Source organism: Erinaceus europaeus, chromosome 3 (assembly GCF_950295315.1).
Source record: "Erinaceus europaeus chromosome 3, mEriEur2.1, whole genome shotgun sequence".
NCBI classification, from domain to species: domain Eukaryota; kingdom Metazoa; phylum Chordata; class Mammalia; order Eulipotyphla; family Erinaceidae; genus Erinaceus; species Erinaceus europaeus.
The window spans coordinates 80,717,480-80,789,568 of NC_080164.1; the positions used below are offsets into that span (position 1 = coordinate 80,717,480).

The following is a 72,089-nucleotide window of genomic DNA, read 5'->3' on the forward strand; positions in this document are numbered from 1 at the left end:
TATTTTTACTGGTCATCTCTATCAGGAACAACAAAATAGAACCCTTAAGGGGCCCCCATATGACTTTGCCCTAAACTTGGATCAACAATGGCAGAGAATGTTCTATCCTCCAAAGGGAGGATGGACAACATACTCTGTGCTACACCTGAGGAAGATGGGTCCTAATATTGAGGCAGCTTGGAACCTTTCTACTGATGACCACGAATGTGAACTCAGATCTACAGGGATACAGAGGCTACATAGTCTCCTAACCTGAATATGGGCCCCAGATCACATCAAATCAATGGGGGTTTACAGTCAACAATATTTATACACCTTTCCCATATTGGGAGCTACTCTCTTCCCTGATGCAGCTTTCTGGTCCTTTTTCTAGCCATGATATCATCTCCCCAGACAATAACTTGGATCCAACTACATATCAGATGTCAGGTTCAGAGGAAAAAAAAAACTAGTATAGCCAAGGCCCTTTGGAATATAACTAAAATAGGCCTACTAGCTATCTACAAAATGGAGACCCCCCCCCAACTCTTCGTGTACACTAGTCCAGCCTTTAGGTTCATGATTAGTCAACAATTAGTTTGGTTTTATATGTTAACTCTCTTTTCAGCCACCAGGTTCCAGACTGTTGGGAAATTGTGAGGAGCCTCACAAAGCACCCTGCATTTTTCTGCCTCCAGGAGCCTGGAATTCCTTAAAACATTAAACCAGCTCCCTCTGCTCCACCCTGCATTACTGATACTATGGCCTATCTACATAATCATTGTTTTGCCTGAAAGATCCCCACCCATTCCATTCCTTTGAACTATCTTCTTTCTACCCTCAAGACCCTCCCTGCCTGCAGGGTATTATTAGTCCTACCAGTTAATACCCTCACAACAGTTGCTAAGGAAGTTCCTACCTTTCCAGTCCCTTTTTCCTTTCTCTGCCCCTTTCCTAGCCATTTCCCTTTCTGACTTGCAACTTTCAGGTCTGCCCTTTAAAACCCTTGGTTCTAGGATCAATAAAGAATTGTATTGTTTCGATGCCATGAGCTCAGTTCCTGAGTCATCTCCCTCACATTGCTGAGTGAGTAGCAGCCCAGGCTGGCTCCTGTCAAGTTCTCTCCAACCCAGAGAGCATGCACCTTGAAAGAGGCACCCCTACAGTAGCCTGTCACCAGATGTTAGTATGATGCTCACTCGACTTCCCTGGACAGACAACTCCACCAATATGTCCTGGAGCACAGATTTCCCAGAGCCCTGCCCCACTAGGGAAAGAGAGAGACAGGCTGGGGTTATTGATCAACCTGTCAATACCCATGTTCAGCATAGAAGCAATTACAGAAACCAGACCTTCCACCTTCTGCACCCTACAATGACCTTGGGTCCATACCACCAGAAGGTTAATGAATAGGAAAGCTATCAAGAGAGGGGATAGGATACAGAGTTCTGGTTGTGGGAATTGTGTGGAGTTTTACCCCTCTTATCCTATGGTTTTGTCATTGTTTCCTTTTTACAAATAAAATAAAAATAAATAAAAGTAAATTTTTTAAAAAATGGGGAGAGGATATGAACAGAGAACTCCAAAGAAGATATCCAAAAGGCCAACAAACATATGAAAAATTGCTCCAAGTCATTGATTGTCAGATGCAAATAAAGACAACAATGAGCTACCAATTCACTCCTCTGAGAATCAGAAAAGGTAGCAGCAACCAATGCTGGAGAGGATGTGGAAACAAAGGAACCTTCCTGTACTGCCGGTGAGAATGTATATTAGTCCAACGCCTATGAAGAACAGTCTGAAGAACTCTTAGAAAGCTAGAAGTGTAGGGCACCAAAGTAAAAACCCTATGGTGAGGGGTAGACATGCAGCTTCCTGGGCCGGTGTGGGGTGGGGGTGGGTGGGTGGGATGGGACACAGTCTTTTGATGGTGGGAATGGTGTTTATGTACACTCCTAGTAAAGTGTAGTCATATAAATCACTGGTTAATTAATATGAGAGGGGGGAAATTAATTGTATGTCTCAAAGTTTTTAAAACACAGACTAAGTTTTCTTAATATATAGGCTGTGTATTTGATATGTGGACTCTCTCAAAAGCCTAGACCAAATAGATCAGAGGCAACCCATAGCACAGCTATTTACAAGATATTGGGTACTATAAAGCAAACCCTAACAAAAGGACTTTTCAAAGTTAACCCAATTACCAAATAATGTGATGATAACATTAATTATCCATTGTCTTTTTGAACCCTAAGATAGCAGGAACCTCACATCTCCACTATGGAGCCTATATTTCTCCCAGTCCTGGAACCTTAGGATAGGGCTCACTTTCCCACATGCCTCTCCAAATCCATATCAAATAATATTGCATCAGCCGATCATAACCTAATCAACACAACGATTGCCACCTGAACATGCTTCAGCTCAGACTGTGTCCAGAGACTTCAGGTGTGGAATGACAACCCTTCAGCTTCATTACTCAGGTGAGACCTTTCCTTTCATAGCATTCTCTAATTCCATCCCAGGTAGATCACTTTCTAACAAAGTCCCAAAACCTAGATATAGGCCAGGTTCTGTGAGAGAGAGCATATGTTCACACATATCCATAAAATAGTGAAAAATATATACCTGAAAGCAGAAGTGTTGTTTTCTCCAGGCTGGCTTCACGGACGGGTAACAGAGATGACCAGAGACACACAGCTGAGCTGAGAATGCAATTTAATTTTTATTCATGAGCGCACAATGTGCTCCTCCATCTTTCTCCTCTGGCAGCAGAGAGGGACTCCTAAACTAATCACCACACAGATCTGTCCTGCATCCTTCTCCTCTGGCGGCTGCCTCAGGAACTCAGGAAGTACGTAGGATAGGGTGCAGGGAGAAGGGAGTAGCACGAAAACTAGCAAGGGCTAAACCAAATCTCCCGGTGGGGGAGAGTGAGACCAAACCAATGTGAAGCATAGAAACAATTCCCCCTTTTCTTTTTAACTAAATGACCATAGTATCAGGAGTGTGGGGTGAACAGAAACCTATATCATATAGGCATTTAAAAAAAAGAAACTGGCACAAACATGGAGGAACATGTAAGTGAGCAACAAGAACCAGTGTGCTACCAAAGGAAGGCCTGAGGGGGCCATTTTTTGCCTCTGTGGGCAAAGTTTTGTCAGCTAAACAACCTTTGCTGCCTCTGTGGGCTTTTGCCTTGATGGGCATTTTTTTTCTCTGTGGGCATTACCTAGCATGGGGGCGGGGATATGGCCTAGAGTCCCAAGGCAGCTGGCTGCAGTCAGTCTTTGAGAAACCCAGCAGCATAAAGGGAAGCTGCTGTAGAGTTGTGTAAAGTGTCCAAGAGGTGTACCAGTGAGTCCGATAGAAGTGTCAGTCCAAAGCAGATGTCCACTGAAGAATGCCAGGGGGTGGAATGTTGTATGAGGAAGGTCAGCTGTTGGAATTCTGCTTTTCTGTAGAGGACTTGACAGTTGCAATTTACTTATGAAACAAAACTTGTAGCAGGTTAGAAGTTTACCACAATTGATAACTCTATTACAATTGGAAGTCTTTTTTAGTATGATTTTAAGGTTGTTTAAAGTTTAAACAATAAAATGTGGAAAGGTAAACAGAACCATGGAAGAAAAAAAAAAAACCTAAGGCATGAGAATCATCAGCATAACCATAGTGCAATCTACCATTTCTAATTGAGAAGGATTCGAGAGTTTTACATATCAACAAGTCTATTTAACTTTTTGTTACACCCATTGAAGGTGGAGACACACCTAGGTGTGTGCAGGTTTGGTTTTTTTTTTAGACTAACTTAGTTAAAATATATTGATTTTTAACTACTTTTTAACTCAGACTTTAAATGTAAGTTAATTTTACCTTTATGAGAACTATGTTGTAAACCTTTTTCATTTAACTCTGTCTGGTAAGAATATAGCCTTAAAGTCACATTTTTAACCTTAAAGTTAATGTTTACCAAACTTTAAACACACACGTAAACATGGTCTTCAATACACAAGGAGGGAAACTTTTGTTACGAAGACATGTCATTTTAAACACGAGTTTAGATCTATACTGTCTTAGCCATTCGGGGAGTGCGTTGTCCAGCAGTGGCTTCTTGGGCAGCTTCACTTCTAGGAATTTCAGGTTGCAATCTCTGCAGAGATCTCTGCATATTTTAGCTCTTCTGCCTTCAGAGCCGAGTTGGGGATCTCGGCCAGGGGGCCCAGTTTTGGCAGGGAGCCCATGGTCTCCAGGTGGTCCAGGATCTGTCCAGACTTCATAGCAGGAGGGCGGGCAGGCCAGCCATGCAGAAGGCATGGGCCGAGGTGCCCTGGGGTGGTGGTCAGGATAGGCTGCAGCCCTGCTCGCCATGCCTGCTGCCCTGCTCTCGGCGGCTGAGCAGCGTGGGGGGAGTCCACGCCCAATGTCCCGCACCACAAGGCAGAAAGCCAGCTCATGTGGGCTGGTGTTGGACTCCTGCAGGATGGCATTGGGCAGAAACCACAGAGTGGTCCAGAGATAAATGTTCCAGAAACAGCAAAGCAGTCTCGCGAAGAAAGGGCAAAGGCCTTTGGAGATCTCTTCACAAGCAGAAGAGAAGGCCATAGTGCATAGGTAGCCAAATTGTCACTTATCTGGGGGATGGGCAGGTCACGTCCCACGCTGTAGGCGCCATATGTTGTTTTAACTGGGCTGGCTTCACGGGCGAGTAACAGAGATGACCAGAGACACACGGCTGAGCTGAGGACGTAGTTTAATCTTTATTCATGAGCGGGCAATGTGCTCCTCCATCTTTCTCCTCTGGCGGCAGAGAGGGACTCCTAAACTAATCACCACACAGACCTGTCCTGCATCCTTCTCCTCCAGTGGCTGCCTCAGGAACTCAGGAAGTACGTAGGATAGGGTGTGGGGAGAAGGGAAACACGAAAACTAGCAAGGGCTAAACCAAATCTCCCAGCGGGGGAGAGCAAGACCAAACCAATGTGAAGCATAGCAACACAGAAGTACACTAGAGTTTGCAGTGAATACCCCCCAACACTTCCTCTCCACTATCCCAACCTTTGGGTCCATGATTGCTCAACAATTTGTTTGGCTTTGTATGTTAACTCTCTTTTCAGCCACCAGGTTCCAGATGCCAATAGGATGCCGGCCAGGATTCCCTGGACTGAAGACCCCACCAATATGTCCTGGAGCTCCGCTTCCCCAGAGACACACCCTACTAGGGAAAGAGAGAGGCAGACTGGGAGTATGGACTGACCAGTCAATGTCCATGTTCAGCAGGGAAGCAATTACAGAAGCCAGACTTTCTACCTTCTGCAACTCACAGCAACCCTGGGTCCATGCTCCCAAAGGGATAGAGAATGGGAAAGCTATCAGGGGAGGGGAGGGGTTATGGAGATTGGGTGGTGGGAATTGTGTGGAGTTGCACCCCTTCTACCCTATGGTTTTGTTAATTTATCCTTTCTTAAATAAAAAATAAATTTTAAAAAAGAAAGAAAGAAAGCTAGAAGTGGACCTACCCCATGACCCTGAATTTCCACTTCTGAGGATATATCCTAAGGAACCAAACACATCCATACAAAAAGATTTGGGTATACATAACAGCATAACTTATAATAGCCAAACCCTGGAAACAACCCAGGGGTCCAATAACAGGTGTGTGGCTGAATAACTCATGGTCTATATACACAATGGAATACTACTGAGCTACTAAAAATGATGAATTCACCCTCTACACCTCATCTTGAATGGAGCTTGAAAGAATAATGTTAATTGAGACAAGTTAGCAAGAGAAGGATAAGTATGGGGTGATCTCACTCATTGACAGAAACTGAGAAAGGAGAACAGAAGGAAAAACACAAAGCAGAACTTGGACTGGAATTGGTGTATAGCACCAAAGTAGAAGACTCTGTGGCGGGGTGAAAGGTTTAGGTCCTGAACGATGATGGCAGAGGAGCAACTAGTAGGGTTTGAATTGTTATGTGGAAAACTGAGAAATGTTACACATGTACAAACTATTGTATTTTACTGTCAACTGTAAATGATTAATCCCACAATAAAGAAATTTTAAAAATTACTGAAGTCATGGGCCTCTAGGTATATACCTAAAATGGACTTCCTAGCTTCTTCCCACATCAAATCCCTTAGTGCCATATTGTGGGCTGCATCTTAAAAACCCCACCACCTCCTCCACAGCTGGAGGCAAGGGCGGGGCAGGTCATAGGTCCAGGGATACGGGATGGGGGATGGGTACATGGAGACACAAACCTCCGCCAGTGCTTCATAGAGACAACTCAATTTTATTGGGGAGAGAACAGATCTGTATATGGTTTTCGAAAAGGAATAAAAGGAGCAAAAATGTAGAGGACCAATAGAGGAAGATCAGTCCAAAAAAGGAATGTTGGGGAGAGGTCCACTGCTAATATGCAGAACAAGGTAGCTAGTAAAGGAATTTATGGTCTGGCTGGTCCTTGTGAGTGGGGCTAATCTTATATCTGGACAGGGGAGTTGGGGGGGGGCTCTTTTATTCCAGGGTAGTGATCCCTCCGGCTTCCTTCCGGCACCTTCTAACCTCTTTGTAGAGGGTACCCAGTGTTCTCAAGGCCTGGGGTCACCTAGGGACAACTACCCACACCATCTGCCTTATTTTTACCTTTAGGTTCCTGATTATTATACAGTTTTTCTGCTTTATATCTTACCGATGTTCAGCCTCCAAGTTGCAAGCACTACTATGACGACATCCTGACTTCCCTGGGCAGACAAACTCACCAATGTGTTCCGGAAACTCACCTATCCAAAGCCTTATCCCACTAGGTAAAGATAGACACAGGATGGGGGTATTTATAGACCTGCCAATGTCCATGCTCAGACGCAATTACAGAAAGACTGACTTTCCACCTTCTGCACCCCATAAAGAATTTTGATTCATACCCTCAGCTTCCAATAGAGGGGATAGAATATGGAATGCTGATGGTGGAAATCATATGGAATTTTATCCCTCTTATCCTAAAAACTTGTTAATCATTAATTAATTACTAATAAAAAATTAAAAGAAAGGTTAAATGAGTACTAACATCAAAGATACACATTTATAGATTCATGCACTCTGCATCAATAATGGACATATGCTAGATTTATCTATGCTCTAGAATTCACTAAATACTTTTAAAAATATTTCATGTATTTCTTTACTGGATAGACACAGAGATAAAGTGAGAGAAAAGGGAGAGAGAGAGGAAGAAAGAGACATCTGCAGCCCTGAGTCACCATTGGAGCAGCTTTTCCCCTACAAATAGACACCAGGGGCTTGAACCTAGATTCTTGAGCATTGTAACTTGTTCATTTATCCAGGTGTGACACCACCTGCCTCCTCACAAATGTCTTATCAACCATTAAATTCCCATTCTAATTGAACTTCTTCAATTTTTCAGATTTGCATTAGAATGTTAATTACTTAACCCAGGAAATTGCACAGTATGTGCAATGAATGTGTCCATGAATTCCTGAGTTCCATTCTCAGTATCACAATGCCAAAATGATATTCTGGTAGCTCAGGAGGCAACACAATGGAGAGCATAATGGACTTGCAAGCATGGATTCCTAAGTTCTATCCCTAGTATGGACTGCACCATAACGCCACACTAGACAGACCGAACTCTCTCTCTCTCTATCCCTCTCTCTCTCTGTGTGTGTCTCTCGCCCTCCACTTTCCCATCTTTCCTTGTCTTTCTCTCTCATGAAAATATTCTTTAAATGATTTTCTGATTCTTTTTTTTAATTTCTTTATTGGGGAATTAATGTTTTACATTCAACATTAAATACAATAGTTTGTATATGCATAACATTTCCCAGTTTTCCATATAACAATACAAACCCCACTAGGTCCTCTGTCATCCTTTTTGGACCTGTATTCTCTTCACCCACCCACCCCAGAGTCTTTTACTTTGGTAACGCCAATTCCAGTTCAAGTTCTACTTGTGTTTTTTTTTTCCAATCTTGTTTTCCAACTTCTGCCTGAGAGTGAGATCATCCCATATTCATCCTTCTGTTTCTGACTTACTTCACTTAACATGAATTTTTCAAGGTCCATCCAAGATCAGATGAAAATGATGAAGTCACCATTCTTAATAGCTGAGTAGTATTCCATTGTGCATATATACCACAGCTTGCTCAACCACTCATCTATTGTTGGACACCTGGGTTGCTTCCAGGTTTTGGCTATTACAAATTGTGCTGCTAAGAATATATGTGTACACAGACCTTTTTGTATGGGAGTATTGGGTTCCTTAAGATATATCCCCAGGGGAGGAATTGCAGGATAATTGGGTAGGTCCATCTCTAGTCTTCTGAGAGTTCTCCAAACTATTCTCCACAGAGGTTGGAACAACAGACATCCCCACCAGAAGTGCAGGAGGGTTCCATTGACCCCACAAACTCTCCAGTATTTGCTGCTGTTACCTTTTCTGATGTATGACGTTCTCATAGGAGTGAAGTGGTATCTCATTGTTGTCTTTATTTGCATTTCTCTGACAATCAAAAAGTTGGAGCATTTTTTCATGTGTTTCTTGGCCTTTTTGATCTCTTCTGTGGTGAATATTCTGTCCATGTCCTCTCCCTATTTTTGGATGGGGTTATTTGTTGGAAAGTTTGGCAAGCTCTTCATGTATTCTGGTTATTCATCTCTTGTCTGACGTATGGCATATAAAGATCTCCCATTCTGTGAGAGGTCTCTTGGTTTAGGTAGTGGTTTCTTTTACTGTGCAGAAGCTTTTTTAATTTGATGTAATCCCATAAGTTTATGCTTGCTTTAGCCTTCTTTGTAATTGGGTTCATTTCATTGAAGATGTCTTTAAAATTTATGGGGAAAGAGTTCTGCCAATATTTTTCTCTAAGTATCTGACACTTTCTGGACTAACATCCAAGTCTTTGATCCACTTGGAATTTACTTTTGGATTTGGTGAAACATAGTGGTTCAGTTTCATTCTTCTGCATGTTTCAACCTATTTTTCCCAACACTATTTGTTGAAGAGACTCTGCTTTCCCCATTTAATAGTCTGGTCAACTTTGTCAAAGATTAGATGTCCATAGGTGTGGGGGCTTACTTCTGGGCTCTCAATTCTATTCCACTGGTCAGTGTGTCTATTCATGTTCCAGTACAAAGCAGATTTGATTTCAATAGCCCTATAATACAATTTGAGATCTTGGAGTGTGATGCCTCCAGTTCTTTTCTTTTTTCTCAAGATTGTTTTAGCAAGTCTAGGTCTTTTCTGGTTCCAGATAAACATTGTAGCATTTGTTCTATTCTATAAAAAATCTGGTTTGGCTCTTGATGGGGGTTACATTAAATTTGTATAGCTCTGGTTAGTATATTCATTTTAATTGTGTTAATTCTTCCAACCCATGAACATGGAATATCTTTCCACTTCTTTGTGACATTTTCAATTTCCTTGAGTGGTGACTCATAATTTTCAATATACAAGTCTTTTACATCTTTTGTTAGGTTTATTCTTAGACATTGTATTATATTTGTTGCTATAGTAAAAGGAATTGATTTCTGGATTTCAGTTTCGTCTAACTTAGTGTTTGCATAGAGGAATTCCACTGACTTTTGAATGTTAATTTTGTAGCATGACACCTTAGTGTTTTGCCTGATGATTTCCAAAAGCTTCTTGCTGGATTCCTTAGGTTTTTCTATGTATACTATCATGTTCTCTGCAAATAGGGAGAGTTTGACTTCTTCTCTTCCAATCTGTATCCCTTTAATTCCTTGCTCCTGCCTGATTGCTATGGCAGGAAATTACAGCACTATGTTGAATAGTAATGGTGACAGTAGGCAGCCCTATCTAGTACCTGATTTGAAAGGAAATGCTTCCAGTTTTTCACAATTGAGTATGATGTTCACTGTAGGTTTGCTATATATAGACTCCGTTCTGTTCAGGTATTTTCCATCTATTCCCATTTTTTGTAGTGTTTTGGTAATAAAGGAATGTTGTATTTTGTCAAAGGCTTTCTCTGCATCTATCGATATAGCCATGTGGTTTTTGGTCTGGCTTTTACTGATGTGGTGGATCACACTGATTGATTTACGTATAGTAAACCAAACTTGTATGCCTGAGATAAACCCATGATGAGCAATCTTTTGACTATACTACTGTATCCGGTTCGCTAGAATTTAGTTCTGTATTTTAGTATCTATGTTCATCAGAGATGTTGGCTGTAGTTTTCTTTTTTGGTTGTGACCCTGTCTGCTTTTGATATCAGAGTGATGTTGGCTTCATAGTAGCTGGAAAGGAGTATTACAGTGTCTTCAACCTTCTGGAAGACTTTTAGAAGTAGAGGTATTAGTTCTTTGAATGTTTTGTAGAATTCATTTGTAAAACCATCTGGACCAGGAATTTTATTAGTGGGAAGGTTTTTGATAACTGTTTCAATTTCATTAGCTGTGATGGGCCTGTTCATGTCCTCTAGTTCCTCTATAATTAATTTTGGAAGTTCATAGGTATCTAGGAAATCATACATTTCTTCCAGTCTTCAAGCTTGATGGGATATAGTTGTCCATACAAGTCTTGCATGATATGTTGAATTTCTGTGGTGTCTGCTGTGATATCTACATTTTCATTTATGATCTGATTTATTTGGATCTTCTCCCTTTTTTCTTTTTTTTAATTTATTTTTTATTTAAAAAAAGATAAATTAACAAAATCATAGGGTAGAAGGGGTACAACTCCACAGAATTCCCACCACCCAATCTCCATATCCCATCCCCTCCCCTGATAGCTTTCCCATTCTCTATCCCTCTGGGAGCATGGACCCAGGGTCATGGACAGAGATAGAAGGAATTATGTTAAGTGAGCTAAGTCAGAAAAATTAAGATGAATATGGAATGATCCCACTCATCAACAGAAGTTGAGAAAGAAAATCTGAAAGGGAAACTAAAAGCAGGATCTGACTAAATTGAAAGTAGGGCACCAAAGTAAAAACCCTGTGGTGAGGGGTAGACATGTAGCTTCCTGGGCCAGTGGGGGGTGGGGAGGTGGGGGGGATGGGACACAGTCTTTTGGTGGTGGGAATGGTGTTTATGTACACTCTTAGTAAAGTGTAGTCATATAAATCACTAGTTAATTAATATGAGAGGGGAAAAAATAATTGTATGTTTCCAAGTTTTTAAAACACAGACTGAGTCTTCTTAATATATAGGCTGTGTATTTGATATGCGGACTCTCTCAAAAGCCTAGACCAAGTAGATCTCCCTTTTTTCTTTTGTGAGTCTCGCTAAAGGTTTGTCAATTTTGTTCACTCTTTCAAAGAACCAGCATTCACTGTCATTGATCTTTTATATGGTTTTCTTATTTTCAATTTTATTTATTTCTGCCCTAACTTTAGTGATTTCTGTCCTTCTGGCTGCTTTAGGGTTCCTTTATTCTTCTTCTTCTTTTAGGTCTCTAATATGTGCAATCAGGCTGTTTATTTGTGCTTTTTCTTGTTCCCTAATGTGTATGTGTATGGCTATGAACTTCCCTCTCAGTACTACCTTAGCTGTGTCCCAAATATGTTGATAGCTTGTATCATAAATTTCATTGAACTCTCAAAACATTTTGATTTCTTCCTTTATTTCCTCTTTGACCCAGTAGTTGTTAAGTAGTGTACTGTTGAGCTTCCACATTTTGGGACTATCATTAATCTTTTGTTGATTGTTCAGTGTTACTTTAATTCAACTGTGATCTGAGAAGGTGCTTGGAATGATTTAAATGCTCTTGAATTTGCTGATGCTGTCTTTGTGGCCTAACATATGGTCTATTCTTTAGAAGGACCCATGTGGACTTGAGTAGAATGTGTATTCCAGTTTCTTGGGGTGAATGATTCTGAAAATGTCCAATAGTTCTAGTTTATCTATCTCCTTATTTAGCTCCCTCATGTCTTTATTGATTTTCTGCCTGGATGATCTGTCAAGTTGACAGAGTGGGGTGTTGAAGTCCCCTACTATGACTGTGTTGCTATTAAGATATTCCTTAAGCTCTTTCAGTAGATGTTTGGTGTATTTAGATGGCTTCTCATTGGATGCATAGATGTTAAAAATTGATTTACTGATCCTCTGAGCATTAAGTAGTGTCCATCCCTATCTTCTAAAATTTTATTTATTTTAAAGTCTATCGTGTCAGATATGAGAATAGCTGATCCTGCACTTTTTTGTGGGCTTGTATGATAGTTTTCCATCCTTTCACTTTGAGTCTGTGTTTGTATTGTTGAGTTAGGTGTTTTCTGTAGACAACATTTTGTTGGGTTGTGTTTCCTGTTCTATCTTCCTACTCTGTGCCTTTTAATAGGTGAATTTCAGTCATTGACATTTACTGATATCAAAGATAGAAGATATTTTAACTCCATTCTTGTAGATTTTTAGAGTTTTTTAATAGATGGCCTATTTATGGTGGTTTGATGGTTTATAGAAGACCTTTGGAAATTCTTTCAGGGTAGGCTTGCTGATAGCTAATTCTTTCAACTGTTGCTTGTCTGAGAAGGTTTATGCCTCCATCTAGTCTGAATGACAGTCTTGCAGGATACAGTAGTCTTGGTTGAAATGTTGAGCACTCAATATATTTCTGGCCTGTAGTGTTTGTGTGGAGAAGTCTGCTGCTAATCTTATGGGTTTTCCTCTGTAGGTGACTCTTTGTTTTTCTCTTGCTGCCTTCAGGATCCTTTCTCTATCCTTATTCCTTTCCATTATAAATAGGATGTGTCTTGGTGTCTTTAAGTCTGGGTTAATTCTGTTTGGGACCCTCTGGGCTTCTTGCACCTTTATGTCATTGATGTTGTCTAGACTAGAGAAGTTCTCAGCTATTATGTCCTAAAGAATACTTTCTTCCTCTCCCTCTCTTTCTTCCTCTGGTAAGCCAATAATGTGTATATTATTTCTTTTTAAGTCATCCCAAAGGTCTCTGTTGTTGCTTTCAGTATCTCTTAATTTTTTTGATATCTCTTACTTCTTTTTTAGTTGTCTTTAATTTGTCCTCAGTCTTACTAATTCTGTTGCCAGCCTCATTTATTCTATTCTCTCTCCCCTCTACTGTTTTCTAAAGTTCATCTATTTTGTTACCCTATTCTGATATGTATTTTCTTGCTCAGCTAGTTGTGTTCTTAGCTCAACTATTTCAGCTTCAGCTTTCTAATAACCTTGAGATAATTAGTGTTTTCTTCCAGAGTGTCTGTTGTTTATGCATTTCTGGTGACAATTCTTTCAAATTCTTACTCACTCCTGTGATTATTTCCTTAAGTAATGCTTAGATGCTGACCTCATTATTTTGTGCTTCAGCCTTTGGAGGGGCTTTTAGCTGGACTTTGTTCTGGTTCATTTCTCCAATATTCCTTCTGGTTGGTTTAACCATTTTATATACTATGTTATGAGGACCCTCTCTCATTACTTTTCAAATTATTGATCACTCCTGCTTGGATTGACTTGTGTTTAAGTAAGGTAATTAAAGGGTTCACAGTTGTAGAAATTGACAGTTGCTTCGTTATTATTTTAATCCCTGAGTAGGAGCTCAGTGGCTTAAAAGCCTCTTTTGTTCTTTTTCTTCCCTGTAGGCTATGGGAGCCTGAGGGCTTTTAAACTATAAGTAGGCTTCATAGCTTAATCACTAACTCCTGACCAAGAGATAAATCAGGGTGTGGCAGAGATAATACAATGTTTATGCAAACAGTCTCTCACAGCCCCACCACTAAGCCACTGAGGTATAGATCTACTGAGTTTCCTGGTTAGTTCTCTGCCCCCTGGTGTCAGCACAAGGCCTCCCACTTCCCCCCCTCCAGATTCTGAGGGCAGTAGTAAGAGAGACTCACAGTCGCATTTGGTGAGTCTTAGGGGAGTCCTCTCCTCCCTTCAGCCATCTTTTTGTTGGTGAAACAGACTGGAGGTGTGTCTCAGATGGTAATCTGCCAGACTGTTACCAGCCACTTAATCTCTCCCTAGGCTGGTCTCTGTCCATGAGCCACATGTGTTTGCACTCACTGGTGATTTGGTGTGTTCCTGAAGTCATTTTAGTCATGCATTGTTGCAGTCCCAGGTGGTCTCCTTTGGCATTCCTAGTTTACCCGGGAGAGGAGAGGAGGGAAACCCAGCTGCTGCTGCTTTGTAACCCTGCCTCCCAATGGTCTGATTCTAACTCTAAATGTTAGTAACTGTTTTTTTTTTGGCCTCCAGGATTATCGCTGGTACTTGGTGCCTGCAATACAAATCCACTGTTCCTAGTGGCCATATTTGTTCCATTGTTGTTGGTGTGTTGTTGCTGATATTATCGTTGTTGTTGCTGCTTTTGTTGTTACTGGATAGAACAAAGGAAAATTGATATAGGAAAGGAATTCATAGAGGAGAATAGAAATATAGACACCTGTAGACCTGCTTCACTGGTTGGAAGTGACTCCTCTGCAGGTGGGGAGATGGGGACTCTAACCAGGATCTTATTACTTTGTATTATGTGTGCTTAACCCACCCAACCCCCAGTAACTTCATTTTTTTAAGGATATTAATCACAAAGAAGATCCTATTCTAGAATATTTTGCTCTCTGTCATCTAGTGGGATCTTACTATGGGAATGCAGAGCTGACAAATGAGCATTACACAGGCCTGGGGCCATGTGCTTTTCTAGACACCATATCCCTCTGGCCATGAGAAAGCAAAAATTAAGGATTCTACAATGTCACAAAGCTGTGGGTCCTTTATCCTGGTTGCTATAGCCACTCTACAGTGTACTTCAAACTCTTTTTCTCATCAATCTTTTTTTTTATTATAAAAAGTAAACATTGGCAGAACCATAGGAAAAGAGGGGTACAACTCCACACAATTCCCACTATCAGAAATCTATATCCCATCCCATCCCCTAATATATTTTCCATTCTTTATACCTCTGGGTGTATGGACCCAGTGTCATTATGGGATGCCGAAGGTGGAAACTCTGGCTCCTGTAATTGCTTCTCCACTGATCATGGGCATTGACAGTTTCATCCAAACTTCCAGCCTGTCTCCTCTTTTCCTAGTGGAGAAGTGAGGCTCCAGGAAACAGTAGTGTGGCTGTCTGTCCAGGGAAATCTGGTTGGAATCATCATAGCATCTGGAAACTGTGGCTGAAAAGAGAGTTAACATACAAAGCCAAACAAGTTGTTGACCAATCATGAACCTAAAGGCTGGAATAGTGCAGATGAAGAGTTGGGGGTTCTCCGCTTTGTAGATAGCTAGTATGGATATTTTAGTTATATTCAATAGGGCCTGTGACTATAATAGCTTTTTTTTAAATAAATTAATTAATTTTTTTTCCCTGAGCCTGTATCTGATATGCAGGTGGATCCAAGTTATTGTCTGGGGAGATGATGTCATAGCTGGAAAAAGAAACAGAAAGCTGGATCAGGGAAGAGAGTAGCTCGCAAATATGGGAAAGGTGTATAAATATTGTTCACTGTAAAACCCATTGATTTGATCTAATCTGGGGCCCATATTCAACTTAGGAGTCTATATAGCCTCTGAATTCCTATAGATCTGAGCTCACATTCTGTGGTCATGAGTAGGAATGTTCCAAGCTGCCCCAATTTCAGAACCCATCTTCCTCAGGTGAGGCATAAAGTATGTTGTCCAGCCTCCCTTCAGAATATGGAACATTCTCTACTGTTGTTCATCCAAGTTGAAGGCACATAGAGGACTATTGTGTTGTTCCTGATAGATATGACTAGTAACATTGAAGAGAGTGATTTACTCCAGGTGTAGGCCCATCAAGTCTGTTTGGGAATCTCAGGACTCCTTGACTAGGGCTCCAGCTGATGGGGTGGCTTGATAGTGACTAAAGAGTCATCATTAAAGCATGCTAGTCTCTTGCCCTTATTCAGCTTTTGTAGTCCTTGCTTTGATAAGGATAGCTTTGGAGTGAGTTAGGGAAGTGTATTAGGAAGTAGATGAGAAGGATATCAAAGTCTAAATAGACACTATTTCATTATGAACTTTATACTGACTCACTGCAGACTATTGTGTACTTTTGCTTTCAGATATATATTTTGCCCTAATTTATGAATACATGTCAACATATGCTCTATCTCATGGGACCTGGTCGATATCTAGGTTTTGGGACTCCATTAGGAAATGAACCACCTGGAATGGAATTAGAGAATCCTATGAAAGGAAAGGCCTTACCTTAGTAATGAGACTGAAGGGTTGACATTCTATGCCTGGACACAGTCTGAAGTGAAGCATGCTGAAGTGGCACTTGTTGCGTTGATTATGTTGTGATTGGTGGATGCAATATCGTTTGGTATGAATTGAAATAAGCATTCAAGAAAGCAAGCCCCACCTTAGGGGTTCCAGGACTGGGGGAAATATAGGCTCTATAGAGGAAATGGGAGTTTCCTGATGTCTTAGGATTTAAGAAGGCAATAGATAGTTTTGCTATAATCATATTATTTGGCAGTTGGGTTAACTTTGAAAGATCCCTTTGTTAGGATTTGCTATATCATACACAACATCACCATAATTTATGTCCTTTGTTATAATTTGTATATAGCTGTGGCACTGGTTGCTTCTGTTCTCCCTAGTCTAAGCTTTTAAGAGAGTCAATATATCAAAGACAGCATATGGTCTGTGCAGTAAAAAGTTTGAGACATTCAATCAATTTTTCCCCTATCATGTTAATTAAATAGTAATTTATATGACTACAAATTGATAGGAGTGTGCATAATTACCATTACCACCAGCAAATGACTGTGTCCCATCCCATCCTCCTCCCTCAAAGTTTTTTTTTAATTTCTTTATTGAGAGATTAATGTTTTACAGTCAGAAGTAAATACAATAGTTTGAACATACATAACATTTCTCAATTTTCTATTCAACAATACAATCCCCAGTAGGTCCTCTGCCATCCTGTTCCAGGACCTAAAGTCCACCCCCCCACCTACCCTAAAGTCTTTTACTTTGGTCCAATACAATAACTCCATTCCAAGTTCTGCTTAGTGTTTTCTCTTCTTATTATCATCAAAGTTTTACAATATAAAAGAATCTTTAGAGAAGTTTTACAGGAAAATTTACCTATGAAGTACTTGCTATTTTCCATTCTGAAATGCCATTATTTATTGAACAAAAGTAATTTTCCAGTTCTAAAATGAAATTTAAAAAATCTTGTCTATTTGATTACCAGTATTTATCTCTTCACAAATTCCAAACAGATACAAATCAGATGAACTATGTCTTTTCCTTTTCCATTCTTGTTCTGGCTTCATTAAAGGAAACACATTTAAAAATGTAGAATTTCCCACTTTGATTCTCATATATAATTGATTTCCAGCATGAAAAAAGAGTAATAGGCAGGAAAAGGAAATTTCAGACTTCATGAGTATCCTCTTAATAACTATTAAATCTTAAATTGTGTTCACAGATGTTAGTTATAAACATCCTTAATTATGCATGCCACCCACCATGGTTGAATGCAATGCAATTTCTATGACTTTGACATAATGTTCTGCTTTTATATCATCACCCAAGTAACAGTCAAGAATTGAGTCTTTCATTATTTTTTTTAGCTTTCTAATCTAAGAAGCAAAGTTTCTTCCAGCCATTCTAGCCTAGTAAATCAGTATCCCTAAAGACTGTATCTTGAAATATAGGAGTTCCTGCTAGGGCATGGGATAGGAACTCTTGCAGCACAAGGTCTATATTAATTAATAAGTCAATGAGAATATTTCAGTTTCTGTTCCCAGGGAACCTAGGTTAATTCTAGACACTAGGAAATATGTCTTTTACTTTCAGAGACAATTTACACTAGGAAGAAAAATACTTATCAATTTATGAAGAGAAACTGGGCTAAGAGACTTTTAAAATGCAAATTGGAACAAAATCTAGCTTAATCAATTACTGAAAAAAGAAATTTCCTTTTCTATTTCTTTATTGGGGGTTAATGGTTTACAGTGTACAGTAAAATATAATAGTTTGTACATGTGTAATATTTCCCAGTTTTCCACATAACGATTCAACCCCACTAGGTCCTCCTCTGTCTTCATGTTCCAGGATCTGAACCTACCATCCCACAACCCCAGTCTTCTACTTTGGTGCAATACACCAACAAAAGCAGAAAATTCTTAAGGTAGAATATGTAATGCAGAAGTGCTGGTGCTCACATGGGTGGCCGCGCAACAGAGGTAAGCCACTGGCATCCCCGTTGCCAATACAAGGGCTTGCACAAAACAGAAAGGACCCACCAGGGGAGATTCAGGTATGAGCATCCAACTTTATTCAGAAAAGAGAGGAGTTACATAGCAAAGTGGAACAAAGAACATTTTTCACATATGTCAGTAATCATAGGTTTCCAAAAGGTCAGTCCCCCTATGGTGGGGAGGGCTAAGGAATGATGAGAATTGATGAGATACCAAAAGGTCAAGACAATTAGTTACCATGAAGTAAGAGATGTTAATTATCTAAGGGTATTAAGAAAAACATGGTGGTTAAACCAGCAGAGTGAAATAAAGCAGCGAAGGGCAGGACATTGATGTAAGGCATGGAGAAATAAATGTGTGGGGGTCTCATTGTTAAGTTACTGGCAAGGCAAGATGATGAAGTGTAGTTTGTATGTGATCAAAGATGGTAAACTTATGAACTTTAAGTGAACTTTCAAGCAGGCAACCATTTGCTTTGTAGCAGGGGAATGAGTTAAGTATTAGAGGTTGCAGGCCTCTGTGAAGCCTGGGATACTGACAAGAGGGAACTGAGTCAGGAAAGCGTTTCCCTCCAAGCTCTATCACTGAAAGGGATAGACTTAAAGGTGGGGTGCCTTTTCATACCTCCATCTCAAGGATGGAGAGTTCCCCATGCTCTGCCATGCTTTCACATAATCACACACAGAAGGAAAGCACAATTCTATACAGAGGAATGATATGACTACAATATTACAAGTTTCAACTATTTCAGGCTATCTGAGGTGGCCCTGTAGCTCAGAGGGGCTGTTGAGAGTGAGGGCTAGTGCAAAATGGTGATATCAGAATGCAAAGTGTCACTGGTGTTTTTGCAAGATACTTGAGTTTCATCACTTAGAAAGTCACTGAACTTGTCTTCAGATGAGAAGTGGCTTTATTTAAAGCTTAATGATAGTTTGCTCCCATTCACAGATGCTCCAGATTGGAGTGCAGTTTATTTGTGTAATTCAGGTTTATCACTTAGGCCCGGTACTCTTGTATTCCTTTGTTGTGCCATTTTTTCTAAGACTTGGCATCCCTTTATCCTTGCATAAATCCAGCTCCACACCCTATTAGAAAACATAATTTCTCGGATATCTTGTTCCCCACATCAAAGCAAGAGCAAAAATAATGTTGGAGGCTCTTGATATTGAGTGATTCTAACTTTTAATTAATTTTTTGTTTATAAAAAGGAAACATTGACAAAACCATAGGATAAGAGGGGTACAACTTCACACAATACCCACCACCAGAACTCTGTATCCCATTTTCTCCCCTAATAGCTTTCCTATTCTTTATCCCTCTGGGAGTATGGACCCAAAGTCATTGTGGGATGCTGAAGGTTGAAGGGCTGGCTTCTGTAATTGCTTCCCCACTGAACATGGGCATTGACAGGTCAATTCATACTCCCAGCCTGTCTCTCTCTTTCCCTAGTGGGGAAGGGCTCTGGGGAACCAAAGCTCCAGGACACATTGGTGGGGTTGTCTGTCTAGGGAAGTCTGGTTGGCATCATGCTAGCATCTGGAACCTGGTGGTTGAAAAAAGAGTTAACATCCAAAGCCAAACAAATTGTTGACAAATCATGGACCTAAAGGCTGGAATAGTGCTGATGAGGAGTTGGGGGGCCCTCCATTCTGTAGATAGCTAGTAGGCATATTTTAGTTATATTCCAAAGGGCCTGTGGCTATGCTAGTGTTGTTTTTTGTTGTTGTTATTGTTTTGGGGTTTTTTATTGTTTTTGCCTGAGCCTGAAATCTGATATGCAGGTATATCCTAATTATTGTCTGGACAGGTGATGTCATGGCTGGCAGAAGGACCAGAAAGCTGGATCTGGGAAGAGAGTAAATCGCAAATATGGGAAAGGTATACAAATATTGTTGACAGTTGAGGTGATTTGGGGCCCATATTCAGGAGGCTATGTGACCCCTGCCTCCCTGTAGATCTGAGCTCACATTCTCTGGTCATTAAGTAGAAACCTTCTAAGCTGCCGCAATATTAGGAACCATCTTCCTCAGATATACCGTAGAGTATATTGTCCAGCCTCCCTTTGGAATATGGAACATTCTCTACCATTGTTGATCCAAGTTGAGGGCAAGGTCCTATGGGGGCCCACAAAGGGATCTATTGTGTTCTTCCTGGTAGGAATGACTAGTAACAATGGAGAGAGGGATTTATTCAAGGTCTAGGCCCATCATATCTGCTTGGAAATCTCAGGATTCCCCGACTAAGGCCCCAGCTGTTGGGGTGGCCTGATAGTGACTAAAGAGTCATTGTTAAAGTATGCCAGTCTCTTGCCCTTATTCAGCTTTTGCAGTCCTTGCTTTGATGAGGTTAGCTTTGGAGTGAGAGAACTGTAATAGGAAGTAGGTGAGGAGGATACCTAAGTCTAAGTAGACTCTATTTCATTATGAACTTTATAATGACTCACTGCAGACTATTGTGTATTTTTGCTTTCAGGTATAAAGTTTACCCTAATTTATGGATACATGTGAACATTAGCCCTATCTTACAGGACCTGGTCTATATCTAGGTTTTGGGATTTTGTTAGGAAGTGAACCTCCTGGAATGGAATTTGAGACTACTATAAAAGGAAAGGTCTCACCCGAGTAATGAAGGTGAAGGGTTGACATTCCATGCCTGATGTCTCTAGACACAGTCTGAAGTGAAGCATTCTGAGGGGTACTCATTGCATTGATTAGGTTGGGATTGGTGGATGCAATATCATTTGGTATGAGTTGAGAGAAGCATGCAGGAAAGTGAGCCCCACCCTAGGGGTTCCAGGACTGGGGGAAATATAGGCTCTAAAGAGGAAGTGGGAGGTTCCTGCTGTCTTAGGATTTAAGAAGACAATAGATAGTTATTGCTATAATCACATTATTTGCCAAAATATCCCTTTCTTAGGATTTGCTGTATCATACACAACATCACCATAACTTATGTCCTCTGTTATAATTTGTATATAGCTGTGCCACCAGTTACTTCTGTTCTCCCTGGTCTAAGCTTTTAAGAGAGTCAACATATCAAAGACTCAGCCTATGCATTAAAAAGACTCAGTCTGTGCTTTAAAAAGTTTGAGACATACAATCAACTTTTCCCCTCTCATATTAATGGAATAGCCATTAATAGACTACAAATTGATAGGAGTGTACATAAACACCATTCCCACCACCAAAAGACTGTGTCCCATTCCACCCCCCTCCCCCACCCATCCCCACTCCCTGAAGCTGAACTTCCACCCTCACCCTCAACCCAGGGTTTTTACTTTGATGCCCTACTCCTAATTCAGTCAAATACTGCTTTGAGTTTCCATTTCTGTTATTCTTTCACAACTTCTGTTTATGAGTGGAATCATCCCATACTCATCTTGATCTTTCTGACTTACTTAACATAATTCCTTCTAGCTCCATCCAAGATGGGTCAGACATGGTGAGTTCTTTGTTCTTAATAGCTGAGTTGTATTCGATTGTGTATATATATCACAACTTTCTCAGCCACTGATCTGTTGTTGGGCACATGGATTGCTTCCAGGTTTTAGCTATTATGAATTGTGTTGCTATGAACATAGGTGTACACATTTCTTTTGGTTGGGTAGTATGGAGTCCTTGGGGTATATCCCTAGAAGAAGGATTACTGGGTCGTATGGAAGGTCCATATCTAGCTTTGTGAGAGTTATCCAGAGTGTTCTCCACAGAGGCTGGACCAGTTTACATTCCCACCAGCAGGGCAGAAGGGTTCCTCTGTCCCCACAGCCTCTCTAGTAGCATTTGTTTCTGCTGTCCTTTTTCATATATGCCATTCTCACAGGGATGAGGTGGTATCTCAATGTTTTTATTTGCATTTCTCTGACAATCAGTGACCTGGAGCAATTTTTCATATGTTTGTTAGCCTTTCGGATCTCTTCTGTAGTGAATTTTCTGTTCATATCCTCTGCCCATTTTTGGATGGGGTCATTTGTTTTTTTGGTGCTAAGTTCACTGAGCTCTTTGTGTATTTTTGTTACTAATCTCTTGTCTGATGTATGGCATGTGAAGATCTTCTCCCATTCTGTGAGGGGTCTTTTTGTTTGTGTGATAGTTTCTTTGGCTGTGCAGAAGCTTTTCAATTTGATGTAGTCCCATTGGTTTTTTTCTGCTTTAGTCTTCCTTGCAATTGGGTTTGTTTCATCAAAGATGTCTTTGGTAAGAAAGTGTTCCACCAAAGGTTTCCTTTAAGTATTTAATAGTTTCTAGTCTAACATCCATGTACTTGATCCATTTGGAGTTGATTTTTGTTGCTGGTGAGATAAGGTGGTTCAGTTTCATTCTTCTGCATGTTTCAACCCAGTTTTCCCAGCACCATTTATTGAAGAAAGCCTCCTTTCTCCATTTAATCCTTTGGGCCCCCTTAGCAAAGATTAGATGTCCATAGGTGTGGGGGTTTTGTTGTGGGCTTTCAATTCTGTTCCACTTGTCTGTGTGCCTATTTTTGTTCCAGTACTAGGTTGTTTTGATAATGATGGCCTTATAATATAGTTTGTGATCTTGGAGTGTGATGCCTCCATTTCTGTTTCTTTTCCTCAAGTTGGTTTTGGGAATTCTAGGTGTTTTCTGGTTCCAGATAAATTATTGTAGTCCATTTATGTAACATGGAATGTGAAGATTAAAATGGGTACAGGTATAATCAAGAAATTGCTAACATAGTTCAGAGACCAACCCAGAAGGTAGTCAAGCACCAGAACAATAGAAAGGTTAAAAATGTACCAAACCTAGAGTAGGAATAATGCTAACTTTCTGCTTCTGTAAACTCTGCTGCTTTCAGTCAGGTAGGATGTTTGTTTCTGGGAAAACAAGATGTCTTTGTACCAATATGTGTTGCAAGCCTAAAAGACCCCTAGTTATTATATTTCAGGGAATAAGTCACGTCCCGGAAACAGTGCAAAATATTGTATGGAAACAATGCTGGCGTGTGTCGCAAAAAGTATAAAAAGGTGCTTGTGACTGTGCTTAGGTGGTCAGTCCTTGGTTAGCTCCTGTGTGAGTCTCCCTTGGGATGGACCCTCAGCTGAGTAGGCTTAAATAAAATTCATACTCAGCCACCAAAAAAAAAAGAAAAAGAAAAAAATCATAGCCTGCCTCAAGCTTTGTTGCTTGATCACAAAATAATTCTTAGTTAGTTAAACCTGCCTAATAGAGTTAAAACTGCATTATCTCAGGAGCAAAAAGGAAAAACAAATAAAAACATTCAAAGAAATAAATGCACAAAGACTTAAACTTCAGGTTAGTAAGATTCGCACTAACTGTAAAAAAGAATAAATAGGTGGAGTCAAGATGGTTACATGAAGACCTAGGAAGACTCTCCTCTATAAATCTCCTTAGATCCTAGCATCTCTGAATGGTAGCAGGATATCCAGGCCCACAGGACAGAAAGTACAGAGGAGGGGACAAAGATAAATCATGGTGGAAAATTATAACCTATTTATGAAATGGCAAAAAAAAAGTTCTGTAATGGACAAAAATGAACTAAGCTGTAAATTTTGTACTTCACCCCCATCCCAACTGAGGTTATTATAGAGATAAAATGCTGAAATAGTTGAGTTCAGAGCCTAACTACTTGACCAAGCTAATAGATAGAGTACCTGAACATGGTAACACATTAGCTAAATTAGAGGATAGAGCTGAGAGAAGTGAGATCATAATAACTGAGGCTGAAAACAGAATTAGCCAGGATAAGGATGAGTTAGAGAAAACTAAAAAAGAGATTATGGAGTCACTGAAAACAACAGAAACATATGGATAATTTCAAAGGAAGAAATAAATGTGTGACTGACTTGCCAAAGGAAGTAAGAGAGGAAAGGGAAGAAAGAATTCTAGAGGATATAATATCAGAAAATTTCCCCATTCTAATGAACCAAAAGAACATAAACATTCAAGAATCTCAGAGTCTCAAATAGAATCAACCCAGACCTGCAATAAACATACACCAAGACACATCATAGTTAAAATGGAAAAATGTAAGGATAAAGAAAAGATTCTGAAGGCTGTAAGAGGAGAAAAAAAGAGTCACATATAGAGCAAAATCCATAAGACCATCAGCAAATTTCTCCACATAAACTCTAAAAGCCATAAGAGAATGGTATAAAATATATCAAGTGTGCAATGAAAAAGGGTTTCAGCCAAGAATAGTGTATTCTGCTAGACCGTCATTCTGACTAGATGAAGAGATTAAAAAGCTTTTCAGATTAGCATCAATTGAAAATATCAACTGTCACCAAACTTGCTCTGCAAAAGTTCTAAAAGGTCTCCTTACACCAGTCCTTGCGCTTTGCGCCACCTGCGCTTAACCCGCTGCGCTACCGCCCGACTCCCTAAAAGGTCTCCTATAAACAATAGCATCAACAGAAATATGCCATATATCAGAACCCAGAGAAAAGTATATTATAATGGCATTGAAATATCTTAAATCCATAATATCAATAAATACCAATGACCTTAATTTGCCCATTAAAAGTCACAGAGTAGGAATTTGGATCAGAAGAAACAACCCAACCATATGTTGTCTGCAGGAATCATACCTAAATAAAGAAAATAAACATAGAATCAAAATGAAAGGATAGAAAACTACTATACAAGACAATGGACTTTAATATAATACTCATTAATGCCCTCCAATTTTTTAGAAAATAGAACAAAAGGCACAAATATCTATATAGAACCAGAAAATACCTAGAATTTCCAGGGGAAAAGAGCAGATTTGGAGTCCTTTACACTCTCATATCTCAAAATATATTATAGTGCCATTATAGTCAAAGCTGGAACAAAAATAGAGACAATGATCAATGAAGAGAATTAAGAGCCCCAAATAAGCTCCTACACCTATGGTCACCTAATTTTTTAAAAGAAGGGACCTGGGTAATTCGAGTATTTTGCAGGAAACAGGAATTTTACATATGTGCAAACAAATGTATTTTCTGTAAACCATTAATATATAATATATATTTCCAATTACTGGTAGTTACTCCCTACTGTTGTTTGCATTTCAGGTGACTACTTTTACAGTAACTGGGATAAGTAATTGAACTTTACTACCCTTATCCTGTTGATCTTTTGTTTATAACTTCTCATTATCTAAGTTCTCTGCAGATAATTTTTTACTGACACCTAGAGACGTCAGGATATGACAAGAGAAACAGCTATAGATATGGTTCCCGACAACACAGAAGTAGATCTACTGTATCATAATTACAGAAGAAGAAAAAAAAGTGTAGAACTCTACATGTACTGATCAGGTTCGGGGGAAAATGTGGTTTTATTGAGGCCTGGTATACCTCAGAGTGAAGGGTTGTGTTAATAGACCAAGTTGTTCACTTCCTTCTTTAAATTCCCTGAGGAAAAACTATGTTCAATGTTTATTGCAGGTGAGGGTCATCTAGGGTCCTGAATAGCTTAGTGCAGACTTGTTAGCAATGGAATGTGAGTAACTTTTCTTGTGAGTCCCAAATTATATTCCATTTTACTGACCACCAATATTTTCAACTCTGCTAAAAGTTTACAGTTGTTTTTCATTCCTCAAGCCTTTTGGCTCTTGGAAGACCAGCAGTAGAGTGCATGTCTTACATTCATGAGACTCTAACTGCCATCCCTGGAACTATAAAAAATGCTAGAGAAGAAATCTGGAGTATCTTAACAATATGTTTTAAATTTGTTAAAAGGAAAAAAAGCAAACATAATTCCAGGAAGAACTGTGAGATTCTTAAGGATATCAAATGTGCTAATGTTTGTTCCTCTCAAGTGAACTCAAAGATTGTTCTTCCCAAATAAAATTAGGGAAGAGGGAGAGAAAGTCATTTAAAACTGTGCAACCTCATACTATCCCTATTAGTCATGTGTGTCAACTGCGGAACTAAAATGTGCAATCTGAGTTGAGGTAAACTAAAAATTTAGCATCTAAACTGTATTTTCAAGATGAAATGTGTAATGCATGTGTAAAATAGCTCTTTAACAGGTTAAAATGATATTTAGGATATTTATTATGCTCAGTAAACAGATTACAAAAATAAATTTCACATTTCACCTTTCTATATAGCTATTAGAAAATATTTACTTTCTTCTATAGCAGTGGTCTTTTTAAATTTATTTTTTATTTAAGAAAGGATAAATTAACAAAACCATAGGGTAGGAGGGGTACAACTCCACACAATTCCAACCACCCAATCTCCATATCCCATCCCTCCCCTGATAGCTTTCCCATTCTCTATCCCTCTGGGAGCATGGAACCAGGGTCGTTGTGGGTTGCAGAAGGTGGAAGGTCTGGCTTCTGTAATTGCTTCCCCGCTGAACATGGACGTTGACTGGTCGGTCCTTACTCCCAGACTGCCTCTCTCTTTCCCTAGTAGGGTGGGTCTCTGGGGAAGCAGAGCTCCAGGACACATTGGTGGGGTCTTCAATCCAGAGAAGGATGGTCAGCATCCTGATGGCATCCAGAACCTGGTGGCTGAAAAGAGAGTTAACATACAAAGCCAAACAAATTGTTGAGCAATCATGGACCCAAAGCTTGGAATAGTGGAGAGGAAGTGTTGGGGGAGATACTCACTGCAAACTCTAGTGTACTTCTGCTTTCAGGTATATATTTTGCACTAGTTTATGGATACATGTGAACATATGCTCTCTCTCACAGAACCTGGTCTATATCTAGGTTTTGGGACTTTGTTAGAAAGTGAACCACCTGGGATGGAATTAGAGAATACTATGAAAGAAAAGGTCTCACCCGAGTAATGAAGCTGAAGGGTTGTCATTCCACACCTGAAGTCTCTGGACACAGTCTGAGCTGAAGCATGTTGAGGTGGTACTCGTTGCATTGATTAGGTTGCGATCAGCAGATGCAATATTATTTGATATGGATTGGGAGAGGCATGCAGGAAAGTGGGCCCTATCCTAAGGTTCCAGGTCACTGATTGTCAGAGAAATGCAAAATAAGACAACATTGAGATACCACCTCACTCCTGTAAGAATGGCATACATCAAAAAGGACAGCAGCAACAAATGCTGGAGAAGCTGTGGGAACAGATGAACCCTTTTGCATTGCTGGTGGGAATGTAAATTGGTACAGCCTCTCCGGAGAGCAGTCTGGAAAACTCTCACAAGGCTAGACATGGACCTTCCATATGAAACAGTAATTCCTCTCCTAGGGTTATACCCCAAGGACTCCATAACACCCAACCAAAAAGAGGTGTGTACTCCTATGTTCATAGCAGCACATAATAGCTAAAATCTCATCCTTTTGTTTCTGACTTATCTCACTTAACATGATTTCTTCAAGCTCCATCCATGTTTTAAAAGATGAGTAGTATCCCATTGTGTATATAAACCACAACTTACTCAGTTGTTGTTGGACCCCTGGGTTGCCTCCAGGTTTTGGCTATCATAAATTGTATAGTACAGGTATTTTATAGACATTTGTACCTCATTAAACTACATTAAGAGTCATCTAATCTGTAAGGGATTGATCATGACTGACTTTATTTAACAATCAGAAGAAACTGATATGGAGTTTGCTTACTAGACACACCAACCTCTGTGTTAAAATCTGAAGGCATCATTATACCTTTTGATAAACCATTAACTTGAGTATGATGCAGGCAAGTTTAAACACAAAGGTGTTTTTTTTTTATTTAAAATGTAACATTCTCCTGAAAGCATCTTGTTTATTTAACTTTTGTTTTTCCCCTAGAACAGCAGTGGTGGATAGGAGGATAAGGAAATTTCATTTACCTGGAGTCATAAAGGAGTTCTCCATGTCTGGTAAGCAGTGGGGCAATGAAACAAAATACATTAATGAAGAAATCAGAAAGTAATTAAAAAGATTTTTCATGGAAAACAAATTAACAGAACTGACTGCCTGGGTATTTGCTTCAAACACTCTCCTTCCCATGCTTGGCAGAGATTAATTACTTGATTCTTATATTTCACTATTATACACTCTGAGCTTGAATCTGAGGTCTCAAATGAACTGAAATATCTGATATGGCCCTGGGAATCGGGATGGGGGTGGTGGGAAGGGAAGATGGTCTGAGATTGATAAATTAGGTTGAACTTAACTATTGCAGTTAGTGTGATGATTCTGATTTTGGAAAATAAAACAGCTACTAGCACTTTTCCTCCTCAATCCATTTTCCTGTTTACTGGTCCCCTCATAAACAGAAATAAGAACAAAAAGTGTACACACAAAGTGAAACTTGGGTTGGGTTTGGTGGATTGCACTAAGCAGGGACTCCAAGGACATAGGTCAGGGATGGGGTTGGAGTGGACTTTGTGGTGCATGGTGATGGAAACAGACTTAAGCTGGGGTTGAGAGTATTTTGCATATACCTGTGATTGTGAGATGAGAAATTTTATCTACATATAAAAAATACATTGTAAACCATCACAATAAAAAATGAAATAAATTCAAATAGATATCTCTTGTCAGACTTTTACCAATGATTGCAAAAATATTTTTAGGAAAACACAATTTAAAATAAATTAAGGGGAGATTGGGCGGGTAGCACAGTGGATAAAGCACACATGGCACCAAGTGAAAGGACCAGAGTAAGGATCCCGGTTCAATCCTGGCTCCCCACCAGCAGGGGGGTCGCTTCACAGGCAGTTAAGCAAGTCTGCCGGTGTCTATCTTTACTACCCCCTCTCTGTCTTGCCCTCAACTCTCAATTTCTCTCTGTCCTATCCAACAACAACAACATCAATAACAACAGCAATAATAACTATGACAACAATAAAACAAGTGCAACAAAGGGGAAATTTTTTTTTAAATAAACTAATGATGAATAAGGGCCAGAAAGTGGTGCACCTGGTCGAGCGCACATATTTATACATCTTTCCCATATTAGGGAGCTACTTTCCTGATCCAGCCTTCTGGTCCTTTTCTAGACATGACATCATCTTCCCAGACAATAACTTGAATCCACCTGCATCTCAGATTTCAGGCTCAGAGAAAAAAAAATTAGTATAGCCACAGGCCCTTTGGAATATAACTAAAATATGCCTACTAGCTATCTACAAAATAGAGGATCCCCCAACTCTTCATATGGACCACTCCAGCCTTTAAGTTCATGATTGATCAACAATTTGTTTGGCTTTGTGTGTTAACTATCTTTTCAGCCACCAGATGCTAGCATGATGCTGACCTGACTTCCCTAGCAGACAACCCCACCAATATGTCCTGTAGCTCTGCTTCCCCAGAGCCCTGCCCTACTAGGAAAAGAGAGAGGCAGGCTGGGAGTATGGATCAACCTGCCAACGCCCGTGTTCAGCAGGGAAGCAACTACAGAAGACAGACCTTCCACCACCTGCATCCCACAATGACCTTGGGTCCATACTCCCAGAGAGTTAAAGAATAGAAAAGCTATCAGGGGAGGGGATGGGATAAGGAGTTCTGGTGGTGGGAATTGTGTGGAGTTGTACCGCTTATCCTATGGTTTTGTCAATGTTTCCTTTTTATAAATAAATAACAAAAATGATTTATACCAAACAGTAACTTTGAATCTTGAAATCTTAAATAATCAACTATTCTGATGCAAGAAAATTCTGCAGAAGAAAGAAACTATATGGGACTTCCTTTTAGTTCATAATCCAACCACTGCTCCATACCCTCTATTTAGGTTCTTACAATTAAGGTGACAGTCTCTAATGTGATGGCTGTTCCTGGTTCTGAGATGATTGAATCTTCTAGGCTGATGAGAAATGCAGCTGTTTCAGACTAATCAACAAGAAACTCTGATAATGGAGCTCAGTGGAGATAACAGTGTGCCGGGAAATAGGTGTTGAATATAATTTCAAAGGTCAATAGATACACTAAGCAAATGCAGTCTGAAGTCAAACACATGAATAGGATGGTAAGAGACTGCACTAGTTTTCCACCTATTAGGATTAAACATTCTAAAGGTATACCTTTGTGGGTTTATTATATTTTTATTATCATACTTTATTTTTCCTCAGCTTTGTTGCTTTTACAAATTAAGATTTTCTTTGCAGCATGGTATAAGTAATTCATCACAGAGTATTTACATTTACTTGCATTTTCTTATTGACAGACACCTGAATCTACCATTTCCATGGATTGATATATTTCTTGAATATTGATTTCCCCTTCACATTTGACTCATCTATACACAACACTAAGATAGGAGTTGTGATATATCAAAAATGAGAAGATAGAATTCATGCCCTTGTATGGCCTTGATGTAGTTATATAAGAACAGGTAAATTAAGAACATCATAACATTAAATGTGAGATCAGAGTACCATAAATACTGTTACTGTCTTTACTTATGTCTTCCAATTATTTTGCATTCATCAACTCATTAAATTCAATGCTATGGTCATTTCATTGCTCTTACTTAGTTGTCTTCTTCAGTCACTCAAACAAATGGGTCTAGAGAACTTTTCAAATAAAAGACTCTGTAGTGAAACCCTAAAGTGAGTTCTTCCTAACATCTCTATGTGAGAACTATTACCAGAAGTCTAAGCTACTAATTCTTCAGAGACTTCCAGCATGTATATAGCATATTGCAAAACAAGCATCAGTCTCCAATGGGTAAAAATGTGACAAAGATGAATTAACATAGAAAGATGGAAGAGGGAGTCAGGCGATAGTGCAGCGGGTTAAGTGCACATGGCACAAAGCACAGGGACTGCTTAAGGATCCCAGTTCAAGCCCCTAGCGCCCCACCTGCAGGTCTACAGGTATATATCTTTCTCTTCCCCTTCTGTTTTCTCCTCCTCTCTCCATTTATTTCTGTCCTAACAATGACAACATCAATAACAACAACAACAATAACTATAACAATAAAACAAGGGCAACAAAAGAGAAAATAAATAAAAATTTAAAAAAAGAAAGATGGAAGAATTCAGAATTTGTTAGACAGCAGCTAATATTTGCTCATCTTAAAAAGAGGTAAACATATGTAACCAACACCATTCAGGTAGAGGCCTTTCCAAGACCTATTTTGCAAATACATTAAGAAATACACAAAACAGGGGCCAGGTGGTGGTGCACCTGGTTGAGCATATGTGTTACAATGTGTGATGACCCAGATATGGGCTCCCAGTCCCCACCTGCAGGGGAAAGCTTTGCAAGTGGCAAAGCAGAGCTTCAGGTATCTCTCTCTTTCCTTCTCTATCTCCACCTACACTCTCAATTGCTGGCTGAAATATATATATATTCAAAATAATACATTTAGGTGTATGTTTTATTTTGAGTGAAAATCCTACAAATTCATGACAACTTTTTACCACTTCCTTAAACCCCTGGAAAATTGAAAATTAGGAATAAAATCCAGAATCAAGTTTTTCTTTTTTTACCATAAATATATTTAGTATCAGAGAGACCTATCTATAGGGTAGTGCTAACATGTATTACAGAACATCTGCTTTTATTTTATGAGTTATTCTCCTCTCACCAAATTAATTATCCTTATCCTTCTTTGAAGTCTTAGGTCCAATTCTATTCCTTATATAGGGATAAGCATCTTCATCTGACCCCTCTTCCTTCAGAATTCATATCCATGTGAATTCTGTGATTATATGTAATTCTTTTTTTTCTTTTTTCCCTACCAATTTTTCTGTCATTATTTTTATTGCTCCATCAGCCCAAGAGGACACAGAGGATTAAGGGAAAATTTATTCTCAGTGACTACTAAAGCTTGGGTGTTATCCACCCCAATTTTATGGAGGAAAAAAGATAAACAAAACTAAGTTTGAAAAGACATGAACAGCACACACACACACACACACACACACACACACCAGGAAAGTGAACTAGATAGAATGTAAACATTGGGATGGTTCCATTGGAGGGGTTGTGCCAGCCTCATTACCCTCTGCAAACTCAGCTGTCCCACAAAGACAATGTTTCTCTTTGATTTTCAGAAAACAGTAGTGAAATATTATCTACAATTTATTTGTTATTAAAACAGATACCAGATAAATTAAATTGTTTTATCTCATATAAATATAAATTGTCAAACACCAGGTGCAAACCATTTGCTTGCTTGAAAGATACAGTTTTTTAATCTTCCAAACTGCTATATGCTTTTTCTTTTATTAATATGGTGAATCACATTTACTGACTTATGTATGTTGAAACTTACCTGAAATAAATCCCACTTTGTCATGATGCACAATCATTTTTTAAAATACTGCTGTATCTAGTTAGCTAGGGTTTTGTTAAAAATCTTAGCATCTATGTTTATCAGAGAAAGTGGTCTGTAGTTTTCTTTTTTTGTTGTATCTCTGTTTGCTTTTGGTATCAGAGTGATGAAGAGGTTGAAGAGATGACTTAACCAGGATACATTGGTGAAGTCATCTGCCCAGGGAAGTTAGGTTGGTGTCATGGTAGCATCTGCAAATTGGTGGCTGAAAAGCATTAAAATATAAATGAGACCTTCAATCCATTTTTCCCTCTCATATTAATTAAATAGTGATTTGTGAGATTGTAAGTTAATAGGAGTGTATATTAACACCATTCCCACCATGCCCCTTCCCCTCTCTATCTTCCCTCCTCCTGCCCAGTTAAGCTGAACATTTACCCTCACCCTCCACCCAGATATTTTTACTTTGGTGCCCTACTCCAAACTCAGTCAGATTCTGCTTTGAGTTTCCCTTTCTGTTCTTCTTTCTCAACTTCTGTTTATAAGTGGGATCATCCCTTTGTCTTTCTGACTTATTTCACTTAACATAATTCCTTCTACCTCCATCCAAGATGAGTCAAAAAAGGTGAGTTCATTGTTCTTAACAGCTACATAGTATTCCATTGTGTAACTGTACTACAGCTTTCTCAGCCATGCATCTGTTGTTGGGCATATGGTTTTTTCCAGGTTTTAGCTATTAATAACTGATTGAATGTCTCAAACTTTTTGATGCATAGACCATTGGCTGAATACATGTTCCTTCAATCTAAGCACTTAAGACTTCAATTTGGAAATCAGATTGAATTTTAACAGTGGATCAAACTATTAATACATTTCTTATAATGACTGCTTCTTTGAAATATTGTCTTCAAAAGGCTTAGACCAGGGAGAACAGAAGCAACTAGTGGCATTACTTTATAAGATACAGCTATATATAAATAGCATAAAAGGTCATAAATTATGGTGAGGTCTTATACGACACAGCAAATCCTAAATGGGATTTTCAGAGTTAGTGCAACTGCCAAATGATTTGGTTATAGCTATAACTATCTATTGCTTTATTAAACCCTAAGACAGCAGGAACCTCCCCTTATCTCTATAAAGTCTATGTTTCTCCCAGTCCTGAAAACTCTAGGGTGAGGATAACTTTCCTGCATCCTTCTCGCAATTCATACCAACTGATACTGCATCTGCTGACCCCAACCTAATCAATGCAACCAGTCCCACCTCAACATGCTTCACTTAGGACCGTGTCCAAAGACATCAGATGTGGAATGTCAACTCTTCAGCTTCATTATTCTGGTGAAAGCATTCCTATTTCACAGGACTCCTTAACCCCATTTCGAGTAGGGCACTTCTTAACAAAACCTCAAAACCTAGATCTAGACCAGGTCCCATGATATTGGGCATATGTATATATATCCATAAGTTAGGGGAAAATATATACCTTAAAGAAAAGTGCACAATAATTTGCAGTGAGTCAAAAAATGAAGCAAGTAGAAGGAACTAAACAGGCACTGTTGTTTTCACCGGGCTGGCTTCATGGGTGGGTAACAGACGACCTGGGACTCACGGCTGGGTTCTTCTTCTTCTAGCGTTTGCCCTTCTTCCGTAGCCAGTCAACAGCGTCAGGTTGAGCCTGATGTAAAGTTTCGAGACCTCCTTTGAATCTGGAGAGGTGGCAGTCGTTGACTATGTGGGTCATAGTCTGTCTGGAGCCGCAGGGGCAGTTCGGGTCGTCTCTGGCTCCCCAGCGATGGAACATAGCGGCGCACCGGCCATGGCCTGTTTGATACCAATTGAGGAGGGCCCAATCATAACGTGCTAGGTCAAAGCCGGGTTGACACTTGCAGGGGTCTGTGATGAGGTGTTTGTTCTTTACCTCAGCTGACTGCCAACTCTGTTTCCAAGAGTCTGGAACAGAGAAGTTCAGTGTAGGTGTAGCGGACCAGATTGGGTGACGAGACATCAAGCGTTGGACAGGGTGGGCAAAGATATCCGCATATATTGGCAGGTCCGGTCGAGCTTTCGGAAAGCAAACTGGCGTCTGTTCAGTGATCTTACCAACGAATCTATTCCTGCAATTCCAATTAACTCTATCCCCTTTGAAGATTCCTACAGGCACTTCCGCCAAGCCATCTTCAAAGCAGCTTCCCAAGCCATTCCTCATGGGAGACGTGCTAACTATACGTCTTGTCTTGATGCTGAATGCGAGCAACTACTAAAGCAGTATGATGAGTCGGGAAACCCAGATGTGGCTGACCATCTCATTGCCTCCCTGGATGCAGCACGCCAAGCCCACTGGCAACAACTCATGGAAAGTCTGTACTTCACCCACTCAAGTAGGAAGGCCTGGAAGCTTCTTCACAGACTGGGTGCCGGTAGCCAACCCCCTCCCGTCTCCCATCCTCCCGTATCTCCAAACTCGGTGGCCAGTCACCTAACTCAAGTTGGACGAGCTAAGATCGACCCAGTCTGGAAAAGAGAAATTTCCCATGAGTGGTCATCCCACTTCCGGTTATCTTGTCCATCTCCAAAACTGTCTCCCTTTACACTGTCTGAACTGGAAGACGCTTTGAAGAGGGTTAAACCGGGAACAGCTGCTGGCTATGATAACATCACCCCAGAACTCATTCTTAACTTGGGCCCCAAGGCAAAGAAGTGGCTCGCTTCATTCCTGTCCCACATCTTGGAATCTGAGTCTATGCCCAAAGTTTGGCATCGTGCGAAGATTATAGCAGTTTTGAAACCAAAGAAAGACCCAACACTGGCCGCCAGCTATATACCAATTTCTCTCCTCTCCGTGTGTTGCAAACTCCTTGAGAGGCTGCTTCTGTCACGTATTTCTCCTCTTACAGAGAAATTCCTATCACCCGCCCAAGCTGGTTTCCGCCCAGGAAGATCTACCTGCGAACAAGCCCTGGCCCTCTCAACTTACATTGAAAATGGATTCCAGAAGAATTTAAAGACAGGTGCTGTCTTTGTTGATATCACAGCAGCCTATGACACGGTCTGGCACCGTGGTCTCCTAGTCAAGATCTCAAGATGCCTGCCTCCATGGGTGGCCAACACTATATCGTTTCTTCTCCAAAACAGAAGATTCCGGGTGCATCTGGGTGACAAGTCTAGCAGATGGAGACTTGTCTCAAGTGGCCTCCCCCAGGGCTCTGTTCTGGCTCCTACACTATTTAGTATTTACATCAATGACCTCCCAGAAACTTCTTCAAGGAAGTTCATCTACGCCGATGACATCTGCTGTGCAACACAGGCATCCAAGTTCGACATCCTCGAGGAAACATTCATGAAAGACATGTCTCTGATATCTGATTACTGTAAAAAATGGCGTCTAATCCCTAGCACTGCAAAAACGGTATCATCTGTTTTCCATCTACACCATGCCTCGGCCTCGTGTGAGCTTAATGTGCAGCTTGGCGATATGAGAATCCGGCATGAAGCCCAGCCAGTCTATCTTGGTGTTACTCTCGATCGCACTCTGTCATTTCACAAACATCTCATAAAAACTGCAACAAAGGTGGACACGAGGAATAACATCATTGCAAGACTGGCCAGCTCCTCATGGGGCGCGAGCACTTCCACACTACGATCATCATCTCTGGCATTATGCTATTCCACTGCAGAATACTGTGCCCCAGTATGGTTCCGTAGCCCCCATGTCCACTTGGTCGATTCCAAATTATATTCCTCCATGAGGATAATTTCTGGAACCATCCATTCCACCCCGGTTCCATGGCTGCCAGTTCTTAGCAATATCGCCCCGCCAGATATTCGTCGGGATGCGGCATCATCTAAGTTCATTTCCCAAGTCTACGTTCAACTGGACCTGCCAATATATGGCTGGGTTGTAAGCAGTATCTCTTTATTCATGCAGGACGCAGCACAGTCTATACCAAGCTAAGCTAAACTAAACTAAAAACTACAAACAATCTTGTCCTTATAAATATACTAGCCCAGTAGGGTGGGAACAGGATGCGACGCAGAGAGGGTGGAGAGAAAAGTGACTGGTGAAAATCAGGGTATGACAAGGAGAGGGGGTGGAGCAGGCAAGAATTCTACCACTGAACCACCAATGCCCTGGAGGAAGGGTGGTGCTTGTTAACAGCGGTTATGTAAATAGAATGAAGTGGTTATGTAAATAGAATAGTGTTAAGCAGGGGGATTAAACTAATGAAACAGAAGGGGTTTTTAGAAGCATACCAACAAGACACCTTAATGAAATAGTTTCTACTTAAACCTAGATACCCTCCTCACCTTCCTCCTATTACATGTTTCCCAATCACTCCAAAGCTAATCATGTCAAAGTAAGGACTACAAAAGCTGAATAGGGGCAAGAGACTGGCATACTTTAACAATGACTCTTTAGTCACAACCAAGTCATCTTATCACCAGGGGCCCTAGTCAGGGAGCCCTGGGGTTCCCATACAGATATGTTGGGCCTAAACCTCTAACAGATCCCTCTCGCCACTGTCACTGGCCATCTCCATCAGTAACAACATAATGGACGCCTTTGTGGGCCCCTATTGGACCTGGCCCTCAATGTGTATCAATAATGGTAGGGAATGTTTCATTCTCCTATGGAAGGTTGGAAAACATACTCTACCTACTACCCAAGGAAGATGGGTCTTGAAATTAGTGCAGCCTAGAATGTTCCTAGCCGTAATCAAAGAATGTGAGCCCAGACCTATAGGGATGCAGAGGTTACATGGGCTCCTGTGCTGAATGTAGACCCCAGATCAAACTGGTGGGGTTTACAGTTAACAATATTTGTTTATTTTCCCCATATTTGGGAGCTACTCTCTTCCCTGATCCAGCTTTCTAGTCCTTTTTATAACTATGACAATATCTCCTCAGACAATAACCTAGGCCCACATGCATATTTGATGGCAGGCTCAGGCAAAAATTCATAAAGTCAAGGGCCCTTTGGAATATACATAAAGCAGACTTACTAGTTTTTCCAAAACAGAGACCTCAATCTTCATCTGCAATATTCATACCTTTAGATTCATGATTAGTCAACAATTTGTTCTGCATGATATCATAACTCTTTTTCAGCCACCAGGTTCCAGATGATACCATGATGCCAATCTGGATTCCTTCGGCACAGGACTCCACCATGTTTCTTGTAGACCCGCCTCCCCAATTCCCTGCCCCACTAAGGAAAGAGAGAGACAGGCTGGGAATATGGACCAGCCTGCCAACACTCATGTTCTGCAGAGAAGCAGTTACAAAAGCCAGACTTTCCATCTTCTGCACTACACAATGATCCTGGGTCCATACTCACAGAGGGATAAAGAATAGGGAAACTACCAAGGGAGAGGATTGGATATGCAGCTCTGAGGGTGGGCATGTGTGGATATGTACCCCTCTTATCCTATGGTCTTCTCAATGTTTCCATTTCATAAATTAAATAAATAAATAAATAAAGGAAAACAAATTGTTTAGTAAGAAAGAACCTAAAGTTGGGAGTATAACAGATGAGATTTGGAGTTTTTGTGTTGAAGAAACTAGAAAATCTATTTTAGGTTTATTCTGGAAGAGGGGCTCATGGCTTTACTACTATTTACCTGAGCATGATATCTAACTTGAAGGTGGGCTGAAAATATTGTTAGGAACATGGTTGGACATAGAACTAGAAATCTGGCTAAGGGCAAAGAGTAGCTCCCAATTATGGGAAAAGTATATAAATACCATTAACTGTAGACCCCCCATCAATCAGACCTAAGGACCATGTCTATACATATTTAGCATGGGAAACTGTGCAAACCTCTGCATCCCCACCAGTCTGAACTTGTATCTCATGGTTATAGCTAGGAACATTCTCATTCCCAGGACTTAGAGATAGCTCAGCAGGTACAGTACATGTCATGTACACAAGGCCTTGATGCATGATTTAAAAATAATGTTGCTAACACAGAATTCTTCATGAAGAAGAAAGGGATAGTAATTAGAAGTCACACACATAAAGAAGGGCATGGGAAAGGCAAGGAGACACCAGTTCTACTTGCTCCACAGAATAGGTCTTCCCTAGTAGAGGACCTTGTATCAAAGAGAATATTTCTCCTTCCAAGTCCTCTCCTGTGAAATCAACCTTTGGATAAAGACATGTTGGGGGTGGGGTGGCTTTTACCCCCCTACAGCATCAAGGACATTTTCAAGATAAAGTTTCTTTTTAGAGATTTCTTCTAATGTGTGGATAGCACAAATACAGGTTAATTAATGCCCTTTACTGATAGATGCTAAAAGGTCAGGTTACTTTTTCAACCCACCATTGCTTTTGAACCACCAGGGTAAAGATTTACACAGTGATAAAAACAAACACTACTTTATTGTTTATAAGCAAACATGATGACTTGAATTTTACCTTTTAATTATTCATGAGCTTTATCTGGGTAATAGGAGGAAGGTCCAATTTTTACAAGCCAAGTAACTGGAAAAGGTTGTATCTGTGACAATTCTAACCTTTGACTGAAGAATCAACTCACTGTGTCAGGAATATTCCTGAAATGAAGCCAAGCCATTTTAATTACCCTGGTGTGGGTTCACATTCCAAATGTTCACAGCAGTGCTCCTCCCTTTCATCCTCTTATAAAAACCCAGTTATTTCTAACCTGAAAATCCATTACAGATCCCAACAAGACAGGTATGTAGTAGCTGAGAGAAGTGTCCCATGCACTTGCAGGGGTCATATAGGAGGACCAGTGCCCTCAAGGTACATAGGAGCTCTGAGACTCAGCTCTAAATTGAAATTGAGAGGTCTCATGGGTAATAAGGAACACAGATATTCCAGTACTTCCAGAACTATAGAGATGGATGTCACCAAGATAACTTCAATATTTGAGAAATAAGCAAAAGACAAGAGTACAATCAGTGGGGTGCTTGCATGATCTCATCCTGACCTCACTTTCTTTAGGGTCTCTTCTAGTCTCTTTGACCACAAACAGGATGATGACACATGCCATGGCCCTCCTCAGCATGTCCTGGATGCTGCTTTCCTGCCTGATGCTCTTATCTTGTCCTGTCCAAGGTAACAGTTTTTTTTTTTTTTTAGCCTCTAGCACTGGGTTCTCTGTGCATTATCAGGGATAAAGTGGAGGTACCTTTATGTAATAATTTTGTTAATTACATGGTTTGTTTCTGCACAGAGAATTTACCTGTATTTCCTCCATAATTTTTCTTACTTTGGGGTTCGATTAGTAGGGGGAAGTGCCACAGTAAATTGTTGTGATTCACAGTAAAATTGTGATAAGATCATTTCACCTTACTCCAATGGATGAAATATATATAGGTGGAGAACAAGTTACGTTAAAAGATAGGGTGAAGATGGGGCAGGCAGTGGCATAGTGACTTAAGCATACATGATGCTAAGCGCAAGGACAGATGTAAGGTTCCTGGTTTGAGCACCCGGCTCCCCACCTCCAGGGGAGTCACTTCACAAGCAGTGAAGCAGGTCTTTAAGAGTCTTTCTCTCCCCCTCTTGGTTTCCCCTTCTCTCTCAGTTTCTCTCTGTCCTATCCAGCATCAACAGCAATAATAGCAATAACAATAAGGGCAACAAAAAGAAAGAGAGAAATGGTGAAGGAGAATAACTGAGGACTCTGTGCATAGACCATAATCTCTGAAGAGGGAAGGTTTGGGTTTCTAGATGAAGGAGAAGAAAAAAGGAAGAAAGTAATAGACAGAAAGAAGGAAAGGAAAAAGAAAGGAGAGAGAGAGAGAGAGAGATGATCCCTAATGAAATGGGGATGGTTCAAGAGCAAGGGATCCTGAAAGTGCTGCCAAGAGAGGTAGTTAGGAGTTTGGTGACTCTTCACTCTTTTCATGGTCTCTCTTGTCCATTTCTACCTGCCCTCCCTCCCCTGCCCCAGGTGATGCTTTACCAAAGGAAATGCCATCTCTACGGAGCAGCTGTCCTAAAGGCTCTGCAGCCTATTTCTCTCACTGCTATGCCTTGTATTTGACACCCAAATCCTGGATGGATGCACATGTGAGTGACTGGATCTGCAACTGGGCTTATTATGGAAAAGTTCATTACAAATCAAGTGAGGGGGTTCTCAGCTATCCAGAGCTTCCCTGATGTGACCATTAAATCCCACATCTCCTCTCTCTCTCTCTCTCTCTCTCTCTCTCTCTCACACACACACACACACACACACACACACACACACACACACACACACACGCACAGACACCTCACAACTATTGTTCTATGCATCCTAGGAAGCCTCAAGTTTCTTCTCTTCTCCCACTTGCCCACACAGATGGATTGTCAGAAGCGGCCTTCAGGACACCTAGTGTCTGTGCTCAGTGGATCTGAGGCATCCTTCGTGGCTTCTCTGATCAAGAACACTTTTACTACCTCCAGTTACATTTGGATTGGGCTTCATGACCCTACAGAGGTAAGGGTTCAACTTTTATTTTTGTTACTTCCAATTTGTTATTTTCATTCTATCTACTTTTTTCCCATGCCAGACCTAAAAATATTCTAGAATGTATTGGACTTGAGAGATTTGGGGTGATATTTGAGAAAAATGCAGTTCCTGAGACAACTCAAATTGAGATTAACCTGCATTTTTATGATTTGACAAAATTCACTTATAAGGCCATGTGACCATTCTCTGAGCATGTCTAGTTTTGTGTACAGTATCAAAGATAGTATAAATGAAGATAAGGTATCACCTTATGAAGATAGTATAAATGAAGATAAGGTTTCACCTATGAAAAGATAGTGACTTTTATACTCAGAGGGTAGTTCCAAATGTACTCTCAATTGTTAAATCAAAGACATTGAAATTGGAGTAATCCCACTCCATTTTCTGGGGATTTTTCAATTTGAGACCACCAGTCAAAGAAACAAGTAACTGGGATATTTTTGCAGAGGAAAGCTTTTTAGGCGAAAGAGTAGACAATTTCCAGGGTTCTGGGCTTGGGTTGGGGATGAGGAATCCCAAAGGGACAAGAAAACATTTGATTCCAACTTCAGCGACCCAACGGCAATGGATGGGAGTGGAGCAGCAATGATGTACTGAACTACCGTGCCTGGGAGAGAAATCCTCCAACCAGTCCAAACACTGGCTTCTGTGCAAGTGTGACAAGTAGCTCAGGTAAGAAATAGGGGATCTATACTGTGCACATTCTTTCTTTATCTATATCCATTTTCACCTGGCATTCACTGAGTTCTGCTAAGATAGAAATTCTATGTTGGTCCATCTTCTCTGTTTCTCATAGCCTCTCCCTTTAACTGACTTTCTCATGAATAAAAAAATTTTTTAAAAAATGACACTGGAGAAGGTGAGGGACAATTTTTTGAATATGTCATTATCATGGAGGATGCCTCTCCATTATGTCAAATGCACCAGAAACACCATTCACTTTAACTCTTCTGTCTCTACAGGTTTTAAGAAATGGAAAGATTATGACTGTGATTCTTCATTACCCTATGTCTGCAAATTCAAAGGCTAGGTCATCAGGCTTAATGGGAAATCCAGTTTATCATGGACATGAAACTAATCTGACAACCTGGTCAAGAAAATCCTCCTCTCCAGACACTCAACTTCATCACTTTGTTTGATCTTCCTTCTTCCCCAGCTCCATTTCAGCCTTTTAATGTGTTCCATGACTGGAGGTTTAAGAAAGCAAAATAAAATATTGTTATTCACACTGTGTGCTATTGCTTGCATTCTTACAGCAGGACATAGAGGAAGAAATGTGTGTGATAGCAAAATCTAGGTTTTGGCTGAGTTTCATCAGTTCCATGCTGGGAAATTGTGCAGATGCTGTCACATCTGCCATGTTGTGCCCTCAGGACACTGTTGATTCCCTGTGATAGTTGAAGTGCTATGGTTACTCCTCCACCTTCCCATTCTCATGAGAGTTATTATCCTACCCTGGAGTGCTCTGGTTACTCCTCCCCCTTCCCATTCTCCCGAGAGCTATTCCCATAAAAGCCCTCCTTCTTCCACCCCTTTCTCTCTTACCCTCCTTTCACTTTGGTGATTAGATGCAGGGAAGGTTGCTGCACGAGACAGCCACTTTTGCTACCTCCACGTGGTCCAAACTGCTGCTTAACCAATTTAAGCGCAATAAAATGTGGTAAGGCAAAGAACCACTGCTAGAGCCCCAGGCATGACAATCATTAGCATAACCATTGTGCAATACACTGTTTCTAATTGAGAAGGTATTTGAGAGCTTCACATATCAACAACATCCTATTTGTTTTTACCCTTTGTTACACCCATACAAGATGGAGACACACCCTAGGTGTGCGCAGGTTTTTTTGACCAAGTTAGTTAAAATATATTGATTTTTGACTAATTTTTTACCTCAGACTTTAAATGTAAGTTAATTTTACCTTTATGAGAATTATGTTGAAAACCTTTTTCATTTAACTTTGCCTGGTAAGAATGTAGCCTTAAAGTTACATTTCTAACCTTTAAGTTAATGTTTACCAAACTTCAAGCACACACATAAACATGGTCTTCAATACATAAGGAGAAAAAATTTTGTTACGAAGACATGTCATTTTAAACATGAGTTTAGATCTGTACTGTCTTAGTTGTTGGGGGGCTGAGTTGTCCAGCAGCTGCATATTCTAGCTCCTCTGCCTTCAGAGCCGATCTGGGCATCTCGGCCATGGGGCCCAGTCCCAGCAGGAAGCCCGTGGTCTCCGGGTGGTCCGGGATCTGCCCAGATTTCATAGCAGGAGGGTTGGCGGGCCGGTTGTGCAGAAGTCATGGGCCGAGGTGCCCCAGGGCGGGGGCCAGGATGGGCTGAAGCTCTGCCTGCCATGACCGCTGCCCTGCTCCCAGCTGCTGAGCAGCACGGAAGGAGCCTGCGCCCAGAGTTCCGCATCACGCGGTGGCAAGTAGGCTCCTGAGGGCTGGTGGTGGGCTGAAACCAAAGTGTGGCCCAGAGAAAAATGTTTCAGAGGCAGGAAACTGTCTCATGAAGAAAGGGCAGAGGCTTTTAGAAACCTCTCCATAAGTAGAAAGGCAGGCCATTGTGGCTTTACTTATCTGATCTTCTTTGGTCTGTTGCATGTGTGGAGCCGAGATTCTTGTCCCTGTTCAGGGCGCCATTATGTTGTTTTCTCCAGGCTGGCTACATGGGCGGGAGATATAGACAACCAGAAACTCGTGGCTGAGCTGAGAATACAGTTTAATCTTTATTCACGAGTGGGCAAGCAGTCTAACAACCTAATTATAACACAATTTTGTCTTTCCCTATCTCTCTCCTCTGGCCGCAGCACCCAGAACCAAGGAAGTACATAGGATAGGGGGCAGGGAGAAGCAAGAATTGCGAAAAGGCAAAGACCAAACCAAAATCTCCTGGAGACAGGGGAGTGAGACCAAACCAATGTAACAGAATTACTATGCAAATAGACCACATCAAGCAATGTAACAGAAGGGATCCCAGAAGCAGAACTAGAAGCATACCAACAAATCCCCCTTTTCTTTTTAACTAATTGACCATAGTATCAGGAGTGTGGGATGAACAGAAACCTATACTGTTCAGGCATTTTCAAAAAAAAAAAAAAAACTGGCACAAACTTGGAAAAACAAGTAAGTGAGCAACAAGAACCAGTGTGATGCCAAGGGAAGGCCTGAGGGGGGTGTTTCTTGCCTCTGTGGGCAAGGCTTTATCAAGCTAAAGGACATTTCCTGTCTCTGTGGGCTTTTCTTGCCTCGACGGGCGTTTCCTGACTCTGTGGGCATTACCTAGCAAAGAAGGAGGGTATTTCCTATAGAGTCCCAAGGCAGCTGGCTGCAGTCAGTCTTTGAGAAAGCCAGCAGCATAAAGGGAAGCTGCTGTAGAGTTGTGTACCAGTAAGTCCGATAGAAGTGCCAGTCCAAAGCAGATGTCCACGGAAGAATGTCCAGGGGGTGAATTGTTGCCCAGCTAGCTCAGTCGGTAGAATATTAGACTCTTAATCTCAGGGTCTTGGGTTCGTGCCCCACATTGGGCACCAGGTGTCAATTGTGGCAGCAGGATGCAGAAAAAGGAGGTTTGGAGCAGAAAGGGAACTCAATCCTTTATTTGTGCTGGCACCTGAGAGTTGGGTGAGAGAGCAGCAGTTTGGGCCACATGGAGGTAGCAAAAATGGCCGCCTCATGCAGCAACTTTCCCTGTGTCTAATCACCAAAGTGAAAGGAGGGCAAGAGAGAAAGGGGTGAAAGAAGGAGGGCTTTTATGGGAATAGCTCTCGTGAGAATGGGAAGGGGGAAGAGTAACCATAGCACTCCAGGGTAGGATAATAAGTCTCGTGATAATGGGAAGGGGGAGGGGTAACCATAGCACTCCAACTATCACGGGGAATCGACAGTGTCCTGAGGGCACAACATGGCAGGTGTGACTGCATCTGCACAATTTCCCAGCATGATACCCTCCACACCTACTTCCTATTACAGTTCTCTCACTCACTCCAAATATAACCTTTCAAAGCAAGGACTGCAAAAACTGAATAAGGGCAAGAGAGATGCATACTTTAATGATGACTCTTTAGTCACTATCAGGCCACCCCATCTGCTGGGGCCCTCTTTGGAAAGTCCTGAGATTCCCAAACAGACATGATGGCCCTAGACCTCAAATAAATCTCTCTCGACTTGTTACCTGTCATCTCTATCAGGAACAACAAAATAGACCCATTTGTGGGCCCCCTATAGGACCTTGCCCTCAACTTGGATCAACAATGATAGGGAATATTCCATCCTCTGAAGGAAGGATGGACAACATACTGTATGCTATACCTGAGGAAGATGGGGCCTGGTATTGGGGCAGCTTGGAATGTTCCTACTCATGACCACAGAATGTGAGCTCAGATCTATAGGGATGCAGTGGTCATATAGTCCCCTAAGCTGAATATGGGCCCCAGATCAAATCACATCAAATCAATAGGGTTTATAGTCAACAATACTTATACACCTTTCCCATATTAGGGAGCTAATTTTTCCCCTGATTCAGCTTTCTGTTCCTTCTCCAGCCATGACACCATTTCCGCAGACAATAACTTGGATCCAACTGCATATCAGATTTCAGGCTCAGGGAAAAAAAAAAACTAGTATAGCCCCAGGCCCTTTGGAATATAACTAAAATATTCCTGTTAGCTATCTACAAAATGGAGTACCTCCCAACTCTTCATATGCACTATTCCAGCCTTTAAGTTCATGATTTATCAACAATTTATTTGGCTTTGTATGTTAACTCTCTTTTCAGCCACCAGATTCCAGATGCTAGCATGATTCCAACCAGACTTCCCTGGACATACAACCCCACCAGTGTGTCTTGGAGCTCCATTTCCCCAGAGCCCCACCCTACCAGGGAAAGAAAAAGGCAGACTGGGAGTATGGATCAACCTGTTAATGCCCATGTTCAGTGGAGAAGCAATTACAGAAGCCATAACTTCCACTTTCTGTATCTCACAATGACCTTGGGTTCATACTCCCAAAGGATTAAAGAATAAGGAAGCTAACAGGGAAGGGGATGGGATACAGAATTCTGGTGTTGGGAATTGTGTGGAGTTGTACCCCTCTTATCTTATTTTTTGTCAATGTTTCCTTTTTTATAAATAAATAAAGAAAGAAGGCAATAGACAGTTATTGCTATAATCACACTATTTGGCAATTGCGTTAACTTTGAAAAATTCCTTTGTTAGGATTTGCTGTATAATACACAACATCACCATAATTTATGTCCTTTGTTATTATTTGTATATAGTTGTGCCACCAGTTGCTTCTGTTCTCCCTGGTCTGTGCTTTTAAAAGAGTCAATATGTCAGAGTCTCAATCAGCCTATGGTCTGTGCATTATAAAGTTTGAGAAATTCAATCAATTTTTCCTCTCTCATATTAATTAAATAGTGGTTTATAAGACTACAAATTAATAGGAGTGCACATGAATACCATTCTAACCACAAAAAGACTGTCCCATCCCATCCTCTACCCCCCACCCTCCCACCCCTGGCCAGAGATGCCTAACCTCCACCTTCACCCTCAACCCAGGGTTTTTACTTTGGTGCCCTACTCTAGAGTCCAGGGTCTCAAGGAGTATCAGATAAACTTTCTTTTCAGTCACCAAGTTGAAAATATTAAGAAATTATTCATTATGTCTGTTAAAAAGACTCACTAAATTCAACAAAAACAAAATAACTATTAAGAGATTAGGAAGAAGAACTGAACAGACACTTTACCTAAGAGTACTTACAGACCAATATGAAACAATATCATTGAAAAACAAAACCTATCAAATAAATGAAAATCAAGATAATACAAGTATACTACCTCACACCTGTGAGTATGGTCTGCATCAAAAAAGTCAGAAATTTATTTGGGCTATTGTGAATGGTGCTTCTATGAACAAAGGTGTGTATAGGACACTACAGATAGGTACTTTCATTTCCTTTGAGTATAACCTCAGGAAAGAATCTACTGGATCATAGTCCAGGTGCCTTTCTAGCATTCTGATGAATCTCTGGACTGTTTCCCCCAGAAATTCTATCAATTTACATTCCACCTTTAATGTAGGAGAGTTCCCTTCACCCTAGACCCCTTCTTTTCTTTTCTGATGTGTAACATTCTCACAGGTGTGAAGTGATACCTTATTGTTGTTGCTATTTGCATTTACATGGTCATCAGTGACAGAACATTATTTCATGTCTGTATACCTCAAACTTGGAAGCAACTCAGATGTCCAACAACAGATGTGAATTTTACAAAGTCATCTTCTTTGCTATATATTAAGTATAACTTAGGGGAATCACGCCGTGAGAGATAATTTAGGAAGATAAGGACCAAGACTGAATAATCTCACTCACAAGTAGAATGTAAGAAATAAGGGCAGTAAGAGAAAACTGGTATTAGTTGTAGTGGCCAGCTTTGTGCTTTGCTGTGGTGTGTTTTGCACCAAAGAAAAAGACTCTGGGGAAGAAGAGAAAGGTGTGTGGGAAAGATAAACTTCGGGGTTCTGATGTATAATGGGTGGGTGGGTGGGGTTCATTTGTGGAAGGGGGGTATATTGTCTGGGAAGACATTGTCAGAGTTGAGAATAGTACTATAAAGCTTGATTAGGGTAGAGTACTCAGTTGCTACCCAACTTAAAGAAAATATATAGTTACAATTTGACTGTTTACTACATCAATTTAACCCAGAGCCCATGTATATTCATATTTAGCACAGGAGCCTGTATATTCTCCAAGTTGCTGTTCAGCTGAGCTCACAGTCTATTTTCACAACTAGAAACATTCTAGGATGCACTCAGTATAGGGCCATTCTTCCTCAAGTGGCAGAGTAGGATGATCCAGCTTCTCTTTAGTGAGTGGGGAAGTCCCTACCATTGCTAGTTTATAGTGAGGGTAAGGTTCTTTATTTCTCTCTCAAGAGTCAGGGTGGAGTGATGAAGGCTTTTTTTTTACACTTTTCCTATAATATTCATTGTTTCATAGGTGAGCTTCCCCACTGGAGTGGTAACATTTGAGAAGGCTGTACCTAGGATGAAACTGAAGGCTTTGCCCACAATTTTGGCTCTGACCATAGGTTCCTGTGGGGACAACCTGCAGGAACCTGGTCAACATCACTCCATCACCCATCCATGTTCTTCATCATCATCTCTCTTGGGTTCTTTCTTAGGTGGGTGGGTTGCTGCTCAGAGGATTTGTGTGCCAGGCTTCCGGTGATCTCTTGATCCTGGGGACTGTGTGTCACCCTGCTCCTGTGTGGGCAGTCTGTCTCCCAGTGACCATTTTCCTAGCAGTAGGTACACTGGTCTGTCTCTAATGGGCCTCTATGGGTCAGAGTTCCTTGCAGCCTACCTTTCAGCTTCTTCTGCCCCTTCTGAAAGGTGTCTCTTAGGGCCACAGCCAGGATCTGGGCCTTCTTCTGATCTCATTTGTCGCACTCCTTCTGAGTGATTATGTCACAGCTAGCCATTACCTTTGAGATGATGTCTATGAGTTCAGAAATGTTCTTGCCCACAAATCCTTCCAGGTACTACAAACTTCTGCGGACATCAGGTGTTGAATGGGTAATGAATACTGTATGATCATGGACCAGTTCTCAGGTGCCTCAGGGTTGAAAGGGGGTGTTTCACCAATAGGGGTCACACAGTCTCTCAGAATATTGGGTGGCAGATTCTGTTTTGCATTGGACAATGTCAGACTCTTTGTTCATATTTGTAGCACTGAATGTTCCTGCCCAGGCTCACTCTAGGATGGCTCTCCTCATAAGTCTCAGAGTTTTTCTCAGCCTTTCTGGGTGCTGGGATCCTAGTCAAGCTGCTCCAATGGAAGGGAATTAGCAGCATAAGACTCTTTCTTGAGAGTGTCAGCTAGGGCACTGGATATGAACCATTGTCATGTAGCTTTGGGAATTCATTGTCTCTCCATGAAGAAGGGACACCAGATGCTGTTTGTAATCGTTGCTACTTAGGCTATGGGTCTATAGTTGTTGTTAGGAGGTAAATCATGGCCTGGGGTTTTTCAGAATATGAGGGTGTGTGTTGGCACCAGTTCAGAAGCTCAATGGTGGTGAAGGGCTGGTAGACAAGGACTTGTGTGCCAGCCTGTGCTAGCACGGTCGGAGCCATCAGGCTGAAGAAGTGGAGGGCCTGGTTGCTGCCAGAGTGGTTATAGTCTGACAGGTGGCTCAGGGACTAACTGGTCAGTAGGTGGTCTGGACATCAATCTTCCAGAGGCAGGGTCTCTTTCCCATCTGTTGGAACTGCAGTCTGGTCTGTCTGTAGTGGAGACTGGCTGAGGCAGCCCCAAGAAGGGCTCTTGTGGCAGCAATGTCAGTGATGGTGGGCTGAGAAGGGTGACTATGATGGCTCTGGGAGAGGTTCAAATAGTCCTTCCCATATAATACTGCACATTACCCAATTGAGCTTCTGAACTTCCAGTAGTACTTCCCTAGATGTGACAATTTGATGTATGTGGATTATTTTAAACTGAGGGAAATTCAAGTTTTGCATGCTTCTAAGAAACTCTAGACTCTCTCTTAACTACCTGGAAGAGTTTAACTTCAAAGTATTGCTCATAATAACAGTAATACCAGAAATTACTTTTTTATGACCCTTCTGTATAGCAGGGGAACTATCTAGCCACTGAGCATCTGTTCTTATAGTAGAATTGATTGCTCCCTTCTTCTATGGAAGCTTCAGGACACATCCAATTTCTTTTTATTCCTTCCTTCCTTCCTTTCTTAAAAATTAAATTATTATATTTGTTTATTGTATAGAGATAGTCCAAAATTGAGAGGGAAGGGGGAAATAGAGAGGAAGAGAGATAGAGAGACTACTGAAGACCTGCTTCACCACTCATGAAGCTTTCCCCCTGCAGGTGGGGACTGGAGACTCAAACCAGGTTCTTGTGCATTGTAATATGTGCACGGCACCAGGTGCACAACCACCCAGCCCCTCTTTCTTTTCATTTGGTTTATTTTTATTTTTTTATTAAGGGGTTAATGCTTTATGGTAAAATAATTAACATAGGCATACAATTTCATTATGGACTAGGCCCCCAAAGTTTTAATCTTACATTTATTCCCCCTTCCTTTCCAGAGTCCTTTGCTTTGGTGCAGTACACCATGTCCAGTCCATGTTTCACTTTGTGCTCTATTCCACCCCTCTCTGCCACACATATTTTATTGAGTCCCACTAATAAGTGAGATCATTTTATGTCATCTTTCTCTTTATGGCTTATCTCACTAAACATGATGCCCTCAAGTTTCACCCAAGAGGATGCAAAGGAAAGAACCTTATCATTTTAAACAGCCTAGTAGTGTTCAGTTGCGTATATATACAATTTTTCATCACTCATTTGATGTTGGATATGAGTTGCTTCCAGGTTTTGTAAATTGCAAACTGTGCTTCTATGAACACAGGTATACACAGATCTCTTCTGACAGGTGTTTCTGTTTCCTTTGGGTAAATTCCAAGGAGAAGAATTGCTGGGTCATAGGGTAGGTCCATTCCTAATGTCCTAGTAAGTCTCCTAATTGCTTTACACAATAGTTGGACCATTTTGCACTCCCACCAGCAGTGAAGAAGTGTCACTTTTTCTCTATATTCTCTTCAATATTTAAAATTTCTATCCTTTCTGATGTATGACATTCTCAAAGGTAAAAGTTATATCTTATTGTTGTATGTACTTGCATTTTTCTGATGATTAATGACTTTAAGTGCCTTCTCATATATCTGTTAGCCCTCTGGACCTCTTCTTCATGAAATGTCTGTCCATGCCCTTGCCTCATTTTCATGTGTGTGTGTTTAGTTTAGTGAGCTCTATGTATTTTAGTTATTAGTCTTTTGTTTGATGTGTCTTATGTAAAGATCTTCTCCCATGCTAAGCCCAGATAGTCTTATTGTATGCCCTAATTTTGGGGTGCACTAAAGTAAGTATGTAGCCTTCCTAAAATATCCTCTTTAGATTGACTGAGTTAAATTGAATGTCATCAACTTCTAATCAGTGGGCACAAACTAATTCAGCCTAAAATAAAAGTCCATTGCTATCTCTGAGCTATAAGTAACGTGGATTACGAAGAAAAAATAATAGTGAATTAATGTACTGTATACAAATCAATTTTATATGCAAATTTTAGGAATTGGGAGGCTCATATAAAATAGGATAACCCAGATATTTTTCCCTAACTTTAGGGAATGTAACCTTTAGAGAGAGAGAGAGAATAAGAGACTAAAATAGTAGGGAATAGAGGTACTGTTATCCTTGATGTCCTGTAGGCATACAATTATGAAAGCTTCAAAGCAAAATATTGAATAGAGGGTAAGAAGAAATAGAAAATGACTTTCCTATAAAAGTTTTTTTAAGTTTTAACTATATGGCTAATGAGGGATTACTAGGGAAAAATACCAAAGTTTTCTCTTTTTTTCCTTTTTTTTGTAAGTAGAAAGTATCAACAAAACCATAGAATAAGAGGGGTAAAATCCCACACATTCCCCACCACCAGAGTTCCATATTCCACTTCCTCCATGGGAAACTTTCCTATTCTTGATCTCTCTGGGAGCATGGGCCTAGGGTCATTATAGGGTTCAGAAGGTGGGAGATCTGGCTTTTGTAATTGCTTCTCCTATGGACATGGGCATTGACAAGTTGATCCGTACTCCCAGCCCATCCCTATCTTTCCCTACTGGGGCAGGGCTCTGGAGAGGTGTAGTTCCAGGGTACGTGTATTCCTTTGCTTCCTCTTTTCTTGTGAGACTCAGTTGAGTAGTTCTTGTAAGGTGTGAGAAAACTAAATAAAACTGTGGTAAATGTTTTCCTTATATGGCAAAATAAACAGCACACCCTATTTTAGGCTATTAAGTTATTGTTCTCCCAATAAAAGAAATAGTTACACTTAACTCTACAAAAATAAGGTAAAATTAGATATAATATGGCTATGTAAGGTGGGGTTGATTGTGGCAAATTCCTTTAGTTCTTTAATATTTGAGAGAACCTTTATTTCTCCCTTATATTTGAAGGATAATTTTGCAGGATACAATATTTGTGGCTGGAATTCCCTCTCCTTTAGAACTTTGAATATGCCATTCTACTTTCTCCTGGCCTCTAGAGTTTGTAAAGAGAAATCTGGTGAAAGTCTTATACGTCTGCCTTTGTATGTAGTTCTGTTCCTTTCCCTAGCAGCCAGCAAATTTTTTTCCTTGTTGTTGACTTTTGATAGTTTTACAGTAATATGCTTTGGCATTGGTCTTTTTGTATTTATAAATCTAGGTGATTGTCCTGCCTCTTGGATGAGAATGTTCTGATGATTTCCTAAGTGAGGAAAGTTCAGCTAAAATTGCTCTGAATATGGACTCTAGGCCTTTGGCATCTTCTTCCACTGCTTATTTTCATTGTCAGAAGGCTTGGAAGAAGCAGTATATTTAGGAGCCATTGTGGGGCTTAGATAAAGGTTCTCAGAAATCACAAACACAAGAGCAAAGATGCTCCCAATGCTTAGTGATGTAGAAGCAAGTATGAGAGAAACACACTGGCTTGGTTTCCCCACACCAGATCTCAAACACACACAAGGAGTTATCCAGCTGTTGCACCTGGCATTAAAGGATTTGTGGGGGTGCTCAGATACATAAACCTGCAGTCTATACATACAGTAATTTTATTTGAATTGTAATACAGGAATGTATAATTGACTCAGAAAACAGAGCATGTGCTTTATCATTTTCACTATCTTGATCAACTTTTTAATGAATATATTTGAAAAAACTGCAATAGAGTGAAGCTGAGAAAGTCAAAGCGTGAAGCGGCAAGGTGCTAGGCTTGCATTGCGGGCAGGAGAGAGGATCCAGGGACTCATGGCGGTGTGGTAATACAATTGTTTATTCACACAGGAACATCCAAAAGTCAGGTGTGAGCACGGAGGGTTAGGCCACGTGGCATCAAGCAATGGCCACCTTCTGCTCTGCATGCCAGCCCTTCTCCAGGTTGGGATGCGGGAGAGAAAAGAGCAGAGAAGAGAGAGTGAAACCTGGAACAGAAGTGGGCTTTATAGGGTAAAAGCTGGAAGTGGCAAGTCAGGAATGGAAATGGTTAGGAAAGGGGGTGGAGAGAGGCAAAAGGCATGCTGGGAAGGTGAAGCATCCATAGCAACTGTTGGGATGTTTTAACTGGTGGGATTAATGATTATGTAAGTAGGCCATACTATCAGCAATACAGCATGGATCACAGAGAGCTAGTTTAATGCCTGACAGCAAGGGATGGCTACTGTTCTCTGGTTCTTTTTCTGTCTCATGAAATAAATAAGTATAAAGAAAACTAAAAGTAGTTACTTCCATTTATCTCATCTATTTTTCTTGAGAATAAAATCCTTTACATGGAATATCAGCAGATCTGGCAAATATGAACAATCTGCAGACAGAATAATGAAGTAATATTTGGTACATTCTTGTACTAAGACACTGCTACTTCTCTAAAACTAAAATTTATTTTTGTTTATTTTGCCATATAAGGAAAACATTTACCACAGTTTTATTTATTTTTCTCACTATGTCAAGTATGATTGAAATTGTAGTGTTTATCTCTCTGGAATGCCTTTCAGTTCCATCCATGTTGTTGCAGATGAGAGGATTTTATTTATAACTAAGTAGTGTTCTGTTGTGTATATATACACAATATCTTCCACCCGTGTTCATTACTTCATGGTCAGTGAAGTTGTTTCTGGTTCTTGGATATTGTAAATAATTCTTCAAGAAACATGACAGTGGGGAGTCAGGCAGTAGTGCAGTGGGTTAAGCGCATGTGTTGCGAAATGCAAGGACCAGAGTAAGGATCCTGCTTTGAGTCCCGGCTCCCCCATCTGCAGGGGAGTCTCTTCACAGGTGGTGAAGTGGGTCTGCAGGTGTCTTTCTCTCCCCTTCTCTGTCTTCCCTTCCTCTCTCCATTTCTCTCTGTCCTATCCAGCAACCACATCATCATCATCAACAACAACAACAATAACCACAACAACAATAAAACACATGGTCAGCAAAAGGGAAAATAAATAATAAAAAAGAAGTGTAACTTAAAACATGACAGTGTATATAACTTTAAAAAGCATTTATTTCCTGGTGCATGATGATAAAGAAGGACCTAAATTTGGGGTGAGAGTATTTTGCAGATTCCTATCATGGTGAAATGAGAAATTTTACCAATGTATTAACAATTGTATGTAAATAATTAACCACACAATAAAGGCAAAAACTATGTATTTATTACTTATTTATGTGTTTATTTTATAGAGAGTGGAACTGAAACCAGGCAATAAGCAGTACAGCATATAAAACCATGCAAATTAGGGTCTGGGCAGTAATGCACAGGTTAGGCACACACAGTGTGAAGCACAAGGACTGGAACAAGGATCCTGGTTTGAGCCTCTGGCTTCCCACCTGCAGAAAGGTTTGTTTTACATCTGGTGAAGAAGGTCTTCAGGTGTCTTATCTTTCTTTCCCCCTGTTGGTCTCCCCTTCCTTTCTGTTTATATCTGTTCTATCCGCCACCAATAGTAGTAGCAACAACAACAATAGGAAAAAAATGGCCTCCAGGAGCAGTGGATTGATTGATCATGCAGGCACCAAGCCCCAGTGATAACCCTGGAGGTAAAACAAAACAGAATAAACAAACAAACAAAAATGCAAATCAAGTGATATAACTACTGAGCCACTTCTCCAGTTGCTGTAGTTCATCAGTTGTCAAATTAATGGTATTTTCTATTTTCACAATAAGATTCTAGAAGTGGGGTAACTAGATTGTAAATAATTTCCATAATTATTATTATTTTTTACTTTTTTAATGCTATTTTCTCTAATGGTTGCATCAGTTTATATTCTCACCAAGAGTGATAAGGATTCCTTCTCCCACATCCTTCTTGTCTTTTGCCTTTTGGATAATAATCACTCAAATAGGTGTGAAACAAAATATCATTGTTATTTTATTTTTCATTTCCTTAAAAATATGTGATAAAATAAGTCTTTTAAGATCCTCAGACCATTTTCTCGACAGGGTCATTCTTTATTTTTAACTGTTGAGGTTATGAGTTCTTTATATACTTTGGAGATTAGCCCAGTGTTAAACTTATGATGTCTCTCATTTAGTTGGATGACTTTTCATCTTTCTGCTAGTTTCTTTCATTCTGCAGTTTTTGTGTTTGATTTAGTCCTAATTGCATGTTTTTGCTTTTTTCTCCTTGTTTTTCTTATGTTATAGTTGTAACACCCCAAACATCAGTGAAGTGAAATCAATAATGTGGTGGTGTTTATAATTTATTTTAGTTATATATATATATATGGAGAGAGAGAGGTAAGAAAACTGCACTATCATAGGAGGTGTGTGTGTGTGTGTGTAGGGCACTAGGAAATAGCCCTCTCAGTAGGACATGTATATTGTCATGAGCTCAACCTGGGGGCAAGCCCCAGTACCACATGAGAGCATGATACACAAATAGAAACTCTGCTTCTGTGTCTCATACTTCGTATTTCTCTCTCTCTCTCTGTATATATAATGTAAGAATGAGAAAAGTCAGCTTGAGAGTATGGAAATATTCTTTATCCTACTAAATATAACTGCTGAGTTTTCCCAAAACTGTTCATTGAAGGGACTTTGATTGCTCCTTCACATACTCTCAAATCCTTCATTGCAAATACGTTGTCCATAGTGTGTGTGTGTGTGTGTGTGTGTGTGTGTGTGTGTGTGTGTGTGTGTGTGTGCGCGCGCGCGCGCTTAATGCCATCATGGGTCATGGTTGTTGCTGCTCCCATGTTTTCTCTTCTTTCTTTGTTCTCTCCCCCACCCCCCTTAGAAGGGATAAATTGACAGGGGAGTGGGTAGAGGGTGAGAGAGAAAGGACACCTGCAACACTGCTTTACTCCTCCTGACTCCCCTCTTTAGATATGTGTGAGGGGCTAGAATGCGGTCCTTGTGTATAGTACACTGTGCACTAAACTGGGTGTGCCATTCCTTGATCCACCGACCCCAGTTGTTTGGATTTATTTTTGTTGTCTCAGTTCCATTTTATTGATCAGTATCTGTTTTTATTATAAAATAATAAAAATCACTATCCTTATGTATTCTAATGTGAAGTCAGGGAATGTCTTACATACATTAGTATTCTTTTTTATCAGGAGCACCATTTCTATTCAGAAACTTTTGTCGTTTCAAATAACTTGCATGACCTTTTTGTCCTATTTCTTTTAAGAAGGTTGCTAAGCCTTTGATATAACTTCTGTTGAATCTACATATTGCCCTAGTTTTTTTTTTATTGATGTTAATTGTTTCAATCCTTGAACATGAAAATATTTTTTAATTATTTATTTATTCACTTTTGTTGCCCTTGTTTTACTATTGTAGTTATCATAGTTATTTATGTGATCATTGTTGGGTAGGACAGAGAGAAATGGAGAGGGGAGGGGAAGACAGAGAGAGGGGAGAGAAAGACAGACACCTGCAGACCTATTTCACCACCTGTGAAGCGACTACACTGCAGGTGGGGAGCTGGGGGCTCGAACCAGGATCCTTATGCCAGTCCTTGTGCTTTGTGCCATGTGTGCTTAACCCGCTGCTCTACTACCGCCTGCCTCCCATGAAAAATATTTCTCTTTGTGCTTTACTTTATTTATTTATTTATTGGGTAATTAATGGTTTACACTTGACAGTAAAATATAGTAGTTTGCACATGCATAACATTTCTCATTTTTCCACATAACAATTCAATCCCCACTAGGGTCTCCCCTGCCATTATGTTCTAGACCTAATCCCCCACCCCTACCCCATAGTATTTTACTTTGGTGCAGTACACCAAACCCAGTCCAAGCTCTGCTTTGTGTTTTCCTCTCTGATATTATTTTTCAACTTCTATGAGTGAGATCATCCTGTATTCATCCTTCCCTTTCTGACTTATCTCATTTAACATGATTCCTTCAAGCTCCATCCAAGATGAGGTGAAGAAGGTTAAGTTACCATTTTTAATAGATGACTTGTATTCCACAATTTTCCCAGTCATTCATCTGTTGCTGGACCCCTGGGTTGCTTCCAGATTTTGGCTATTACAAATTGTGCTGCCATGAACATAAGTATACACAAATATTTTTGGATGGGTGTGTTTGGTTGTTTATGATATGCCCCTAGGAGAGGAATTTCAGGGTTATACAATAGGTCCACATCTAGCCTTCTCAAAATTCTCCAGACTGCTCTCCAATTTACATTACTACCAGCAGTGCAGAAGGGTTCCTTTGTTCCCACAACCTCTCCATCATTGGTTGTTGCTACCTTTTTTGGTGTATGACATTCTCAAAGGGTTGAGGTGGTATCTCATTGTTGTCTTTATTTGCATTTCTCTGACAATGACTTGGAGTTGTTTTTTTTTTTTTTTTTCATGTTTGTTGGCCTTATGGATCGCTTCTGTGGTGAATATTCTGTTCATATCTTCTCCCCATTTTTGAATGGGGCCATATTTTTTGTTGTTGCTGCTGAGTTTGGTGAGCTCTTTATGTATTTTGATTATTAGCCTCTTATCTGATGTATGGCATGTAAAGACCCCCTAGTCTGTTAGTGGTCTCTTTGTTTAGGTGGTGGTTTCTTTTGCTGTGCAGAAGCCTGTTAATCTGATATAGCCCCATGGGTTTATTTTTTGTTTTAGTCTTTTCTGTAATTGGATTTGTATCATTGGATATGCCTTTAAAATCTGTATGTAAAAGATATCTGCACGTATTTTCCTCTAAGTATTTGATAGTTTCTGGTTTAACATCCAATGTCAATGGTCCTTGATGCATTTGGAATTTACTTTTTTGTTTGATGGAATATAGTGGTTCAGTTTAATTCTTCTGCATGTTTCAACCCAATTTTTCCAACACCATTTGTTGAAGAGACTTTCCTTCCTCTATTTAATAGTTTGGGCACCTTTGTAAAAGGTTATATGTGCATAGGTATGGGGGCTTATTTCTGGGCTCTGAATTCTGTTCAGCTGGTCAGTGTGTCTATTCATGTTTCAGTACCAAACAGTTTTGATTACAATGTCCCAGTAATACAGCTTGAGATCTGTTAGTATGATGCCTCCAGTACTGTTCTTTCTTCTCAAGATGTTTTTTTGTGGGGGCAACTCTAGGTATAATCTGATTCCAGATAACCAGTTGTAGCTTTTGTTCTATTTTCCTGGAAAAAAACAAAACAAACAAAAAAAAAACTGGATGGGAACTTGATGGGGATAGCATTAAATTTATATATGGCTCTGGGTAGTATATTCATTTTGATGATATTAATTCTTCCAAGCCATAAATATGGGATATTTTCCCACTTCTTGTGTCTTTTTCTATGTCCTTGAATGATGACTCATGATTTTCAGTGTACAAGTCTTTCACTTACTTTTTTGTATGTTTTTGTTTTTTTAGATAGGACAGAGAGAAATGGAGAGAGGAGGGGAAGACAGAGAGGGGGAAAGAAAGATAGACACCTGCAGACCTGCTTTACCGCTTGTGAAGTGACTCCTCTGCGGGTAGGGAGCCAGGTTTCAGAACTAGGATCTTTTCACAGGTTTTCATATGCTTCATGCCATGTATGCTTAACCCACTGTGCTGCTGCTTGACTCCCTCTTTCACTTTTTCTTAGGTTTATTCCTAGCTAATCTGTTTTTTTTCTTTTCTTTCTTTCTTTTTTTTTTCTTTTTTTTTTTTTTTTTTTGCTATGGTAAAAGGGATTGATTTCTGGATCTCTTATTCGTCTTAGAGGAATGCCACCATACTGTATAGCCTGATAATTTCCAAGAGGTTTCTGCTGGATTCTTTAGGTTTTTCTATGTATACTATCATGTAATATGCAACTAGTGAGAATCTGACTTCTCTTCCAGCCTGTATCCCTTTAATTTCTTGTTCTTGCCTGGTTGTAAAGGCAAGACTTACCAACATGATGTTGAATAGTAATGTTGATAGTTTGCAACCCTGTCTAGTATCTGGTCTAAAGTGGGATGCTTCCAGTTTTTCACCACTGAGTATGAAGTTGGCTGTAGATTTCATTATATACACGTATGGACTCCATTGCCTGAAGGAATTTTCCATCTATTCCCATTTTTGTAGTGTTTTGATAATGAAGGGATGTTGGATTTTGTCAAAGGCTTTCTCTGCATCTATTGATATCATGTGTTTTTTTGGGTTTTTTTTTTTTTTGGCTTTGTTTTTATTGATGTGGTGGATCATATTTACCTATATTTAACCAAATTTGCATTTCTGGGATAAATCCCACTTGGTCATTAAGAACAATATTTTTTAGGGATTTTAAATTTTATTCAGGGAAATTGAGAATATTCACATGTTAGGCTGAGAGGAAGAACAAGGAGAAGAGAAAATGTCTTTCTTTTCCGTTTTTACTATCTTTATTTATTTATTGAGTAGAAAAATCCAGAAATGAGAGAAAGAAGGATACAGAGAGAGAGACAGAGACACCTGTAGACATGCTTCACTACTTATGAAACTTTCCTTCTGCAGGTGGAGACCAGGGTCTTGAACTTAAACTTGGGTCCTTGTACATTGTAGCATGTGTGCTCAACCGGGTGCACCACTACTCTGCCCACAAATGTCTTTATTTTTCTATCACCAAGAATTCATAATTTTCAGAGTTATTTAAAAATTTTGGTTATACTTATTCTAATGTATTTAGTAGTTTATATAAAATTATAAATAAGATTGTCACCATGAGTATTCCTTCTCCTCATTTAATGTTTCTGTAGATAAGTGACAGGCTTTGTTAAATAAATGTTAATGGAATTTAATAAAGTAAAATCTATGGAAGTATATAGATCCCACTGGAAATTTCTCTCTCACACAGATCACATTAAAATTCCTCAAAATTATCCTTTAATATTAATGATTTGATTAAAGCAAAGCCTCCTCTGCTCCTGTCCTGAGTAGGCAAAAATGAAGATTCTGTACACTCATATCCCTCTGCAGATATCAGGGTTATTACCTGAAGAGAAGTTGTTCACTGTATTCATTTATTTATTTGTAATTAATTAATTAGTTAATTCTAGCGTTTAAGTATTTTCCTCCACCAGGGTTAGTACTGGGACTCTGCCTTCATGATGAATCCAATACTCCTAGCTTCCATTTTTTTTCTTTTCTTTTTTTCTCTTTGTTTCTTTCTTTTTTACATGGTAGGATAGAGAGAAATTGAAAGGAGAGGGAAAGTGAAAGGGAAAGAGGAAGAGAGATGCCTGCAGCGCTGCTTCACTGCTTATGAAGTGGGTCCATTGCAGGTGAATACTGGGGACTCTATTCAGGTGAGCTTGGTAATTGTGTGCTCAGCTGGATGAGTCACTGCCCACCTACATGCACGTGCACGCGCACGCACACGCACACGCACAGGCACGCGCACACACGCGCGCGCACACACACACACAATTTTTTTAAGGAACCAGAGAGTTGGAACCAGATAATTATTCTTTTATATGTACTAAGGGATTCAGTCATTATTTTGCTCAGGTAACTAATTGTGCTCTAATCACACTTCCACATCAGGGGCCACAAATATTTATTTTCTTTATTTCATTAGAGAAAGAGACAGAGACAGAAACAGGCGTGCCATCTAGAGCAGCTCCCTGCCATATGTAGTGCCAGGGATTGAAATCAGTCTGCAAGTCCAGAGCTCTAGTCCTATGTTACTTCTTCCCATGTTTCTACACTTGAAATATATATGTTCATCTTAAGACAGAGGTTGACAATTTTCAATGTGATATATGAGTATACTGTAACCAGTAGTCCAAGTAACTAGCTTTTATGGAATTTATAAATTTCATAGTCTAAGGAAGATTGCAAATGAAAGAAAATTATATCCTTCGTAGAAAAAAAAAATTCTCAAATGCTGTTCTTCAAACATTTGACCCAAAGACTAGGTCATACTGTCAAGAACAAGGGCAATGTCTTTTTCTTTAAACAACACAAATTTCACCTCAACAGGACACACATACTTCTCAGAAATAAGTGCAAAGAGTGAAAATTTAGTCCTTTCCTTGTGGAACTGCTAGGAAATTGTGCAGATGCAGTCACATCTGCCATGTTGTGCCCTCAGGGCACTGTGATTCCCCACAATAGTTGGAGTGCTATGCTTACTCCTCCCCCTTCCCATTCTCACAAGAGTTATTATCCTACCCTGCAGTGCTATGGTTACTCCTCCCCCTTCCCATTCTCATGAGAGCTATTCCCATAAAAGCCCTCCTTCTTCCGCCCCTTTCTCTCTTGCCCGCCTTTCACTTCAGTGATTAGACACAGGGAAGATTGCTGCATCAGGCAGCCATTTTTGCTACCTCTACGTGGCCCAAATTGCTGCTTTCTCACCCAACTCTGAGGTGCCAGTGCAAATAAAGGATTGAGTTCCCTTTCTGCTCCAAACCTCCTTTTTCTGCATCCTGCCACCACAAGTGACAGTATCTAAGTCTAATTAGATACTATTTCATTAGGAACTTTATACTGACTCACTGCAGACTATTGTGTACTTTTGCTTTCAGGTATATATTTTGCCCTAACTCATGATACATGTGAACATATACTCTATTTCACAGGACCTGGTCTGTATCTAGGTTTTGGGATTTTGTTAGGAAGTGAACCACATAGAAAGGAATTAGAGAATACTATGAAAGGAAAGGTCTCACCCGAGTAATGAGGGTTGACATTCCATACCTAACGTCTCTGCACACAGTCTGAAGTGAAGCATGCTGAGGTGGTACGTTGACGAGGTTGGGATCAGGGAATGCAATATCACTTTTTAAAGCACATACCTAGTCTTTTTAATACATAGGCTGAGTCTTTGATATGTTGACTCTCTCAAAAGCCTAGACCAGGGATAACAGAAGGAACCAGTGGCACAGCTATATACAAATAATGTCAAAGGACATAATTATGGTGATGTGTATGATACAGCAAATCCTAACAAAGGGATTTTTCAAAGTTAACCCAATTGCCAAATAATGTGATTATAGCAATAACTACCTATTGTCTTCTTAACCCTAAAACAACAGAAAATTCCCACTTCCTCAATAGAGCCTATATTTCCCCCAGTCCTGGAACCTCTAGGGTAGGGCTCACTTTCCTGCATGCTTTTCTCAATTCATACCAAATGATATCACTTCTGCTAATCCCAACCTAATCAATGCAATGAATACTACCTAGGTATGCTTCACTTCAGACTGTGTCCAGAGACATCAGGCATGGAATATCAACCCTTCAGCCTCATTACTCATGTGAGACCTTTCCTTTTTTCCTTTTTTTATATTTATTTTATTTATTTATTCCCTTTTGTTGTCCTTAATGTTTCATTGTTGTAGTTATTGTTGTTGTTATTGTTGTCATTGTTGTTGGATAGGACAGAGAGAAATGGAGAGAGGAGGGGAAGACAGAGAGGGGGAGAGAAAGAAACCTGCAGTCCGGCTTCACCACCTGTGAAGCGACTCCTCTGCAGGTGAGGAAACGGGGACTCAAACCAGGATCCTTATGCCTGTCCTTGTGCTTTGCACCACCAGTGCTTAACCCACCGCACTACCACCTGACTCCCGAGACCTTTCCTTTCATACGATTCTCTAATTCCATTCCAGGTGATTCATTTCCTAACTAAATCCCAAGCCCTAGATATAGACCAGGTCCCGTGAAATAGGGCATATGTTCACATGTATCCATAAGTTAGGGCAAAATATATACCTGAAAGCAAAAATACACAATGGTCTGCAGTGAGTCAGTATAAAGTTCCTAATGAAATAGAGTCTACTTACACTTAGATAACCTCCTCACCTATTACCTATTATACTTCCCTCACTCACTAACAAGTTTTCCTTATCAAAGCAAGGATTGCAAAAGCTGAATAAGGGCAAGAGACTGGCATACTTTAACAATGACTCTTTAGTCACTATCAGGCCACCCCATCAGCTGGGGCCCTCTGGAGATTCCTGAGATTCCCAAACAGACATGATGGGCCTAGACCTCAAATAAATCCCTCTCTCCATTGTTACTGGTCATCTCTATCAGAAGCAACAAAACAGACCCCAATGTGGGCCCCCATAGGACCTTGCTCTCAACTTGGATCAACAATAGTAGAGAATGTTACATCCTCTGAAGGAAGGCTGGACAACATACTTTATGCTACACTTGAGGAAGATGGCTACTGGGGCAGATTGGAATGTTCCCACTCATGACCATAGAATGTGAGCTCAGATCTACAGGGATGAAGAGGTCACATAGGCTTCTAAGCTGAATATGGGCCCCAGATCAAATCACATCAAATCAATAGGGTTTACAGTCAACAATACTTATACACCTTTCCCATATTTGGGAGCTACACTCTTCTCTGATTCAGCTTTCTGGTCCTTTTTCCAGCCATGACATCATCTCCCCAGACAATAACTTGGATCCACCTGCATATCAGATTTCAGGCTCAGGGAAAGAAAAAAAAACTAGTATAGCCACATGTCCTTTGAAATATAACTAAAATATTCCTCCTTGCTATCCAAAAAAATGGAGACCCCCCCCCAACTCATCATCTGCATACTACAGCGTTTAGGTCATGATTAGCCAACAATTTGTTTGGCTTTATATGTTAACTCTCTTTTCAGCCACCAAGTTCCAGATGCTAGCATGATTCCAACCAGACTTCCCTGGACATACAACCCCACCAATATGTCCTGGAGCTCGGATTCCCCAGAACTTCACCCCACTAGGGAAAGAGAAAGACAGGCTGGGAGTATGGATCAACCTGTCAATGCCCATGTTCAGCGGGGAAGCAGTTACAGAAGCCAGACATTCCACCTTCTGTATCTCACAATGACCTTGGGTTCATACCCCCAGAGGGTTAAAGAATAAGAAAGCTATCAGGGGAGGGGATAAGATACAGAATTCTGGTGTTGGGAATTGTGTGGAGTACCCTCTTATCCTATGGTTTTGTCAGTGTTTCCTTTTTATAAATAAAATAAAATAATTAATAAACAAAAAGACCCTGGACTCTCCTATGAAATCATAGATTGCTCCATGCTTCCTATACATATACTGAAGCTGCAATTCTGTATCATTATTTCTTCTGTTGGTTTCAGTGTGTTTTCTTCCCTCTGTAATCTTTATATTCACCATTACTTCTAATTCACACTCTCATTAAAAGTTTTACTAATTAACTTATTTTCATTTAATCTAACATACCAAGATTTAAATGTATGTGTATGTGCTAGAAAGGAGTGATTTGACAGATTACAGAAAATATGCATTGAATATTCCTTAATCGTCCAAGATGACGATATTTTATGAACTGTATACATCAAAACCTGTTCCACAGAGCTGTCTTCATTCCCCTCTTCCTTTAAAAAATAATAAAGCAAAAAATGTATCTGAACATTGATGGGTTAAGTTAAAACTGAAACTGTTCCTGAAAAAAAACAGTGCCTGACTTCTCACAGAAAAGAATAAACATCTGTAGAAATTCTCAGCTTTTACTGGGAAGAGTCTCCAGCCCATGGCCGGAATGAACTTGCAGATATGCACAGCTTTTACCTTGACACCTGTCCTGATTCCACATCCTTAATCAATCATTTCATTTCCATTCCTCAAGTATTCATATAAAAGCTCGATATTTTCTGACATGGAAAAGGACCATAGAACTTTGAAAAACAGGTAAGTGGGTGCTAACAGAAGATTTCAAAACCCAGGGCTTGCATCACACATTTACAGGAACACTAAGAAAGATTATGTGCTCAGAGAACACAGAAGTACTGACAAGCTGCATAGATCTTCTGGGAGGTTTTATTGGTACTATGATAGATTTTTCCTATCACTTCGAAAACTATAGGGGGGGATGAATGTGACCAAGATCAATTCATTTATAGAGAACTAGACAGAGAAAAAGATGGGGTATAACACCAAGTCTCAATATGTCCTCATCCTGACCCACACCTCCTATTGTGACCTCAGATTGTCCTTCCCACACAGATAATGCTGCTTCCCACAGCTTTCTTCACTGTGTCCTGGTTGCTGCAGTCCTTCTTGATACTTGTCTCTCAGGTCCAAGGTGAGATTTTTCAGCCTGTAGTCTTAGGTTCTCTGTAAAAGCTCAGGGCCAAGTGGAGGAAATATATTCTTGGATGATCGATTGTCACAGTAGTGTATACTGCCTTCTTCTACCTCTGCAAACCCCCCACCACACACACACACACACACACACACACACACACACACACACACACACATACAATAAAACTACCTGGGATTCTTCTACATCATTCCTTACTTTAGGTAATATAGCAGTGGGAGAAGCCTTGATAGACCAATAACAGTGAAATGAGTTGACTGTCCATGTTATCATGGACTCTATAATGGTATGTTGGAGTTAGAAATTGTAGAAAGTAGTTCATAAAGTATGAAGAAGGAAAATAAGTGAAATATCATTATAGGAAATTAACAGAGTGGGGGAAATCAAGTGAATCATAAAAATGGTAAAAAGGGAAGAAATAGTACTTCATTTGGTGGGGCTGGTTCAAGATAAATATCTTAAAGTTTCTGGCAAAATTGAGAAAAGTCAGGAGACTGGTGTTACTCCATAAACACTGGCTTCACAAGTGTTCCCTGAGTTCATATATTTATAACCAAATTTTCAGTTCTTTCTCTTATTTTTATCTCTCTTTTTTATGATTTCCATTCCTGGTAAAGGCACCCAGAAGGAGGAGCACACTCAGAGAATCAGCTGCAAAGAAGGCACTGATGGGACTGCCTTTCCCTGCTATGCCTTGTTTATGACACCAAAATCCTGGATGAATGCAAATGTGTGTAACTGAATTTGCAATTAGTAATTTCTGGTGAAGATATACCATACAAAAATAGCAGTATCTCCATTCACCAGGGTTTCTTGGAACTAAGAGTGTGTACCTCTCCTTTTGTATACATACTACCTTTGACTATCACTCCTCTTTCCTTTTCAATAGTGACAACTGTAGATAATCCCTGTCTCCCTTCCCTTCACAGATGTACTGCCAGAAGTGGCCCTCAGGACACCTTGTATCTGTACTCTCTGAGTCTGAGGCATCCTTTGTGGCCTCGATGGTTAAGAACAATTTGGGTAACTCAGATTATGTTTGGATTGGGCTCTATGACCCCACCGAGGTGTGATTCATTTTTCATATCTTCTCATTTGTGTTGCCCCTTGGGCTACTATTCCCCACCAGGCCACTGTTTTTCACCTCTGCTTTTTCTAATAATCCATGAACAGAGAATCTGGGTGAGAAGGGGAGGTGAGAAGGAGAGGAAAGAGAAAAAAGGGATAGAGAAATAAGAGTTGAAGTAAGCCGAATATTTGAATTTTACAGAAGATCATGATATCTAGCTAATATAAATTTATTTCTTGTAAAGCTCTTATTACATATCAGGTCTTGTAGCTAATTTCCCTGAGATTCATAGACTATGCTGAGGAAATCTTAAGTGAAGATGGGATAAATGTTTCTTCTACTGAACACATATTATCATTTAAGTCTCAACCAGTAATAAGTACTCTGAATGGTTCTGTTGGCCTTTATGATATCTGGTTTGGAATTTGCAGTTTTTGTCAATATTGTCAAGGACAGATGTGGAACATATCTGAAAGAGAAGATCAAAAACCATGCTATTGGGATGTGTTCACCATGAGTCCCAGTGAGGGAATCATGTAAGTATAACTGTAATGGCCATTCAGGCTCACCTAATTCCATTCTGTATATAGGGTACAGAGCCTAACGGAGGTGAATGGGAATGGATTAGCAATGATATGCTGTATTACCATGCCTGGGAGAAAAATCCTCCCACCTTTCCATACTCTGGCTACTGTGGGAGCCTGATAGGAAAATCAGGTAAGAATCAGAGAAGAAATATACTCAAGATTTTCATTCCTGCATTACCCATTTCTGAATCTTATCTCTAGGAAATTCTCCTGAGTTGGGAAATGTTATGTTGATTTATCTCAACCTTTTATTCAGTGTGTGTGTGTGTGTGTGTTCCTTAACTTTTGAGTAGGATACTGGTGAAGATGAGAGACTTTAAAAGTAAACTCTGATTTTAAGCCTAAATCATAAATTCTTCTCCATTAACCTCAACAGTTCCACCAGTGTTACTTACACTTGCTTCTTTCTCTCCAGGATACCTGAAGTGGAAAGATTTTGACTGTGACTTATTGTTACCCTATGTCTGCAAATTTAAGGACTAAGTCAAGTGAAAAGCCAGCAAGTTGAGTATGGTGTGCTGTTCATCATGGATATGAAATTAACTCTGACTTCTTCATTTGCACCTTTCTTTCTACAAAGATTTTGGTGATGTGTGTGTGTGTGTGTGTGTGTGTGTGTGTGTGTGTGTGTGTGTGTTCTTTGACATGAAATCTAAGGGGACAAAAATAAATATTTTGCTCTCACTTTTGTTTTCTTATGTTAAGACTCAGAAAAATATTGAGGAAGGGAAAATGAAAAAAAAAAAAGTTTTGCCCCTTTCAGGTTCATCATGACCACTAGAGAAATGACTGCATAATATATGTTCTACCCTTATGTTCCTGATAGTCTGCATTACCTGCTCACAAAGATTTGCTTTGCAGAAAAACACATTTTTTGGTCACACAAGATGAGGCACCCTGGGTAGAGAGGCAGAGCCATCCTCCTCTGAGCACATAGGCTAGGGGTTCCATTCTGGGAGTGCAGTTATCTACTGGGAAGGAGAAGCCTGCATCTGATGCATCTGTGATGGGAGTCTGGGTAGAGACAGGCATCCTGAATCTACCCCTAATTCTTTCAGAGAGCATCATGGTATGTGGTCACCCAGGAGGGCCCTGGAGAGACAGGCCCAGCTGTGGCAGAGGCCAGAAGCAGCAGGGGGTGACCTATCCCAGCAGCCCTAGTTGTCCCTGTGTTCCCCCTCAGGGCACAGTTGATGCCCTATATGGCTGCACTTCTCTTCCTGTCAAGACTCTTACAATGGTAGCCTGGGGCAGGGCATGCCTGGAACACATGGAACTTATGTTCTTATGGTTTATAAGTGTCAGGCATTGTGGGCAGTGCTGCCTTCTCTGTCTTGTGGTCAAGGCTGTGGAGACAGCTCCTGACTGTGTGGACAGATACTCCTCTGGACCACCACCAGGAAGAAGAGTCATAATTCCCATGGAGCCCTAGCTCTTGGAGATTCTCTGTTGCAGATGGGAATGGGGTACAGAGGGAACTCCCCCTCTTCTGTGAAGTCAGAAGATCTTGGCTGGAGCTGTGGGAGCTGGTAATGGCATTATGGATGGCAAAAAAGGTGTAGATCTCAGACACCCCACCTTGCCTATGGGCTCTGGGAAGGCTAGCATGCAGGGGCCAGGCCTAGGCAAGAATGAGGGGAGATCTCCATTCTTCCCCCATGGATCTAAAGGTCTTTGCATCCCCAGTGCTCTGGGGGCCTCTCCCTGGCATTCCTCCTTATTCTTCTTCAGTTTAATTGCTTGCTTCCCAGTCTGAGGAATATTTCCTAGTTCCATGACTAGAAAATATAGGACAAGGTATCCATCCCTAAAACAAACCCCAAAGGGCTTGGACTCTCTTGTTAAAAATTCGTAGGGCTCTAGCTGGCCGGGCTAGCTTCACGGGCGGGTAACAGAGACGCGGAGACAACAGCTGGGCAGGGAAGAGCTGTATTTCTTTATTCAGGAACAACGATTTATAAACTAAGACAAACTAATCACCAAACAGAACTCTGCTGTCTCTTTGCGGCAGCGCAAGCACTCTCCCTTATTTTGGAACTCAGGAACCCTGTAACTCTGGAACTCTCTGCTGCCTCTTTGCCCCCACAGCAGCACCCAGCACTCTCTCCAACTCTGCCCCTCTCAGAACTCTGACACTCTCCCACTTTGGAACCCTCTCTCGGGGTTTCTATGGGCGGGGCCAAGCGGGCCCGCGAAAACTAACTGGACTGATCCAATTCTCTTGGCTGGAGAGAACTAGAACCCAATGTAAAGCATACAACAACTCTCCTAGGGTACTGAGCCCCTAGGAGTCCCAAAGAATTTTGTGGATTTCACTGAGAAAGTCTGCACATGTGTATGTGGGTGTGTGAGTGTGGGGGGGGGTGTGTGGGGGGGGTGTGTATGTGTGTGTGTGAGAGAGAGAGAGAGAGAGAGAGAGAGAGAGAGAGAGAGTAAGTTAAGGAGTTAAGGGGGTGTCAACAACAACCTGCCCCAATAGGTGGACACAGTAGAATATGCCTCTTAAACCCCCCCTCACCTTCCAGGTGGAGCCCCACCACCTGAAGACCCCAGAAGGAGTCCTTCAGACTCTGAAAAAATTTCAGGAGAAGGTGCATAGACTAGGTATTAGAACAAAGTAAGGCTAGGCTTGCTGCCCAGAGCCTTAGTTGAACCTGTGAATACAGTAGGCACATAGACTCAAGTAGCACAAAGGGTGAGGTGTGGGAGTGAGGGCAAGGTTATCCCCATGGAAAGGGTGTTTTGGACCTTCAACAGCTGGTTCAGATGCTGGCCTGGAGGGCAACAGGCTTATGGAAAGGTGCACATACCCTCTTCCCCTCAGAAACCCAAGCTGTTACTGGGCACGTAAGTGGTTTAACAGCACCTCTGCTCCCATGAGAAAGTGAATTGTCCATATTTCATTCCACTGGTGGAGAGGCCTTGCAGTTGTTGTTTAAGGTATGAACAGGATTTTCCATTTAGTTAAGGTGATGGCATTCCTTTAACATATCCTTCCTCCCAAAAATCATGCACAAGGAAAGTTCCCTTTTTGAATGCCTTAGGATCTTGTCTCTTCTTGTGTATGTTTCAAATAGACTGATCTTCAGTCCTGAGTTCTGTGTGCTTTCTCTCCCTTGCCTTTGGGCTTCCTGTGTCCAAGGCCTGTTTCTGTATTTGGTAGTTTATGGAATTTGCATAGCAGTAGCTTTTATTGCTACAAACTCTGGAGGCAATAACATAAAAAAAAAAACAGCACAAAAGCATAGATTTGTAGGTAAGCATCTTTATTATAATTCCCTGAGGACTCAGGTAATGTATGAAAATAAAAAGACTGAAATAAATCTGGACAGGAGGAAAGAGCGAGTGAAGAAGTTAATGTAAACATCCAGGAGGAACAGTCCCTTTTGGAGATGTCATCATACTTGATGAGTTGCATACCATACTAGCTTGTGGGCTTTCCACTTTACCTAGTCTTTGAACTTGCAGATATAGGGTAGCAGTGATTCACAGTTATAATCTTTCCATTTCTTATATCCTGGGAAGACAGAAGAAGTAAAGTTAATTGGTCTGGTCAACTCATGAAGCAGCCTAGATATTTGTGAAGGTTTAAAGCCTTCCCTCTTTTTTTCCCAGAGGAAGGTGACCCAGAGAAAGAAGTGATAAAAAAGAGATGGGAGAAAACAAACCAGTTTGCTTGAACAGCAAGATTTCCTGAAGATCAGGCTCAGAAATGGGGAGATAAACAAAAGAACAGGTATAGAACACAAATAAAGAGAGCACAAATTGCAGTGTATAAAAACCTGGGCCCAAGCCCCTAGACCCTAGTTCCCACCTGTGAGGGCAAGCTTCAGGACTGGTGAAGCAGTACTGCAGGACTCTCTCTCTCTCTCTCCCCCTCCCTTTTTATTCCCACTTTACCTCTAAATTTCTCTCTCTACCATAGTAAATAAATAAATACATAAAAGCTATGGCTGAGCAAAAGGTAGATTCCATTTCTTACCTGAACTTTGTGTCACACTTCCACAGTACCCAGAGTGTGGAATGGTGGGGGAATTTTTCTCCCAGGCACGGTAATTCAGCACATCATTGTTAATCCACTCCCATCCATTTCCATTGGGCTGTTGACCCTATGGAGTAGAGAGGATGGAACCAAATGAACTGAAGAGACATCAGCATTCTCCTTGCATGATAACCTCCATGAAGCTCCTGATAGACTCACAATTGAATTTTGTCTATTGATGTGCTGAACAGGAGATACCCTCTGGGAAACTCATCCCCACTTTCTTGTTCCTGTTGGCAAATCCCATAACCAGTAATCACAAATATCAATGGAACTAATCTAAATAAGGTTACTGGTTAAGCAATAATTTTGTAGTGCCTTCATACTTACTTACTGAACTCCAGGGACAATAGTTACAATAGGTCCAGGAGGTGGCTCAGTGATAAAGCTTTGGACTCTCAAGCATGAGGTCCTGAGTTTGATCCCCGGCAGCACATGTGCCAGAGTGATGTCTGGTTCTTTCTCTCTCCTCATATCTTTCTCATTAATAAATAAATAAAATCTTTTAAAAATAGAGATAAACACTTTCTTTTATGAGGATTTCCTTGGCCCAGCATGTGCAAACTCTGTGAATCACAGAGAAGTGAATAACAAAACCTCTAGTGTAAAGTTTATGAAAGCTTGATAAGAGGTAGTTGAAATTCAGCAAGAAAAAAGAGACTGCAGAGCATAAATCTTTACCTGAATGAACTACTTGCTCTCCAGCTCTGTGTCTCTGGGTGCTACATTTCTCTTACTTATTTACTGAGCAGGTATAGAGGACAGAGGCTGAAATAAAATAAAAGGCTTAAACATAGCAGACAAAAAAAGATGAATTATACCTCTGTGGGGTCATGAAGTCCAATCCAGACATAATCATTATTATTCAAACTGTTTTTGATCAGGGAAGCTATGAAAGATGCTTCTGATCCACTGAGCACAGACGCCAGGTATCCTGAAGGCCGCTTCTGACAGGCAAACTGTGTGGGTAAAGGAGGAGACTTCACTGGTTGCATAGGACAAAGGGAGGTAAGAATGATGGTATGTGAAAAAGATAAGGTTGCTCATTCTCATTTAAGAATCTCTGGGGTATTGAGACCCATCACCCATGAGTTGTTTTCCTAGAAGGTCTACTTGCAAATATGACTACTCACATTGGCATCCATCCAAGATTTTGGTGTCAAATACAAAGCATAGCAATGAGATAAATAGGCCACAGAGCCTTTAGGACAGCTGATCCGTGCAGAAAGCTGTTCCTTCAACAACTCTTCACCTGTGATGGAAATGATAAATACAAGAGATAGAGTGAATGGAAGAGTAGAGGTTGGAGAGGCCAGAACATCTCAGAACTGCATATAAGACCAGTGTTTGACACTAAACTCTTGACTACTACTCACTGTTTAAAAGCTAGATTTCTTTATTTCAAGTAAGTACCACAAAACAAAGTACTATTTCTTTTCCTTTCACCTTGCCCCTGTATTAAAAGTCCAGAAATTCCTCACTTTGGACTAATATTTTTGGTAACACATTATTCTCCTTCCCATAATTGCT

At 40.4% G+C, this 72,089-nt stretch overlaps 3 protein-coding genes across 3 annotated transcripts in view; 2 read left to right on the forward strand and 1 right to left on the reverse strand.

The window, feature by feature from the left end:
• Positions 1-39,261: 39,261 nt before the first annotated feature.
• Positions 39,262-41,958, forward strand: LOC103118628 (regenerating islet-derived protein 3-gamma-like). The gene is made up of 5 exons (XM_060188592.1): positions 39,262-39,371; positions 40,213-40,331; positions 40,606-40,743; positions 41,328-41,448; positions 41,739-41,958. The coding sequence occupies exons 1-5, from the start codon at positions 39,290-39,292 to the stop codon at positions 41,804-41,806; spliced, it is 528 nt and encodes a 175-aa protein (XP_060044575.1). The 5' UTR covers positions 39,262-39,289; the 3' UTR covers positions 41,807-41,958.
• A 22,806-nt stretch (positions 41,959-64,764) lies between these two features.
• LOC103118627 (regenerating islet-derived protein 3-gamma-like) lies at positions 64,765-67,000 on the forward strand. Its single transcript, XM_060188593.1, has 5 exons — positions 64,765-64,857; positions 65,487-65,591; positions 65,791-65,928; positions 66,521-66,647; positions 66,933-67,000. Exons 1-5 carry the CDS (start codon positions 64,765-64,767, stop codon positions 66,998-67,000), a joined length of 531 nt encoding a protein of 176 aa, XP_060044576.1.
• Positions 67,001-69,966: 2,966 nt separating this feature from the next.
• Positions 69,967-72,089, reverse strand: part of LOC103118625 (lymphocyte antigen 75-like) — an 11,053-nt gene continuing 8,930 nt past the window's right edge. The window contains exons 7-10 of the mRNA XM_007528824.2: positions 71,693-71,811; positions 71,381-71,518; positions 70,500-70,626; positions 69,967-70,034 (exon numbers count right to left, since the gene is read on the reverse strand). Coding sequence (XP_007528886.2) covers positions 69,967-70,034; positions 70,500-70,626; positions 71,381-71,518; positions 71,693-71,811 — 452 coding nt within the window. The remainder of the gene's footprint in view (positions 70,035-70,499; positions 70,627-71,380; positions 71,519-71,692; positions 71,812-72,089) is intronic.

Excerpts from the sequence above, each read along its gene's own strand:
- LOC103118628 (XM_060188592.1), top strand. The coding sequence starts at position 39,290 with ATGATGACACATGCCATGGCCCTCCTCAGCATGTCCTGGATGCTGCTT. Across the intron at positions 40,332-40,605 it reads AATCCTGGATGGATGCACAT|ATGGATTGTCAGAAGCGGCC; the intron begins GTGAGTGACTGG and ends TTGCCCACACAG. Across the intron at positions 40,744-41,327 it reads GGCTTCATGACCCTACAGAG|CGACCCAACGGCAATGGATG; the intron begins GTAAGGGTTCAA and ends TTCCAACTTCAG.
- LOC103118627 (XM_060188593.1), top strand. The coding sequence starts at position 64,765 with ATGCTGCTTCCCACAGCTTTCTTCACTGTGTCCTGGTTGCTGCAGTCC. Across the intron at positions 64,858-65,486 it reads AAGGTGAGATTTTTCAGCCT|AAGGAGGAGCACACTCAGAG; the intron begins GTAGTCTTAGGT and ends AAAGGCACCCAG. Across the intron at positions 65,592-65,790 it reads AATCCTGGATGAATGCAAAT|ATGTACTGCCAGAAGTGGCC; the intron begins GTGTGTAACTGA and ends TTCCCTTCACAG.